Source organism: Salmo salar, chromosome 23 (assembly GCF_965601325.2).
Source record: "Salmo salar chromosome 23, fSalSal1, whole genome shotgun sequence".
In the NCBI taxonomy this organism is placed as follows: domain Eukaryota; kingdom Metazoa; phylum Chordata; class Actinopteri; order Salmoniformes; family Salmonidae; genus Salmo; species Salmo salar.
Window position 1 is genome coordinate 52,168,664 of NC_138313.1, and position 72,089 is coordinate 52,240,752.

General features: G+C 44.4%; 3 protein-coding genes across 4 annotated transcripts in view; 2 read left to right on the top strand and 1 right to left on the bottom strand.

Moving 5' to 3' along the window:
• The window catches only part of dennd4a (DENN/MADD domain containing 4A), a 136,115-nt gene extending 127,676 nt beyond the window's left edge, over positions 1 to 8,439 (top strand). The window contains exons 29-30 of the mRNA XM_082968222.1: positions 389 to 453; positions 4,954 to 8,439. Coding sequence (XP_082824348.1) covers positions 389 to 453; positions 4,954 to 5,090 — 202 coding nt within the window. The 3' untranslated portion in view covers positions 5,091 to 8,439. The remainder of the gene's footprint in view (positions 1 to 388; positions 454 to 4,953) is intronic.
• A 5,852-nt stretch (positions 8,440 to 14,291) lies between these two features.
• ints14 (integrator complex subunit 14) lies at positions 14,292 to 56,953 on the top strand. Of its 2 annotated transcripts, XM_045706272.2 has the most exons (12): positions 14,292 to 14,365; positions 17,250 to 17,580; positions 20,420 to 20,527; positions 21,281 to 21,436; positions 24,793 to 24,911; positions 45,763 to 45,905; positions 50,881 to 50,973; positions 51,322 to 51,466; positions 54,007 to 54,140; positions 54,217 to 54,335; positions 55,893 to 55,958; positions 56,621 to 56,952. In XM_045706272.2, the coding sequence occupies exons 2-12, from the start codon at positions 17,356 to 17,358 to the stop codon at positions 56,867 to 56,869; spliced, it is 1,557 nt and encodes a 518-aa protein (XP_045562228.1). In that variant the 5' UTR covers positions 14,292 to 14,365; positions 17,250 to 17,355; the 3' UTR covers positions 56,870 to 56,952. The 2 variants fall into 2 exon arrangements, with proteins under 2 accessions (XP_045562228.1, XP_045562229.1); XM_045706273.2 differs by lacking the exon at positions 14,292 to 14,365 and having other exon boundaries at positions 17,254 to 17,580; positions 56,621 to 56,953.
• A 1,995-nt stretch (positions 56,954 to 58,948) lies between these two features.
• Positions 58,949 to 72,089, bottom strand: part of hacd3 (3-hydroxyacyl-CoA dehydratase 3) — a 73,116-nt gene continuing 59,975 nt past the window's right edge. The window contains 3 exon segments of the mRNA NM_001146452.1: positions 58,949 to 59,340; positions 65,640 to 65,771; positions 69,368 to 69,474. Of these exon segments, the coding sequence (NP_001139924.1) occupies positions 59,264 to 59,340; positions 65,640 to 65,771; positions 69,368 to 69,474 (316 nt within the window). The 3' untranslated portion in view covers positions 58,949 to 59,263.

Here is a 72,089-nt window from a genome sequence, read left to right on the forward strand (position 1 = left end):
TCACCCACAGTTTCTATCACCCACAATTTCTATCACCCACCGTTTCTATCACCCATAGTTTCTATCACCCACAGTTTCTATCACCCACAGTTTCTATCACCCATTACCCATTCATCCATTGACGTAGTTCCTTCAATGAGGAGGAGAGCGACACATTATCGCCTGGGTACCGACGCCTTACGCCACATTTGTCTTGTCCCCTCAAGGCAGTACCAGCTTTCTCCTCGTGATTAAATTCAGACAACTGAGCAAGTGTCAAATACTAATGTTTAGGAACAGAGCAGGAAGGAGCGGGACATAGATTTACAAAATCTATCGTCAGTGGGCGGTGGCGATAATGGTGTTAGGAGTAGTAAATATATATACATGTTATCTCTCTATTCTACAGGAGTTTGTACAGAGATCTCCTCTTCCTGGCGTTAACCGCTCTGGGGAAGAGCAACATCAATACTGGTGAGTTCAAATCATATCTTTCCCCTCTCTGCTTTCTTTTGCCCCCCCCCCCCCCCCCCCTGAAGCTAGAGAAATACATTGAAAAATGTTTCACGTTTGTACCTTTATTTAACTAACGCAAGTCAGGAACAAATTCTTATTTTCAATGATGACCTAGGAACAGTGGGTTAATAACTGCCTTGTTCAGGGGGCAGAATAACAGATTTGTAACTTGTCAGCTCTGCTCAGCAGGGGGATTCAAACTTGCAACCTTCCGGTTACTAGTCCAAGGCTCTAACCACGACGCTACCTGCAGTAATCAATAACTGGATAAAAAAAAAACAAAAAAAAAAACACTATAGACTTATATTTATTGGTGTGAATGAGTGTAGCTACAGACTTTTGATTTTTGTACTGTTGTTTTTTTTTACCATATTAATCCACTTTATTAATTAGAATCCGCTGATATATTTAGGTGAAAAAGACATTTCAATTCCTCCCTGTTGTATTCTACCATCATGGTCGCTAAGTAACCCTGTTGTATTCTCCCATCATGGTCGCTAAGTAACCCTGTTGTATTCTCCCATCATGGTCGCTAAGTAACCCTGTTGTATTCTACCATCATGGTCGCTAAGTAACCCTGTTTTATTCTCCCATCATGGTCGCTAAGTAACCCTGTTGTATTCTCCCATCATGGTCGCTAAGTAACCCTGTTGTAGTCTCCCATCATGGTCGCTAAGTAACCCTGTTGTATTCTACCATCATGGTCGCTAAGTAACCCTGTTTTATTCTCCCATCATGGTCGCTAAGTAACCCTGTTGTATTCTCCCATCATGGTCGCTAAGTAACCCTGTTGTAGTCTCCCATCATGGTCGCTAAGTAACCCTGTTGTATTCTCCTATCATGGTCGCTAAGTAACCCCGTTGTATTCTACCATCATGGTCGCTAAGTAACCCTGTTGTATTCTCCCATCATGGTTGCTAAGTAACCCTGTTGTATTCTCCCATCATGGTCGCTAAGTAACCCTGTTGTATTCTCCCATCATGGTCGCTAAGTAACCCTGTTGTATTCTACCATCATGTTCGCTAAGTAACCCTGTTGTATTCTACCATCATGGTCGCTAAATAACCCTGTTGTATTCTACCATCATGTTCGCTAAGTAACCCTGTTGTATTCTCCCATCATGGTCGCTAAGTAACCCTGTTGTATTCTACCATCATGGTCGCTAAGTAACCCTGTTGTATTCTCCCATCATGGTCGCTAAGTAACCCTGTTGTATTCTCCCATCATGGTCGCTAAGTAACCCTGTTGTATTCTCCCATCATGGTCGCTAAGTAACCCTGTTGTATTCTCCCATCATGGTCGCTAAGTAACCCTGTTGTATTCTACCATCATGGTCGCTAAGTAACCCTGTTGTATTCTACCATCATGGTCGCTAAGTAACCCCGTTGTATTCTACCATCATGGTCGCTAAGTAACCCCGTTGTATTCTACCATCATGGTCGCTAAGTAACCCCGTTGTATTCTACCATCATGGTCGCTAAGTAACCCTGTTGTATTCTACCATCATGGTCGCTAAGTAACCCTGTTGTATTCTCCCATCATGGTCGCTAAGTAACCCCGTTGTATTCTACCATCATGGTCGCTAAGTAACCCTGTTGTAGTCTACCATCATGGTCGCTAAGTAACCCTGTTGTATTCTCCTATCATGGTCGCTAAGTAACCCTGTTGTATTCTCCCATCATGGTCGCTAAGTAACCCTGTTGTATTCTCCCATCATGGTTGCTAAGTAACCCTGTTGTATTCTCCCATCATGGTCGCTAAGTAACCCTGTTGTATTCTCCCATCATGGTCGCTAAGTAACCCTGTTGTATTCTACCATCATGTTCGCTAAGTAACCCTGTTGTATTCTACCATCATGGTCGCTAAATAACCCTGTTGTATTCTACCATCATGTTCGCTAAGTAACCCTGTTGTATTCTCCCATCATGGTCGCTAAGTAACCCTGTTGTATTCTACCATCATGGTCGCTAAGTAACCCTGTTGTATTCTCCCATCATGGTCGCTAAGTAACCCTGTTGTATTCTCCCATCATGGTCGCTAAGTAACCCTGTTGTATTCTCCCATCATGGTCGCTAAGTAACCCTGTTGTATTCTCCCATCATGGTCGCTAAGTAACCCTGTTGTATTCTACCATCATGGTCGCTAAGTAACCCTGTTGTATTCTACCATCATGGTCGCTAAGTAACCCCGTTGTATTCTACCATCATGGTCGCTAAGTAACCCCGTTGTATTCTACCATCATGGTCGCTAAGTAACCCCGTTGTATTCTACCATCATGGTCGCTAAGTAACCCTGTTGTATTCTACCATCATGGTTGCTAAGTAACCCTGTTGTATTCTCCCATCATGGTCGCTAAGTAACCCCGTTGTATTCTACCATCATGGTCGCTAAGTAACCCTGTTGTAGTCTACCATCATGGTCGCTAAGTAACCCTGTTGTATTCTACCATCATGGTCGCTAAGTAACCCTGTTGTATTCTCCCATCATGGTCGCTAAGTAACCCTGTTGTATTCTACCATCATGGTCGCTAAGTAACCCTGTTGTATTCTACCATCATGGTCGCTAAGTAACCCTGTTGTATTCTACCATCATGGTCGCTAAGTAACCCTGTTGTATTCTACCATCATGGTCGCTAAGTAACCCTGTTGTATTCTACCATCATGGTCGCTAAGTAACCCTGTTGTAGTCTCCCATCAAGGTCGCTAAGTAACCCCGTTGTATTCTACCATCATGGTTGCTAAGTAACCCTGTTGTATTCTACCATCATGGTCGCTAAGTAACCCTGTTGTAGTCTACCATCATGGTCGCTAAGTAACCCTGTTGTATTCTCCCATCATGGTCGCTAAGTAACCCTGTTGTATTCTCCCATCATGTTCGCTAAGTAACCCTGTTGTATTCTCCCATCATGGTCGCTAAGTAACCCTGTTGTATTCTCCCATCATGGTCGCTAAGTAACCCTGTTGTATTCTCCCATCATGGTCGCTAAGTAACCCTGTTGTATTCTACCATCATGGTCGCTAAGTAACCCTGTTGTATTCTCCCATCATGGTCGCTAAGTAACCCTGTTGTATTCTCCCATCATGGTCGCTAAGTAACCCTGTTGTATTCTACCATCATGGTCGCTAAGTAACCCTGTTGTATTCTCCCATCATGGTCGCTAAGTAACCCTGTTGTATTCTCCCATCATGGTCGCTAAGTAACCCTGTTGTATTCTCCCATCATGGTCGCTAAGTAACCCTGTTGTATTCTCCCATCATGGTCGCTAAGTAACCCTGTTGTATTCTACCATCATGGTCGCTAAGTAACCCTGTTGTATTCTACCATCATGGTCGCTAAGTAACCCCGTTGTATTCTACCATCATGGTCGCTAAGTAACCCCGTTGTATTCTACCATCATGGTCGCTAAGTAACCCCGTTGTATTCTACCATCATGGTCGCTAAGTAACCCTGTTGTATTCTACCATCATGGTCGCTAAGTAACCCTGTTGTATTCTCCCATCATGGTCGCTAAGTAACCCTGTTGTATCTACCATCATGGTCGCTAAGTAACCCTGTTGTAGTCTACCATCATGGTCGCTAAGTAACCCTGTTGTATTCTACCATCATGGTCGCTAAGTAACCCTGTTGTATTCTCCCATCATGGTCGCTAAGTAACCCTGTTGTATTCTCCCATCATGGTCGCTAAGTAACCCTGTTGTATTCTACCATCATGGTCGCTAAGTAACCCTGTTGTATTCTACCATCATGGTCGCTAAGTAACCCTGTTGTATTCTACCATCATGGTCGCTATGTAACCCTGTTGTATTCTACCATCATGGTCGCTAAGTAACCCTGTTGTAGTCTCCCATCAAGGTCGCTAAGTAACCCCGTTGTATTCTACCATCATGGTCGCTAAGTAACCCTGTTGTATTCTACCATCATGGTCGCTAAGTAACCCTGTTGTATTCTACCATCATGGTCGCTAAGTAACCCTGTTGTAGTCTACCATCATGGTCGCTAAGTAACCCTGTTGTATTCAACCATCATGGTCGCTAAGTAAGCCTGTTGTATTCTACCATCATGGTCGCTAAGTAACCCTGTTGTAGTCTCCCATCAAGGTCGCTAAGTAACCCCGTTGTAGTCTACCATCATGGTCGCTAAGTAACCCTGTTGTAGTCTACCATCATGGTCGCTAAGTAACCCTGTTGTATTCTCCCATCATGGTCGCTAAGTAACCCTGTTGTATTCTACCATCATGGTCGCTAAGTAACCCTGTTGTATTCTCCCATCATGGTCGCTAAGTAACCCTGTTGTATTCTACCATCATGGTCGCTAAGTAACCCTGTTGTATTCTCCCATCATGGTCGCTAAGTAACCCTGTTGTATTCTCCCATCATGGTCGCCTAGTAGGTTTAACGACCACATCATGATCAGTAATAGTGATTGTAAACTAACCCTTACCTTGCTTCTCTGTTCCAGATGTGTTTGATCGTGAGTACAAGGTCGCTTACGATCGCCTCAGCCCCAGCCAGGTGAAGATGACACACAACTGTGACCGGCCCCCAGGGGCAGGGGTCATGGAATGTAGGAGGATATTCGGGAAGCCCAGTCTGTGATCTCTCCACCTCACCTCCTCTGGAGGAACTTTAGGCAGTCCAGTCTCCCCACCTCCCCTTGGCTGCTATCCATCCATCCCATCCCATCCCTCCCAAAACATGACTGCTGCTCACTTACTACCAGCCCCTCTCTCTGGCCCCTCTCTCTCTCTGTGGCCCCTCTCTCTCTCTCTCTGGCCCCTCTCTCTCTCTCTGGCCCCTCTCTCTCTCTCTGGCCCCTCTCTCTCTCTCTCTCTGGCCCTCTCTCTCTCTCTGGCCCCTTTCTCTGTGGCCCCTCTCTCTGTGGCCCCTCTCTCTCTCTGGCCCCTCTCTCTCTCTCTCGAGCCCCTCTCTCTCTGGCCCCTCTCTCTCTCTGGCCCCTCTCTCTCTCGCCCCTCTCTCTCTGGCCCCTCTCTCTCTCTCTCTGGCCCCTCTCTCTCTCTCTGTGGCCCCTCTCTCTCTCTGTGACCCCTCTCTCTCTCTGTGGCCCCTCTCTCTCTCTGTGACCCCTCTCTCTCTCTCTGGCCCCTCTCTCTCTCTCTGGCCCCCCTCTCTCTCTCTGGCCCCTCTCTCTCTCTCTCTGGCCCCTCTCTGTTGGGGTGAACTCCTCAGGGCCAGCCCACCTGCCACCCCAGGCAAGGGAAGGAAAGTAATTGGGACCCAACATGTACTGACACTGAAGCGTAGTGTGGAACAAATACACAGAAAAGATCCTAGGAGCTTTCTAGAGACGATCCACACTGTTACAATAGGACATTTACACGTCCGTCATTTAGCAAGACACTCTTAGACACTTACAGGAGCAATTAGAGTTAAGTGCCTTGCTCAAGAGCACATTGTAAGATGTTTCACTTAGTCGGCTCCGGGATTCGAACCTGTGACCTTTTTTTTGGTTAATGGCCCAATGCTCTGGACCGCTAGGCTACCTGCCGCCCTCACATGGTATTCACATGGTATTCACATGGTATGACATGGTATTCACATGGTATGACATGGTATTCACATGGGACCACATAACTATGACATGGCATCACATGATATCACAATAGGACCTCATGGTATCACAATAGGACCTCATGGTATCACAGTAGGATCTCATGGTATCACAATAGGACCTCATGGTATCACAGTAGGATCTCATGGTATCACAGTAGGACCTCATGGTATCACAGTAGGATCTCATGGTATCACAGTAGGACCTCATGGTATCACAGTAGGACCTCATGGTATCACAGTAGGACCTCATGGTATCACAGTAGGACCTCATGGTATCACAATAGGACCTCATGGTATCACAGTAGGACCTCATGGTATCACAATAGGACCTCATGGTATCACAGTAGGACCTCATTGTATCACAATAGGACCTCATGGTATCACAGTAGGACCTCATGGTATCACAATAGGACCTCATGGTATCACAGTAGGACCTCATGGTATCACAATAGGACCTCATGGTATCACAGTAGGACCTCATGGTATCACAATAGGACCTCATGGTATCACAGTAGGACCTCATGGTATCACAATAGGACCTCATGGTATCACAGTAGGACCTCATGGTATCACAATAGGACCTCATGGTATCACAGTAGGACCTCATGGTATCACAATAGGACCTCATGGTATCACAGTAGGACCTCATGGTATCACAGTAGGACCTCATGGTATCACAGTAGGACCTCATGGTATCACAATAGGACCTCATGGTATGACATGTATTATTCCTCTGTATTTTCACTATTATTACATTACTCAAATGTTTATAATATACCATGTGATATATTCTATATATTTTAAGACAATCTGTATCTGATTAACTTGTCAGCGTGTATGTAAACGGTTTGTTTCTGTTTTGTTGTGTGAGCTTCAAACTTTGTGTGTTTTTTTTTCGGGTACCACAGTCGAGGCTGTTTTACCTGTTGTGATGGGAGGGTTGTTGGGTGTAATGGAAACATCTTTCACACGTGTGATTCTAAGCACTTTCCAAAGAGTAACTTACATTATCTGTGACAATTTATAATTTACAGTAATATTTTTGGACCTTTATTTTTTTTTTTGTCGTTCAGTTGAACTTTGATACATAGACAACTGCTCTATACTATGATCAGGTTTGGTGCCTGACTTCCTGCACTATACTATGATCAGGTTTGGTGCCTGACTTCCTGCACTATACTATGATCAGGTTTGGTGCCTGACTTCCTGCACTATACTATGATCAGGTATGCTGCCTGACTTCCTGCTCTATACTATGATCAGGTATGCTGCCTGACTTCCTGCTCTATACTATGATCAGGTATGGTGCCTGACTTCCTGCTCTATACTATGATCAGGTATGCTGCCTGACTTCCTGCACTATACTATGATCAGGTTTGGTGCCTGACTTCCTGCACTATACTATGATCAGGTATGCTGCCTGACTTCCTGCTCTATACTATGATCAGGTATGGTGCCTGACTTCCTGCTCTATACTATGATCAGGTATGCTGCCTGACTTCCTGCACTATACTATGATCAGGTATGGTGCCTGACTTCCTGTACCATACTATGATCAGGTATGCTGCCTGACTTCCTGCACTATACTATGATCAGGTATGGTGCCTGACTTCCTGTACCATACTATGATCAGGTATGGTGCCTGACTTCCTGCTCTATACTATGATCAGGTATGGTGCCTGACTTCCTGTACCATACTATGATCAGGTATGGTGCCTGACTTCCTGTACCATACTATGATCAGGTATGGTGCCTGACTTCCTGTACCATACTATGATCAGGTATGGTGCCTGACTTCCTGCACTTACTGAGGATGATGTCGTACTTTCACGTGAGGTATCATGGGTAAATTGTGACTGACTGATGTACAGATAATATTGAGTAGTTATTTATGTTGCAAGGTGGTTCGTAGATCAGCCAGTCTCGGCTCGACCTTTAAAGTCGGCGGCCATGTCTAACGGTCCCATTTTATTTTTTTTTTTTTTTGGAGTGGGAACACGCATAGACCATGTTATATACATGATATACACACATAGACCATGTATGATTTAATTGTATTACCATATTTACGAGACTTTTTCTCCTGTAACTTTCACAGGAGTGTTTTATTCATGAATCCTTTTTTTGTATCGTTGGAAATACATTGGATAAAAACCAAAACAGCTGAGACGACCCCCATAATATAAAAGGAATATTGTTAATATGATTTGTTGATATGTTTTAATTAATTTAACTAAGCAATACTTTTTTTTTTATATATATATATAAGGTAATTGTTATTATATTGACATCACAAATGCAGAATGTGGAGATTTAAGACGAGTTTTCTAATTGTTTTATCAACATACATACACATTACTTTCTGTAAATAAATCTATGAAGCTGTTCTGTTCCTCCGTAGCTGTATAGTCGTACAGAGTAAATGGTATATTCTGTTTCTCTGTATAGTCGTACAGAGTAAATGGTATATTCTGTTCCTCCGTAGCTGTATAGTCGTACAGAGTAAATGGTATATTCTGTTTCTCTGTATAGTCGTACAGAGTAAATGGTATATTCTGTTTCTCTGTATAGTCGTACAGAGTAAATGGTATGTTCTGTTTCTCTGTATAGTCGTACAGAGTAAATGGTATATTCTGTTTCTCTGTAGCTGTATAGTCGTACAGAGTAAATGGTATATTCTGTTCCTCTGTAGCTGTATAGTTGTACAGAGTAAATGGTATATTCTGTTTCTCTGTAGCTGTATAGTCGTACAGAGTAAATGGTATGTTCTGTTCCTCTGTAGCTGTATAGTCGTACAGAGTAAATGGTATGTTCTGTTTCTCTGTATAGTCGTACAGAGTAAATGGTATATTCTGTTCCTCCGTAGCTGTACAGTTGTACAGAGTAAATGGTATATTCTGTTTCTCTGTATAGTCGTACAGAGTAAATGGTATATTCTGTTTCTCTGCAGTTGTATAGTCGTACAGAGTAAATGGTATATTCTGTTTCTCTGTAGCTGTATAGTTGTACAGAGTAAATGGTATATTCTGTTTCTCTGTATAGTCGTACAGAGTAAATGGTATATTCTGTTTCTCTGTAGCTGTATAGTTGTACAGAGTAAATGGTATATTCTGTTCCTCTGTAGCTGTATAGTTGTACAGAGTAAATGGTATATTCTGTTTCTCTGTATAGTCGTACAGAGTAAATGGTATATTCTGTTTCTCCGTAGCTGTATAGTTGTACAGAGTAAATGGTATATTCTGTTTCTCTGTATAGTCGTACAGAGTAAATGGTATATTCTGTTTCTCTGTAGCTGTATAGTTGTACAGAGTAAATGGTATATTCTGTTCCTCTGTAGCTGTATAGTTGTACAGAGTAAATGGTATATTCTGTTTCTCCGTATAGTCGTACAGAGTAAATGGTATATTCTGTTTCTCCGTATAGTTGTACAGAGTAAATGTGATACAGCCTGGGATTGAACCCGGGTCTGTAGTGACGTCTCTAGCACTGAGATGCAGTACCTATAGAACGCTACACCACCCGAGAGGCTATAGTGGACTACTTTTGACTACTCCAGTGTTAGGTTAGGATAGAAGAGCTGTGTCACATGTCAAGATATCTGTATTCTTCTGATTGAGTTTCAAACTGTCACAATATCACCCCCAAAAAAAGGAACTTTTGTATATTGTGAATGAACTGATCAGAGAAGGGTTCTAACATCATTCCACAACAGAATGGTTCTAATCTAGAATGGTTCTAATCTAGAATGATTCTAATCTAGAATGGTTCTAATCTAGAATGATTCTGTGAATGAACTGATTAAAGAAGGGTTCTAACATCATTCCACAACAGAATGGTTCTAATCTAGAATGATTCTAATCTAGAATGATTCTGTGAATGAACTGATTAAAGAAGGGTTCTAACATCATTCCACAACAGAATGGTTCTAATCTAGAATGGTTCTAATCTAGAATGGTTCTAATCTAGAATGATTCTGTGGAATGAACTGATTAAAGAAGGGTTCTAACATCATTCCACAACAGAATGGTTCTAATCCAGAATGATTCTTTTACATTCCTTCCTAAAGAGCACGTAAAAACAAACAGCACTTGATGACAGTTTACAGCGTGACTAGCATTTTATGCTTTAGGTTGAGGATTATTCAACACATGTCTTGTTTGACCATGTCAGACTGTTAAAAGTAAGTAGAAATCCTCTGCCTGTTTACTGCCAAGGAAAAGTACTGTGATATTATATAATGAATGTCAATTTCGCTCATCATTACAACTAGACTTACAGCTCTATTCATCCTGGATCGCTGAAGCGTTACAGACTGTGCGGTAGAAATGTAAAAAGTCATTTCAGATGGAGACGACAGCGTTTACCGGTAACCGCGGGAACATTGCCTTTAAATTTAAATGGAGCTGTAACATCAGTACTTCAGCGATACGGATTGAATAGATCACTTTAATATGTTCAATAATTACTTTGTCTGATAAATATTTCAATACTAATACTAAAAGACCCACTGGTATATAAATGATACGACGGTGTTTCACAGCTTTACGGTTGGAATTAAAGTTGAGACCCAGCGGGCATAATTTGGCATGGGGGGGACGTCAGAAAAGGACATCAGTTTAAAATATTTTCTAGCAACCCTGTTCCTGGAGAGATACCCTCCTGTAGGTTTTAACTCCAACCCTGTTCCTGGAGAGATACCCCTCCTGTAGGTTTTAACTCCAACCCTGTCCCCTCCTGGAGAGATACCCCTCCTGTAGGTTTTAACTCCAACCCTGTTCCTGGAGAGATACCCTCCTGTAGGTTTACACTCCAACCCCAGTTGTAACTAACCTGGTTCAGCTCATCAACCAGCTAATTATTAGAATCAGGTGCGCTAGATTAGGGTTGGAGTAAAACTTACAGGAGAGTAGCTCTCCAGGAACAGGGTTAGAGTTAAAACCTACAGGAGGGGTATCTCTCCAGGAACAGAGTTGGAGTTAAAACCTACTGGAGGGGTATCTCTCCAGGAACAGAGTTGGAGTTAAAACCTACAGGAGAGTAGCTCTCCAGGAACAGAGTTAGAGTTAAAACCTCCAGGAGGGGTATCTCTCCAGGAACAGGGTTGGAGTTAAAACCTACAGGAGGGGTATCTCTCCAGGAACAGGGTTGGAGTTAAAACCTACAGGAGGGGTATCTCTCCAGGAACAGAGTTGGAGTTAAAACCTCCAGGAGGGGTATCTCTCCAGGAACAGGGTTGGAGTTAAAACCTACAGGAGGGGTATCTCTCCAGGAACAGGGTTGGAGTGTAAACCTACAGGAGGGGTATCTCTCCAGGAACAGGGTTGGAGTTAAAACCTACAGGAGGGTATCTCTCCAGGAACAGGGTTGGAGTGTAAACCTCCAGGAGGGGTATCTCTCCAGGAACAGGGTTGGAGTATAAACCTCCAGGAGGGGTATCTCTCCAGGAACAGGGTTGGAGGGCCACGTATGTAACTACTATACACATTGACCACGATATGACCATATCATCACTATAGGTATCAATATGTTGTTGTTTACACTGTTGAAGCACTGTTATGTCTTTGAATATATATATATATATATATATAATATGTATCATTTTTACCACAGTTTAATACTAATTTGTAAGATTTGTTTTCATGGAATCTGCCTGACTGGGTCTACAGATTGGTTTAAATTCTGAATAAAACCACCAGAGTGTTTTTGTGTGTTTGTCTGATTCTGTATCGGAGAAACATTCTGGTTCACAGATCCAGTTTTTTTTTTTTTATAAACATCATGTATTATATCACATTGTATATTCCCGTGTGGCTCAGTTGGTAGTACATGGTGTTTGCAACGCCAGGGTTGTGTGTTCGATTCCCATGGGGGGACCAGTACCGGTGGAAAAAAAAAAAAAGTATTAAATGTATTCACTACTGTAAGTCGCTCTGGATAAGAGCGTCTGCTAAAATGACTAAAATGTATTCCATTTAGGCTACACGGACAATTTCAAATAAATGTGATTCTACACTGAACAAAACATATGAACCCAACATGCAAATATTTCACTGAATTATAGTTCATTTAAGGAAATCAGTCAATTGATATAAATTCATTAGGTCCTAATCTATGTATTTTCACATGACTTGGAATACAGATATGCTTCTGTTGGTCACAAATACCTTTAACAACAACAAAAAAGGTAGGGTCGTGGATCAGGAAACCAGTCAGTAGCTGGTGTGACCACCATTTGCAACATAGTGTCGTGCATTATCATGCTGATACATGAGGTGGTGGCGGTGGATGAATGGCACGACAATGGGCCTCAGGATCTCGTCAGCGAGCACGCAAATGTTTTATTTTATTTATTTCACCTTTTATTTAACCAGGTAGGCTAGTTGAGAACAAGTCCTTTATTTAACCAGGTAGGCAAGTTGAGAACAAGTTCTCATTTACAATTGCGACCTGGCCAAGATAAAGCAACGCAGTTCGACACATACAACAACACAGAGTTACACATGGAGTAAAACAAACATACAGTCAATAATACAGTAGAAAAACAAGTCTATATACAATGTGAGCAAATGAGGTGAGATAAGGGAGGTAAAGGCAATAAATAGGCCATGGTGGCAAAGTAAATACAATATAGCAAGTAAAACACTGGAATGGTAGATTTGTAGTGGAAGAAAGTGCAAAGTAGAAATAGAAATAATGGGGTGCAAAGGAGCAAAATAAATAAATAAATAAATACAGTAGGGGAAGAGGTAGTTGTTTGGGCAAAATTATAGATGGGCTATGTACAGGTGCAGTGATCTGTGAGCTGCTCTGACAGCTGGTGCTTAAAGCTAGTGAGGGAGATAAGCGTTTCTAGTTTCCCTGAGACAGTTTCTGCAGAAATTCTTCGGTTGTGCAAACCCACAGTTACATCAGCTGTCTGGGTGGCTGGTCTGCATTTGAAGAAACCGGATGTGGAGGTCCTGGGTTGGCGTGGTTACACGTGGTTTTGTGGTTGTGAGGCCGGTTGGACATTGGTGGACATTCCTGCTGTCAGCATACCAATTGCACTGCATCCTCAAAATTTGAGACATCTGTGGCCATTGTGTTGTGTTGTGTTGTGACAAAAACTGCACATTTTCAAGTGGCCTTTTATTGTCCTCCAGAATAAGGTGCAGCTGTGTAATGATCATACTGTTTAGTCAGCTTCTTGAAACGTTTGAGTTGGATGGATTATCTTGGCACAGGAGAAATGCTCACCAACAGGGATGTAAACTAATTTGTGCACAAAATATGAGAGAAATAGGCTTTTTGTGTGTTTGGAACATTTCTGGGATATTTTGTTTCAGCTCATGAAACATGGGACCAACACTTTACATGATGTGTTTATATTTTTGTTAAGTATATATATATATATATAATATATATATATATATATATATATATATATATATATAAATGATTTTCGAAAATGATACCACATATACATATATATATACATACATATATACATACATATATACATACATACATACATACATACATACATACATACATACATACATACATACATACATATATATATATATATATATATAAATAATATTTCGAAAATGATTTTATATGGTATCATTTTCGAAAATCATTTTTGCTATCATGCATAATATGACAAATCTATCATCAACATGTTAACATAAAAATGTAAGAAATTTCGCACAACGGTAAAAAAAAAAAGTATCGCAAGATATCTATAAGTACAGCGCTGTACCTACCTGCCATGATGGTGTGTTTGGAGAAATTACACCCCTCATCTGGTACCACTCTTGGGATGTACCGGTACAGACGGTGGATGATGGAGAGGTTCGCCCAGCCTGCGCATCGCTCACGGCAGTGTCACCCCTAGGACGCATCGCGGGAAAGATCAGAATATACCTTATGTAATACCTGAGGACAGATAAGATGCATTTATAGCTTAATGGTTAGTTAATGTATACTTTTCTCAAGTAGGCCCCTATTAAAAATATATTTAATTTAGGCGATGATATGACAGAGCTATAAGAAATAGAAAAATTAAGATGTAACGGAATGGAAATTTGGTAATTCAAATAAGAATACATTTTGTTCTATAATTCATATTTAATTGAAATAATTTGATTTAATCTGTTCATTAATATAATGTTTGAATTTATTGTCTAGTCAGTTTTCTAATCTGGAAAGTCTCGATGTGCGTCTCGGAACTAGGAACTAATGAAGGAAAGGAATGCTTCCGCCCGGACATAATAGTGAGCAGTACAAATCCATCGAGAAGATTTCTACATTGATGGGTATGAATCTTTCTGTTTTTATCGTATTCATAATATAACTTTTTATAAAAAAAAAAAAATACTTGTTCAGGGATAATGCATCATTCTATCTATACTATTTATTTGCAAGTTAAACTCTGTCCTCCAAATAAAAGTGAATTTCAAAGCTAGCTATCACCCTGCTAAGATTCGTTAGCTAGCTAGCCGTATTGAAAGGATCGAAGGAGAATTAGTAATGTTGTTGTTGTTGTTTATGAGCATGGCCTTATTTCTATTACAGCATATTGGATGACTGTCATTTATATTGTCATTCACCCAGTTCAATGTAACTTCTATTCCAGCTCATTGTTAATTAACATCGATAGGTTTAGGATACTACATGATACTAGAATGTTCCCTTGTACCCATCATGAGGTTGTTACAACCTAGTAGGTGCACACAGGTCGAGAGGATTTTGAGTAATCAAGGTGACAGACAAGAGATACATTCAATACCTCCTTGTACCCTCTGATCTGCATCTAGCTGATCTAGGGTGTCATCATTAGACCCAACTGAGAGTTTTTCTATTGGATAAATTCAGGTGTGTTTTTATCCCCGTTTCGTTCTGTTCGCTTCCGTTTTTAAGAAATGTTTTTTTCAAACAGACTCGGCAGAATGAATACACCCCTCACTTTCATAGCAACCAGCATAAAAACAGCATGATCACTTTCCTTCTTGTGTATATATATATATAATTCCTTCTCGCTACTATCTACTCGCCTTTTCCCTTCGCTTGTGGACTTCAGTGCACAAACACATCAGCTGTCTGTGACCAGGGGAAAAGACCTTTCCAAGCCAAACCTTCATATCATAACCACTAACCCGCTACACACAACCTACATCATTGTCACGTCCTAGTCAACATAAGAGAACTAACGTGTTAGTAAACCTGCTACAATCATACAGTACAGTCAGAAAGCAGTTTAGCAGTTACACCGATGGACCCCATTTTATACACTGCAGTGCTAGCTAGCTGTAGCTTATGTTTTCAGTACTAGATTCATTCTCTAATCCTTTGATTGGGTGGACAACATGTCAATTCATGCTGCAAGAGCTCTGATAGTTTTGTTGTCATAATTACTGTGTAAGTCTATGGAAGGGTGTGAGAACCACGAGCCTCCTGGGTTTTGTATTGAAGTCAATGTACCCAGAGGAGGACGGAAGCTAGCTGTCCTCCGGCTACACCGTGGTGCTACCCCTACAGAGTGCTGTTGAGGCTACTGTTGACCTTCATTACAAAACAGAGTGTTTTAACCAATGATTTGGTGACAATAATATATTTAGTATAGTTTTATCTAAAAAGGATGCTTTTAAAAAAAAATGTTAAACTTTTTTATTTATTTATTTTTATTAAATTAAATTAATTGAGGAGGATGGTCCTCCTCTGAGGAGCCTCCACTTGATGAAAATGATTGATTGAAGGAATGAGATCCCAACCTTGTCAATAATTCTGAAAGTAACATTAAGATATTCTGTACAGTTCGTGGTAACAGTCCCATATGTTTCATTCTGTTCTCAATAGTGTCCGTGCTGCAACCCACAATTTATAGTATATTCCAGGGGTAGGCAACTAGTTAGATTCAGCTGCGGGTAGGAACATAATTATAATAAATTGTACACTGCAAATTAAACCACAACTAAGCCCCCAAAATGTATTTGAAAATAACAATAATTTCATACCTTCATTACATTGAGAGACGATCACATGTCTTTACTCACTGGTTGAATCAACATCGTTTCCACCTCATTTCAACGACATTACGTGGAACCAATGTGGAATAGACGTTAGAATTGATGTTTGTGCCCACCAGTAGCAGCAGTGTTGTAGTCCAGTCTGGTCTCAAGACCACATATTGAGTGTCTCGGATGTCGAATCCATTTTTTTTTATTCGGTCTTGACTCGCTCGTTCTCGGACAATGAGGACTCGTAAATTCTTCCCGAGACCAACGGAGTAAAACAGTTCTAATTATCAGCACTCATTCAGTCAGCGCATGAAACCTCTTGGGTAGGTCAAATATCCACACTCCTTTCATGATATGTGAATTATTGCCTATTGAAAACTTTCTATTTTACACGTTAACATTACTGTCCTTTTTACTTAAAAAAAAAATTATATCTTCAAACCTTGTCGCTCTCGTTGTTTCCGCTAGTAGGGAAGAGTGTGCGGGGGAAATAGTTTGAAAGTAGAGCGCTCACTGTTAGTAAAGGAGAGACCGACAAAGTTGGAAGACATTTTTGTATTTCTATCTATTTATTTAGAGAACCGTTTGAGGTAGTGATAATTTGCGGAGAGTCTCGTTAGAATACATTCTGAATGTTGTTCTGAAATATAAACGCAGAAATACTAGACATTTTTCAACTTTTATTATGGTGGCGATTTGACACAATTACAATCATGATCTTGAATTGGACTAGCATTGTTCTGATCTTGACTCGGACTTGTTTTGCTACGGTCTTGTTCTGGAATCGGTCTCGCTTGAGGTGGTCTCAAACCCAACACTGGGTTTTTATTTCATTTTTCAAAACATTTTTTTGTCCTTTTTATTTTTATTTTTTTAAATTCCTGGTAAATTTTACAGCCTCTTTTGACCGAAATACTAAAAATCCCCCAACGATCTCTCCGAGGGGTGGGTTTTAGCCCTTATTCTATTGTTTACCCTCAATATGTCTTTGTTTTTCCGTTGTCTTTTTCAGTTCTTTTCCTGGCATATATTATTATAATATATATTTATTTATTATTTATTATATCAGAAACCGGTTGGATAAACAAGACGGCCTCACGAACCTTTAATTCAAATGTGAACATGCGTTATTCTGACTAACGGATTCCATATATATATATATTTATTTTTTTTCTTCTTGCAGAGGCAGTGTTCTGGTTTCCATTGTAGACTGTGTTGTATTCACACATCGAGAGACTTGTTGGGAGGCTTCATTAAAGTCATTCTGCTTTAGTGGAAACCGCGTCACCATGCCGACGGTGGTCCTAATGGACGCGTCCCTGTCCATGACGCGGCCGGTCTCTCTGGATCAGTGCTCCGAGGAGTTACAGAGGAAGAATCTAGCCGTGGCCGGACTCACCATGCTGTTTGAACACATGGCTAACAACTACAGACTGGAATTCACCTCTCTAGTGGCCTTCTCTTCTCTGTGGGAGCTACTGGTGCCTTTCACCAGGGACTACAACACCTTACAGGTACACAGGGCTGGTTAACACCAGGGACTACAGGTACACAGGGCTGGCTAACACCAGGGACTACAGGTACACAGGGCTGGCTAACACAACACCTTACAGGTACACAGGGCTGGTTAACACCAGGGACTACAGGTACACAGGGCTGGCTAACACCAGGGACTACAGGTACACAGGGCTGGCTAACACCAGGGACTACAACACCTTACAGGTACACAGGGCTGGTTAACACCAGGGACTACAGGTACACAGGGCTGGCTAACACCAGGGACTACAGGTACACAGGGCTGGCTAACACCAGGGACTACAGGTACACAGGGCTGGCTAACACCAGGGACTACAGGTACACAGGGCTGGCTAACACCAGGGACTACAGGTACACAGGGCTGGTTAACACAACAACTTACAGGTACACAGGGCTGGTTAACACAACACCTTACAGGTACACAGGGCTGGTTAACACCATGGACTACAACACCCTACAGGTACACAGGGCTGGTTAACACCAGGGACTACAACACCTTACAGGTACACAGGGCTGGTTAACACCAGGGACTACAACACCCTACAGGTACACAGGGCTGGCTAACACAACACCCTACAGGTACACAGGGCTGGTTAACACCAGGGACTACAACACCCTACAGGTACACAGGGCTGGCTAACACAACACCCTACAGGTACACAGGGCTGGTTAACACCAGGGACTACAACACCCTACAGGTACACAGGGCTGGCTAACACAACACCCTACAGGTACACAGGGCTGGTTAACACCAGGGACTACAGGTACACAGGGCTGGTTAACACCAGGGACTACAGGTACACAGGGCTGGCTAACACAACACCCTACAGGTACACAGGGCTGGTTAACACAACACCTTACAGGTACACAGGGCTGGTTAACACCAGGGACTTGAAGGCAATATGTTAGTAGCTCTACTTGTTCTCTGATTGGCTAGATACATTTAAGACATTGGTTACACCTGTCCAATCTTTCAGATCTGATGAAGTGTGTAGCCAGGGTAATGTTCTGTGTAGCCATGGTAATGTTCTGTGTAGCCAGGGTAATGTTCTGTGTAGCCATGGTAATGTTCTGTGTAGCCAGGGTCATGTTCTGTGTAGCCAGGGTAATGTTCCGTGCAGACAGGGTAATGTTCTGTGTTCTGTGCAGCCAGGGTAATGTTCTGTGCAGCCAGGGTAATGTACTGTGCAGCCAGGGTAATGTTCTGTGTAGCCAGGGTAATGTTCTGTGCAGCCAGGGTAATGTTCTGTGCAGCCAGGGTAATGTACTGTGCAGACAGGGTAATGTTCTGTGTTCTGTGCAGCCAGGGTAATGTTCTGTGCAGCCAGGGTAATGTACTGTGCAGCCAGGGTAATGTTCTGTGTAGCCAGGGTAATGTTCTGTGCAGCCAGGGTAATGTTCTGTGCAGCCAGGGTAATGTACTGTGCAGCCAGGGTAATGTACTGTGCAGCCAGGGTAATGTACTGTGCAGCCAGGGTAATGTACTGTGCAGCCAGGGTAATGTTCTGTGCAGCCAGGGTAATGTTCTGTGCAGCCAGGGTAATGTTCTGTGCAGCCAGGGTAATGTTCTGTGTAGCCAGGGTAATGTTCTGTGTAGCCAGGGTAATGTTCTGTGTTCTGTGCAGCCAGGGTAATGTTCTGTGTTCTGTGCAGACAGGGTAATCTTCTGTGTAGCCAGGGTAATGTTCTGTGCAGCCAGGGTAATGTTCTGTGCAGCCAGGGTAATGTTCTGTGCAGCCAGGGTAATGTTCTGTGCAGCCAGGGTAATGTACCGTGCAGCCAGGGTAATGTTCCGTGCAGCCAGGGTAATGTACCGTGCAGCCAGGGTAATGTACCGTGCAGCCAGGGTAATGTTCTGTGTTCTGTGCAGCCAGGGTAATGTACCGTGCAGCCAGGGTAATGTACCGTGCAGCCAGGGTAATGTACCGTGCAGCCAGGGTAATGTACCGTGCAGCCAGGGTAATGTACCGTGCAGCCAGGGTAATGTTCCGTGCAGCCAGGGTAATGTACCGTGCAGCCAGGGTAATGTACCGTGCAGCCAGGGTAATGTTCTGTGTTCTGTGCAGACAGGGTAATCTTCTGTGTAGCCAGGGTAATGTTCTGTGCAGCCAGGGTAATGTTCTGTGCAGCCAGGGTAATGTTCTGTGCAGCCAGGGTAATGTTCTGTGCAGCCAGGGTAATGTACCGTGCAGCCAGGGTAATGTTCCGTGCAGCCAGGGTAATGTACCGTGCAGCCAGGGTAATGTACCGTGCAGCCAGGGTAATGTTCTGTGTTCGTGCAGCCAGGGTAATGTACCGTGCAGCCAGGGTAATGTACCGTGCAGCCAGGGTAATGTACCGTGCAGCCAGGGTAATGTACCGTGCAGCCAGGGTAATGTACCGTGCAGCCAGGGTAATGTTCCGTGCAGCCAGGGTAATGTACCGTGCAGCCAGGGTAATGTACCGTGCAGCCAGGGTAATGTTCTGTGTTCTGTGCAGCCAGGGTAATGTACCGTGCAGCCAGGGTAATGTACCGTGCAGCCAGGGTAATGTTCTGTGCAGCCAGGGTAATGTACCGTGCAGCCAGGGTAATGTTCCGTGCAGCCAGGGTAATGTTCCGTGCAGCCAGGGTAATGTACCGTGCAGCCAGGGTAATGTACCGTGCAGCCAGGGTAATGTACCGTGCAGCCAGGGTAATGTACCGTGCAGCCAGGGTAATGTACCGTGCAGCCAGGGTAATGTACCGTGCAGCCAGGGTAATGTACCGTGCGGCCAGGGTAATGTACCGTGCAGCCAGGGTAATGTACCGTTAATTGTGTCCTTCCCTGTGCTGTGCAGGAAGCCCTGAGTAACCTGGAGGACTATGACAAGACGTGTCTGGAATCGGCTTTACACGGAGTCAGCAACGTTGTGCAGCAGGAGTGGGGTCACGCCTGTCCCACACAGGTAGTACTCTTATATCAAACCAATTCATCCAATTCATTATCCAACACCTTTTTACTGAGGCTAAATTACATTTCTGAACTCATTATTCACCCCGTTGTTTACACGGAGGTGATCCCAGCTAATTTAAGATGAATGAACGGACTGTAAGTCGCTCTGGATAAGAGGTCTGATTTAAGTTTTACTAAAATGTTTAATGCAGGTGACTGTTGGTGAATATGGCTGCAGTTTTCCTCCTGGCCACCAGGCGGTGCTCTCTGAGAAACTCCCTACAGACTATTAGATTGATTATTGATTATTGATTTGGTGTTCTACAGTAAAGGATCACTGAGAAACTCCCTACAGACTATTAGATTGATTATTGATTATTGATTTGGTGTTCTACAGGTGGTTTTGGTAACAGACGGGTCACTGAGAAACTCCCTACAGACTATTAGATTGATTCACTGAGAAACTCCCTACAGACTATTAGATTGATTATTGATTATTGATTTGGTGTTCTACAGGTGGTTTTGGTAACAGACGGGTCACTGAGAAACTCCCTACAGACTATTAGATTGATTATTGATTATTGATTTGGTGTTCTACAGGTGGTGTTGGTAACAGACGGGTCACTGAGAAACTCCCTACAGACTATTAGATTGATTATTGATTATTGATTTGGTGTTCTACAGGTGGTTTTGGTAACAGACGGGTCACTGAGAAACTCCCTACAGACTATTAGATTGATTATTGATTATTGATTTGGTGTTACAGGTGGTGTTGGTAACAGACGGATCACTGGGGATCGGTAAAGGCTCACTGAGAAACTCCCTACAGACTCTGAAAGGACGCCCGGAAGATAAGAAGTTCCCCTTGCCCTTCCCTTTCCCAGCGAAGCTGTTCGTCATGTGCATCGCCAACGCGGAGGAGGTACTACAGCATTACTCTGAATAGCTACTGATCGTCCTCCTAGACCTGATCTCACAGCCCGCTCGTTTATTTGTGAAGTTAGTAGGGGGCAATAGGTAGATATAGGGGCTAGTGTTTCGCCAGGACATCTGAGACGACAAGCAGATGGCACTATTACACAGCTGTCTGCTACCGTGCAAGGTGACTGATAGGGCTGCACGGTTAATCAAATGTGTTTTATTAAATTTGAGGTCTTGATATGGGTAATATCCATATCGCTGTCTGTAACGATAGTTTAAAAACAACTCCCCAAAAAAACATTTAGGCTGATTGGTCAAGTTGAGGGGAGTTCTCTCTCTCTCTCATCTCTATCTCTTTTGGCCAATCCCAGTCCCACACACAGCAAGCCCCTGTCCCCCTGTCTCCCTGCCCCCTATCTCCCTGTCCCCCTGTCTCCCTGCCCCCTGTCTCCCTGTCCCCCCTGTCCCCTATCCCCCTGTCTCCCTGTCCCCCCTGCCTCCCTATCCCCCCCGTCCCCCTGTCCCCCTGCCTCCCTGTCCCCCCGTCCCCCTGCTCCCTCGCCCCCCTGTCCCCCCCGTCCCCCTGTCTCCCTAAACCCTGTCCCCCCTGTCCTCCCCTGTCCTCCCTGCCTCCCTCCCCCTGCCCCCCGCCCCTGTTCCCCTGTCCCCCCTGTCCCCCTGTCCCCCTGCCCCCCTGTCCCCCTGCCCCCCTGTCTCCCTATTCCCCTGTCCCCCTGTCTCCCTGTCCCCCTGTCCCCCTGTCTCCCTATCACCCTGTCCCCCTGTCCCCCTGTCTCCCTGTCTCCCTGTCTCCCTGTCCCCCTGTCTCCCTGTCTCCCTGTCCCCCTGTCTCCCTGTCCCCCTGCCCCCCTGTCTCCCTGTCCCCCTATCCCCCTGCCCCCCTGTCTCCCTGTCCCCCTGCCCCCCTGTCTCCCTGTCCCCCTGTCTCCCTGTCCCCCTGTCTCCCTATCCCCCTGTCTCCCTGTCTCCCTGTCCCCCTGCCCCCCTGTCTCCCTGTCCCCTGTCTCCCTGTCCCCCTGTCCCCCTGTCTCCCTATCCCCCTGTCTCCCTACCCCCCTGTCTCCCTATCCCCCTGTCCCCCTGTCTCCCTGCCCCCTATCCCCCTGCCCCCCTGTCTCCCTGCCCCCTATCCCCCTGCCCCCCTGTCTCCCTGTCCCCCTGTCTCCCTATCCCCCTGTCTCCCTGTCCCCCTGTCCCCCTGTCTCCCTATCCCCCTGTCTCCCTATCTCCCTGTCCCCCTATCCCCTGTCTCCCTATCCCCCTGTCTCCCTGTCCCCCTGTCCTCCCTGTCTCCCTATCCCCCTGTCTCCCTATCCCCCTGTCCCCCTATCCCCCTGTCTCCCTGCCCCCCTGTCCCCCTGTCTCCCTATCCCCCTGTCTCCCTGTCCCCCTGCCCCCCTGTCTCCCTATCCCCCTGTCTCCCTGTCTCCCTGTCCCCCTGTCCCCCTGTCTCCCTATCCCCCTGTCTCCCTATCCCCCTGTCTCCCTATCTCCCTGTCCCCCTATCCCCCTGTCTCCCTGCCCCCCTGTCCCCCTGTCTCCCTATCCCCCTATCCCCCTGCCCCCCTGTCTCCCTGTCCCCCTGTCCCCCTGTCTCCCTATCCCCCTGTCCCCCTGCCCCCCTGTCTCCCTCCCCCCCTGTCTCCCTGCCCCCCTGTCTCCCTGCCCCCCTGTCCCCCTATCCCCCTGCCCCCCTATCCCCCTGTCTCCCTGTCCCCCTATCCCCCTGTCCCCCTGTCTCCCTATCCCCCTGTCTCCCTGTCCCCCTATCCCCCTGTCCCCCTGTCTCCCTATCCCCCTGTCTCCCTGCCCCCCTGTCCCCCTATCCCCCTGTCTCCCTGTCCCCCTATCCCCCTGTCCCCCTATCCCCCTGTCCCCCTATCCCCCTATCCCCCTGTCCCCCTGTCTCCCTGCCCCCCTGTCTCCCTGTCTCCCTATCCCCCTGTCCCCCTGTCTCCCTGCCCCCCTGTCTCCCTGTCTCCCTATCCCCCTATCTCCCTGTCTCCCTGTCCCTCAACCAGGCAGTTCCTCTAGATTCACTCTGCACCTATTGACCAAACAGCAGTCAACAGATTGTTCCAAACAACAACGACTCAGATTAATATAAATCCATGTTTTCTATATTATTGGTGTAGTTAGTTAGTTGGTGTAGTTAGTTAGTTGGTGTAGTTAGCTGGTGTAGTTAGCTGGTGTAGTTAGCTGGTGTAGTTAGCGTGGTGTAGTTAGCTGGTGTAGTTAGTTGGTGTAGTTATTGGTGTAGTTAGTTGGTGTAGTTAGTTGGTTGGTGTAGTTAGTTGGTTGGTGTAGTTAGTTGGTGTAGTTATTGGTGTAGTTAGTTGGTTGGTGTAGTTAGTTGGTTGGTGTAGTTGGTTGGTGTAGTTAGTTGGTGTAGTTAGTTGGTGCAGTTAGTTGGTGCAGTTAGTTGGTGCAGTTAGTGGTGTAGTTAGTGGTGTAGTTAGTGGTGTAGTTAGTTAGTTGGTGTAGTTAGTTAGTTGGTGTAGTTAGTTGGTTGGTGTAGTTAGTTGGTGTAGTTAGTTGGTTGGTGTAGTTAGTTGGTTGGTGTAGTTAGTTGGTGTGGTTGTAGTGTAGTTGGTTGGTGTAGTTAGTTGGTGTAGTTAGTGGTGTAGTTAGTTAGCTGGTGTAGTTATTGGTGTAGTTCGTTGGTGTAGTTCGTTGGTGTAGTTAGTGTTGTAGTTAGTTAGTTGGTGTAGTTAGTTGGTTGGTGTAGTTAGTTGGTTGGTGTAGTTAGCTGGGTGTAGTTAGCTGGTGTAGCTAGCTGGTGTAGCTAGTGTGGTGTGGTGTAGTTAGTTGTGTAGTTGGCTGGTGTAGTTAGTTGGTTGGTGTAGTTAGCTGGTGTAGTTGGTGTAGTTAGTTAGTTGGTGTAGTTGGTGTAGTTAGTTGGTGTAGTTAGTTGGCTGGTGTAGTTGGTGTAGTTAGCGGGGGGGGGGTGGGTGTAGCGGTGTAGTTAGTTGGTGTAGTTGGTGTAGTTAGCTGGTGTAGTTAGTTGGCTGGTGTAGTTGGTGTAGTTACCTGGTGTAGTTAGTTAGTTGGTGTAGTTAGCTGGTGTAGTTAGTTAGTTGGTGTAGTTAGCTGGTGTAGTTAGTTGGCTGGTGTAGTTGGTGTAGTTAGTTGGCTGGTGTAGTTGGTGTAGTTAGCAAGCTGCAAATGTGTCTAAAACAAAATTGTGTTAGCCTCTAATGCTTATCGCTGGCTAGCTGGCTAGCTGGCTAGCTAAATCCACAGAGGTACGGCAAAATGTTCCCAGACTGGATATTCTACCTGATGTTCTGTTGGTTCCAGACCAACCAGTTCCCCTGTTCTTCGTTTCTTCTACAGTTACAGATGACGGACACTATGCATAACCTGGTTCAGCTGCTCCAGCTGAACGGAGGAGACGGACAGATCTTCACCATGGAAGGCCAGCTCTGTCTGAAAAGTGTCCAGTCTATGTTCGGGTGTGTATGTTAATCATAACCCAGAAACCTTCCGTCAAACTCTGCGTTTACTTCTCAGGGTGGAAGGTCTAAATCTGATCTAGTGGAAACAGCAGAAACAACTGGCCTTTCTCTGGGAACTAGTTAGGTCTAGGGTCGGCACAAATACCTGTGTAACCGACCGTTATAGATGAAGACCGTCGTGAAAATAAAATAACAGTCATATTTCAGTCATATTTCCCCTCCCCCCCAAAAAAAGGTTTTGTAGAACATACAGCCAACTGAAAGACAGGAAGGATTCGTTTGAGTCAGTTTCTGTGGTAACATGGATCCTTAACTAGAGTCGATCTCCGTGCCCTCGCGGAAATCAAATGAGCATAATAATAAAACATTATTATTTTTTTAAATCCCCCGTTTAAAAATGTGTCCGTTTTAAGCTAGAGAGAGAGAGAGAGAGCTGTCCACCATGTCGTACTTCCTCATCCGAGGTGAAAGGTGACAGGAGAGCTAGAGCGGCGTTCTGTCAGACCAGGAGACACTCTGAAAATCAATCTTCTCACAAAAATGGTCTGTACCGTCAAGGATTTGACCTACGAACTTTGGTCTACACACAAGAGTCACGGTGACTCGTCTGAAGTCGGTACAGACCGATCTGCCAACTTCTGTCTGTAGCGTCCGAAAAGTTTGGGGCGACACGCTAATATGACCCCCTCTGTGGAAAGGTGAGACTTGTCTGAAAGTCCACAGGTACCAGTTAAATACATCTAATGGAAATATATATAGAGAGATACTTTAGTGACAAAAGCAAGGGGTTAAATACAAGTCTTTCCTAGATCTGTTGTTCCATGTAGTGAATCTGTTATTCAATGTGTTTCTATGCGCTAAAATACTTTTTCATCAAATACTTTTTAAAAATATATATATAATTTTTTTTGATACTTCAAGGGGTTCTTAAAATTCCAAAACCAAATAGTTAAATGATTCTTGGTTTTGTCCTTTTAAAAATAATTCAATATAGCTCAGTAGACCCTTTCCCCCCTGGCTTAGACTGGGTTTAAACTGTTCATGGGTTAACAACACGATTTTACATTTTTTGCTTTGCTTCTTTGCTTAAACGAGCAAAAAAGGTGTTGTAGCAAACTATTCAATGCAGCAGCAACACACAGAAATAGAATGAATAGAACAGACTGGTAACCTCTGACCTTCGGGAGTTGTCATGGTTACGCTCGCAATGGCTGCCTGGTATTTAAAGTGACTAGTGATACCCTTTATTAAACCCATTTATTAAAGTGGCCTCCATGTTGGCCAGCAGCCTCTCTGTGCTAGTGATGGCTGTCTACCAGTCTGATGGCCTGGAGATAGAAGCTGTTTACCAGTCTGATGGTCTGGAGATAGAAGCTGTTTATCAGTCTGATGGTCTGGAGATAGAAGCTGTTTATCAGTCTGATGGTCTGGAGATAGAAGCTGTTTATCAGTCTGATGGCCTGGAGATAGAAGCTGTTTACCAGTCTGATGGCCTGGAGATAGAAGCTGTTTATCAGTCTGATGGCCTGGAGATAGAAGCTGTTTACCAGTCTGATGGTCTGGAGATAGAAGCTGTTTACCAGTCTGATGGTCTGGAGATAGAAGCTGTTTACCAGTCTGATGGTCTGGAGATAGAAGCTGTTTACCAGTCTGATGGTCTGGAGATAGAAGCTGTTTACCAGTCTGATGGCCTGGAGATAGAAGCTGTTTACCAGTCTGATGGCCTGGAGATAGAAGCTGTTTACCAGTCTGATGGCCTGGAGATAGAAGCTGTTTAACAGTCTGATGGCCTGGAGATAGAAGCTGTTTACCAGTCTGATGGCCTGGAGATAGAAGCTGTTTATCAGTCTGATGGTCTGGAGATAGAAGCTGTTTATCAGTCTGATGGTCTGGAGATAGAAGCTGTTTATCAGTCTGATGGCCTGGAGATAGAAGCTGTTTACCAGTCTGATGGTCTGGAGATAGAAGCTGTTTATCAGTCTGATGGCCTGGAGATAGAAGCTGTTTATCAGTCTGATGGCCTGGAGATAGAAGCTGTTTATCAGTATGATGGCCTGGAGATAGAAGCTGTTTAACAGTCTGATGGTCTGGAGATAGAAGCTGTTTATCAGTCTGATGGCATTGAGATAGAAGCTGTTTATCAGTCTGATGGCCTGGAGATAGAAGCTGTTTATCAGTCTGATGGCCTGGAGATAGAAGCTGTTTATCAGTCTGATGGCCTGGAGATAGAAGCTGTTTATCAGTCTGATGGCCTGGAGATAGAAGCTGTTTACCAGTCTGATGGCCTGGAGATAGAAGCTGTTTACCAGTCTGATGGTCTGGAGATAGAAGCTGTTTATCAGTCTGATGGCCTGGAGATAGAAGCTGTTTATCAGTCTGATGGCCTGGAGATAGAAGCTGTTTATCAGTCTGATGGCCTGGAGATAGAAGCTGTTTAACAGTCTGATGGCCTGGAGATAGAAGCTGTTTATCAGTCTGATGGCCTGGAGATAGAAGCTGTTTATCAGTCTGATGGTCTGGAGATAGAAGCTGTTTATCAGTCTGATGGCCTGGAGATAGAAGCTGTTTATCAGTCTGATGGTCTGGAGATAGAAGCTGTTTAACAGTCTGATGGCCTGGAGATAGAAGCTGTTTATCAGTCTGATGGTCTGGAGATAGAAGCTGTTTATCAGTCTGATGGCCTGGAGATAGAAGCTGTTTACCAGTCTGATGGCCTGGAGATAGAAGCTGTTTATCAGTCTGATGGTCTGGAGATAGAAGCTGTTTATCAGTCTGATGGTCTGGAGATAGAAGCTGTTTACCAGTCTGATGGCCTGGAGATAGAAGCTGTTTACCAGTCTGATGGCCTGGAGATAGAAGCTGTTTACCAGTCTGATGGCCTGGAGATAGAAGCTGTTTACCAGTCTGATGGCCTGGAGATAGAAGCTGTTTACCAGTCTGATGGTCTGGAGATAGAAGCTGTTTATCAGTCTGATGGCCTGGAGATAGAAGCTGTTTACCAGTCTGATGGTCTGGAGATAGAAGCTGTTTACCAGTCTGATGGCCTGGAGATAGAAGCTGTTTACCAGTCTGATGGTCTGGAGATAGAAGCTGTTTAACAGTCTGATGGCCTGGAGATAGAAGCTGTTTATCAGTCTGATGGTCTGGAGATAGAAGCTGTTTATCAGTCTGATGGTCTGGAGATAGAAGCTGTTTATCAGTCTGATGGCCTGGAGATAGAAGCTGTTTATCAGTCTGATGGCCTGGAGATAGAAGCTGTTTATCAGTCTGATGGTCTGGAGATAGAAGCTGTTTAACAGTCTGATGGCCTGGAGATAGAAGCTGTTTACCAGTCTGATGGTCTGGAGATAGAAGCTGTTTATCAGTCTGATGGTCTGGAGATAGAAGCTGTTTAACAGTCTGATGGCCTGGAGATAGAAGCTGTTTACCAGTCTGATGGCCTGGAGATAGAAGCTGTTTATCAGTCTGATGGTCTGGAGATAGAAGCTGTTTATCAGTCTGATGGCCTGGAGATAGAAGCTGTTTATCAGTCTGATGGCCTGGAGATAGAAGCTGTTTATCAGTCTGATGGCCTGGAGATAGAAGCTGTTTATCAGTCTGATGGCCTGGAGATAGAAGCTGTTTATCAGTCTGATGGCCTGGAGATAGAAGCTGTTTACCAGTCTGATGGCCTGGAGATAGAAGCTGTTTACCAGTCTGATGGCCTGGAGATAGAAGCTGTTTATCAGTCTGATGGCCTGGAGATAGAAGCTGTTTACCAGTCTGATGGCCTGGAGATAGAAGCTGTTTATCAGTCTGATGGCCTGGAGATAGAAGCTGTTTACCAGTCTGATGGCCTGGAGATAGAAGCTGTTTACCAGTCTGATGGCCTGGAGATAGAAGCTGTTTATCAGTCTGATGGTCTGGAGATAGAAGCTGTTTATCAGTCTGATGGCCTGGAGATAGAAGCTGTTTATCAGTCTGATGGTCTGGAGATAGAAGCTGTTTAACAGTCTGATGGTCTGGAGATAGAAGCTGTTTACCAGTCTGATGGCCTGGAGATAGAAGCTGTTTATCAGTCTGATGGTCTGGAGATAGAAGCTGTTTACCAGTCTGATGGCCTGGAGATAGAAGCTGTTTACCAGTCTGATGGCCTGGAGATAGAAGCTGTTTACCAGTCTGATGGCCTGGAGATAGAAGCTGTTTACCAGTCTGATGGCCTGGAGATAGAAGCTGTTTATCAGTCTGATGGCCTGGAGATAGAAGCTGTTTACCAGTCTGATGGCCTGGAGATAGAAGCTGTTTACCAGTCTGATGGCCTGGAGATAGAAGCTGTTTACCAGTCTGATGGTCTGGAGATAGAAGCTGTTTATCAGTCTGATGGCCTGGAGATAGAAGCTGTTTATCAGTCTGATGGCCTGGAGATAGAAGCTGTTTATCAGTCTGATGGCCTGGAGATAGAAGCTGTTTACCAGTCTGATGGCCTGGAGATAGAAGCTGTTTACCAGTCTGATGGTCTGGAGATAGAAGCTGTTTATCAGTCTGATGGCCTGGAGATAGAAGCTGTTTATCAGTCTGATGGCCTGGAGATAGAAGCTGTTTACCAGTCTGATGGCCTGGAGATAGAAGCTGTTTACCAGTCTGATGGTCTGGAGATAGAAGCTGTTTATCAGTCTGATGGTCTGGAGATAGAAGCTGTTTAACAGTCTGATGGCCTGGAGATAGAAGCTGTTTAACAGTCTGATGGCCTGGAGATAGAAGCTGTTTACCAGTCTGATGGTCTGGAGATAGAAGCTGTTTACCAGTCTGATGGTCTGGAGATAGAAGCTGTTTAACAGTCTGATGGCCTGGAGATAGAAGCTGTTTATCAGTCTGATGGTCTGGAGATAGAAGCTGTTTATCAGTCTGATGGTCTGGAGATAGAAGCTGTTTAACAGTCTGATGGTCTGGAGATAGAAGCTGTTTATCAGTCTGATGGCCTGGAGATAGAAGCTGTTTAACAGTCTGATGGCCTGGAGATAGAAGCTGTTTAACAGTCTGATGGTCTGGAGATAGAAGCTGTTTATCAGTCTGATGGCCTGGAGATAGAAGCTGTTTATCAGTCTGATGGCCTGGAGATAGAAGCTGTTTATCAGTCTGATGGCCTGGAGATAGAAGCTGTTTACCAGTCTGATGGCCTGGAGATAGAAGCTGTTTATCAGTCTGATGGCCTGGAGATAGAAGCTGTTTAACAGTCTGATGGCCTGGAGATAGAAGCTGTTTATCAGTCTGATGGCCTGGAGATAGAAGCTGTTTACAGTCTGATGGTCTGGAGATAGAAGCTGTTTATCAGTCTGATGGTCTGGAGATAGAAGCTGTTTACCAGTCTGATGGCCTGGAGATAGAAGCTGTTTAACAGTCTGATGGCCTGGAGATAGAAGCTGTTTAACAGTCTGATGGCCTGGAGATAGAAGCTGTTTACCAGTCTGATGGCCTGGAGATAGAAGCTGTTTATCAGTCTGATGGCCTGGAGATAGAAGCTGTTTACCAGTCTGATGGCCTGGAGATAGAAGCTGTTTACCAGTCTGATGGTCTGGAGATAGAAGCTGTTTAACAGTCTGATGGTCTGGAGATAGAAGCTGTTTATCAGTCTGATGGTCTGGAGATAGAAGCTGTTTACCAGTCTGATGGCCTGGAGATAGAAGCTGTTTAACAGTCTGATGGCCTGGAGATAGAAGCTGTTTATCAGTCTGATGGTCTGGAGATAGAAGCTGTTTATCAGTCTGATGGCCTGGAGATAGAAGCTGTTTACCAGTCTGATGGCCTGGAGATAGAAGCTGTTTACCAGTCTGATGGTCTGGAGATAGAAGCTGTTTACCAGTCTGATGGCCTGGAGATAGAAGCTGTTTAACAGTCTGATGGCCTGGAGATAGAAGCTGTTTATCAGTCTGATGGCCTGGAGATAGAAGCTGTTTATCAGTCTGATGGCCTGGAGATAGAAGCTGTTTACCAGTCTGATGGCCTGGAGATAGAAGCTGTTTACCAGTCTGATGGTCTGGAGATAGAAGCTGTTTACCAGTCTGATGGCCTGGAGATAGAAGCTGTTTATCAGTCTGATGGTCTGGAGATAGAAGCTGTTTACCAGTCTGATGGCCTGGAGATAGAAGCTGTTTACCAGTCTGATGGCCTGGAGATAGAAGCTGTTTACCAGTCTGATGGCCTGGAGATAGAAGCTGTTTACCAGTCTGATGGTCTGGAGATAGAAGCTGTTTATCAGTCTGATGGCCTGGAGATAGAAGCTGTTTACCAGTCTGATGGTCTGGAGATAGAAGCTGTTTACCAGTCTGATGGTCTGGAGATAGAAGCTGTTTACCAGTCTGATGGCCTGGAGATAGAAGCTGTTTACCAGTCTGATGGCCTGGAGATAGAAGCTGTTTACCAGTCTGATGGTCTGGAGATAGAAGCTGTTTACCAGTCTGATGGTCTGGAGATAGAAGCTGTTTATCAGTCTGATGGCCTGGAGATAGAAGCTGTTTATCAGTCTGATGGCCTGGAGATAGAAGCTGTTTAACAGTCTGATGGTCTGGAGATAGAAGCTGTTTAACAGTCTGATGGCCTGGAGATAGAAGCTGTTTATCAGTCTGATGGCCTGGAGATAGAAGCTGTTTATCAGTCTGATGGCCTGGAGATAGAAGCTGTTTACCAGTCTGATGGCCTGGAGATAGAAGCTGTTTACCAGTCTGATGGCCTGGAGATAGAAGCTGTTTACCAGTCTGATGGCCTGGAGATAGAAGCTGTTTAACAGTCTGATGGTCTGGAGATAGAAGCTGTTTATCAGTCTGATGGTCTGGAGATAGAAGCTGTTTATCAGTCTGATGGTCTGGAGATAGAAGCTGTTTATCAGTCTGATGGCCTGGAGATAGAAGCTGTTTACCAGTCTGATGGCCTGGAGATAGAAGCTGTTTACCAGTCTGATGGTCTGGAGATAGAAGCTGTTTATCAGTCTGATGGCCTGGAGATAGAAGCTGTTTATCAGTCTGATGGCCTGGAGATAGAAGCTGTTTACCAGTCTGATGGCCTGGAGATAGAAGCTGTTTACCAGTCTGATGGCCTGGAGATAGAAGCTGTTTATCAGTCTGATGGCCTGGAGATAGAAGCTGTTTATCAGTCTGATGGCCTGGAGATAGAAGCTGTTTATCAGTCTGATGGCCTGGAGATAGAAGCTGTTTACCAGTCTGATGGCCTGGAGATAGAAGCTGTTTATCAGTCTGATGGTCTGGAGATAGAAGCTGTTTACCAGTCTGATGGTCTGGAGATAGAAGCTGTTTATCAGTCTGATGGCCTGGAGATAGAAGCTGTTTACCAGTCTGATGGCCTGGAGATAGAAGCTGTTTAACAGTCTGATGGTCTGGAGATAGAAGCTGTTTACCAGTCTGATGGCCTGGAGATAGAAGCTGTTTACCAGTCTGATGGTCTGGAGATAGAAGCTGTTTACCAGTCTGATGGTCTGGAGATAGAAGCTGTTTACCAGTCTGATGGCCTGGAGATAGAAGCTGTTTACCAGTCTGATGGTCTGGAGATAGAAGCTGTTTACCAGTCTGATGGCCTGGAGATAGAAGCTGTTTATCAGTCTGATGGCCTGGAGATAGAAGCTGTTTATCAGTCTGATGGCCTGGAGATAGAAGCTGTTTACCAGTCTGATGGCCTGGAGATAGAAGCTGTTTACCAGTCTGATGGTCTGGAGATAGAAGCTGTTTACCAGTCTGATGGCCTGGAGATAGAAGCTGTTTACCAGTCTGATGGTCTGGAGATAGAAGCTGTTTACCAGTCTGATGGTCTGGAGATAGAAGCTGTTTACCAGTCTGATGGTCTGGAGATAGAAGCTGTTTATCAGTCTGATGGTCTGGAGATAGAAGCTGTTTATCAGTCTGATGGCCTGGAGATAGAAGCTGTTTACCAGTCTGATGGCCTGGAGATAGAAGCTGTTTAACAGTCTGATGGCCTGGAGATAGAAGCTGTTTATCAGTCTGATGGTCTGGAGATAGAAGCTGTTTATCAGTCTGATGGTCTGGAGATAGAAGCTGTTTATCAGTCTGATGGTCTGGAGATAGAAGCTGTTTATCAGTCTGATGGCCTGGAGATAGAAGCTGTTTACCAGTCTGATGGCCTGGAGATAGAAGCTGTTTACCAGTCTGATGGCCTGGAGATAGAAGCTGTTTACCAGTCTGATGGTCTGGAGATAGAAGCTGTTTAACAGTCTGATGGCCTGGAGATAGAAGCTGTTTACCAGTCTGATGGCCTGGAGATAGAAGCTGTTTATCAGTCTGATGGCCTGGAGATAGAAGCTGTTTAACAGTCTGATGGCCTGGAGATAGAAGCTGTTTAACAGTCTGATGGCCTGGAGATAGAAGCTGTTTACCAGTCTGATGGCCTGGAGATAGAAGCTGTTTATCAGTCTGATGGCCTGGAGATAGAAGCTGTTTACCAGTCTGATGGCCTGGAGATAGAAGCTGTTTACCAGTCTGATGGTCTGGAGATAGAAGCTGTTTACCAGTCTGATGGCCTGGAGATAGAAGCTGTTTAACAGTCTGATGGCCTGGAGATAGAAGCTGTTTAACAGTCTGATGGTCTGGAGATAGAAGCTGTTTATCAGTCTGATGGTCTGGAGATAGAAGCTGTTTACCAGTCTGATGGCCTGGAGATAGAAGCTGTTTACCAGTCTGATGGCCTGGAGATAGAAGCTGTTTAACAGTCTGATGGTCTGGAGATAGAAGCTGTTTATCAGTCTGATGGTCTGGAGATAGAAGCTGTTTATCAGTCTGATGGCCTGGAGATAGAAGCTGTTTAACAGTCTGATGGCCTGGAGATAGAAGCTGTTTAACAGTCTGATGGTCTGGAGATAGAAGCTGTTTATCAGTCTGATGGCCTGGAGATAGAAGCTGTTTATCAGTCTGATGGTCTGGAGATAGAAGCTGTTTACCAGTCTGATGGTCTGGAGATAGAAGCTGTTTACCAGTCTGATGGCCTGGAGATAGAAGCTGTTTATCAGTCTGATGGTCTGGAGATAGAAGCTGTTTATCAGTCTGATGGCCTGGAGATAGAAGCTGTTTATCAGTCTGATGGCCTGGAGATAGAAGCTGTTTACCAGTCTGATGGCCTGGAGATAGAAGCTGTTTAACAGTCTGATGGTCTGGAGATAGAAGCTGTTTATCAGTCTGATGGCCTGGAGATAGAAGCTGTTTAACAGTCTGATGGCCTGGAGATAGAAGCTGTTTAACAGTCTGATGGTCTGGAGATAGAAGCTGTTTATCAGTCTGATGGCCTGGAGATAGAAGCTGTTTATCAGTCTGATGGTCTGGAGATAGAAGCTGTTTACCAGTCTGATGGTCTGGAGATAGAAGCTGTTTACCAGTCTGATGGCCTGGAGATAGAAGCTGTTTACCAGTCTGATGGTCTGGAGATAGAAGCTGTTTATCAGTCTGATGGTCTGGAGATAGAAGCTGTTTATCAGTCTGATGGTCTGGAGATAGAAGCTGTTTATCAGTCTGATGGCCTGGAGATAGAAGCTGTTTACCAGTCTGATGGCCTGGAGATAGAAGCTGTTTACCAGTCTGATGGCCTGGAGATAGAAGCTGTTTACCAGTCTGATGGTCTGGAGATAGAAGCTGTTTACCAGTCTGATGGCCTGGAGATAGAAGCTGTTTACCAGTCTGATGGTCTGGAGATAGAAGCTGTTTATCAGTCTGATGGTCTGGAGATAGAAGCTGTTTATCAGTCTGATGGTCTGGAGATAGAAGCTGTTTATCAGTCTGATGGCCTGGAGATAGAAGCTGTTTACCAGTCTGATGGCCTGGAGATAGAAGCTGTTTACCAGTCTGATGGCCTGGAGATAGAAGCTGTTTACCAGTCTGATGGTCTGGAGATAGAAGCTGTTTATCAGTCTGATGGCCTGGAGATAGAAGCTGTTTATCAGTCTGATGGCCTGGAGATAGAAGCTGTTTATCAGTCTGATGGCCTGGAGATAGAAGCTGTTTACCAGTCTGATGGCCTGGAGATAGAAGCTGTTTACCAGTCTGATGGTCTGGAGATAGAAGCTGTTTATCAGTCTGATGGCCTGGAGATAGAAGCTGTTTATCAGTCTGATGGCCTGGAGATAGAAGCTGTTTAACAGTCTGATGGCCTGGAGATAGAAGCTGTTTATCAGTCTGATGGCCTGGAGATAGAAGCTGTTTACCAGTCTGATGGCCTGGAGATAGAAGCTGTTTATCAGTCTGATGGCCTGGAGATAGAAGCTGTTTACCAGTCTGATGGCCTGGAGATAGAAGCTGTTTACCAGTCTGATGGTCTGGAGATAGAAGCTGTTTACCAGTCTGATGGCCTGGAGATAGAAGCTGTTTAACAGTCTGATGGCCTGGAGATAGAAGCTGTTTAACAGTCTGATGGTCTGGAGATAGAAGCTGTTTACCAGTCTGATGGTCTGGAGATAGAAGCTGTTTACCAGTCTGATGGTCTGGAGATAGAAGCTGTTTATCAGTCTGATGGCCTGGAGATAGAAGCTGTTTAACAGTCTGATGGCCTGGAGATAGAAGCTGTTTATCAGTCTGATGGTCTGGAGATAGAAGCTGTTTATCAGTCTGATGGCCTGGAGATAGAAGCTGTTTATCAGTCTGATGGTCTGGAGATAGAAGCTGTTTATCAGTCTGATGGCCTGGAGATAGAAGCTGTTTATCAGTCTGATGGTCTGGAGATAGAAGCTGTTTATCAGTCTGATGGCCTGGAGATAGAAGCTGTTTACCAGTCTGATGGTCTGGAGATAGAAGCTGTTTACCAGTCTGATGGTCTGGAGATAGAAGCTGTTTACCAGTCTGATGGTCTGGAGATAGAAGCTGTTTAACAGTCTGATGGCCTGGAGATAGAAGCTGTTTAACAGTCTGATGGCCTGGAGATAGAAGCTGTTTACCAGTCTGATGGCCTGGAGATAGAAGCTGTTTAACAGTCTGATGGCCTGGAGATAGAAGCTGTTTACCAGTCTGATGGCCTGGAGATAGAAGCTGTTTACCAGTCTGATGGCCTGGAGATAGAAGCTGTTTAACAGTCTGATGGTCTGGAGATAGAAGCTGTTTAACAGTCTGATGGCCTGGAGATAGAAGCTGTTTAACAGTCTGATGGCCTGGAGATAGAAGCTGTTTAACAGTCTGATGGCCTGGAGATAGAAGCTGTTTATCAGTCTGATGGCCTGGAGATAGAAGCTGTTTATCAGTCTGATGGCCTGGAGATAGAAGCTGTTTATCAGTCTGATGGCCTGGAGATAGAAGCTGTTTACCAGTCTGATGGTCTGGAGATAGAAGCTGTTTACCAGTCTGATGGTCTGGAGATAGAAGCTGTTTAACAGTCTGATGGTCTGGAGATAGAAGCTGTTTATCAGTCTGATGGTCTGGAGATAGAAGCTGTTTATCAGTCTGATGGCCTGGAGATAGAAGCTGTTTACCAGTCTGATGGCCTGGAGATAGAAGCTGTTTACCAGTCTGATGGTCTGGAGATAGAAGCTGTTTATCAGTCTGATGGTCTGGAGATAGAAGCTGTTTATCAGTCTGATGGTCTGGAGATAGAAGCTGTTTATCAGTCTGATGGCCTGGAGATAGAAGCTGTTTACCAGTCTGATGGCCTGGAGATAGAAGCTGTTTACCAGTCTGATGGCCTGGAGATAGAAGCTGTTTACCAGTCTGATGGTCTGGAGATAGAAGCTGTTTATCAGTCTGATGGTCTGGAGATAGAAGCTGTTTATCAGTCTGATGGTCTGGAGATAGAAGCTGTTTATCAGTCTGATGGCCTGGAGATAGAAGCTGTTTACCAGTCTGATGGCCTGGAGATAGAAGCTGTTTACCAGTCTGATGGCCTGGAGATAGAAGCTGTTTACCAGTCTGATGGTCTGGAGATAGAAGCTGTTTATCAGTCTGATGGCCTGGAGATAGAAGCTGTTTATCAGTCTGATGGCCTGGAGATAGAAGCTGTTTATCAGTCTGATGGCCTGGAGATAGAAGCTGTTTAACAGTCTGATGGCCTGGAGATAGAAGCTGTTTATCAGTCTGATGGCCTGGAGATAGAAGCTGTTTACCAGTCTGATGGCCTGGAGATAGAAGCTGTTTATCAGTCTGATGGCCTGGAGATAGAAGCTGTTTACCAGTCTGATGGCCTGGAGATAGAAGCTGTTTACCAGTCTGATGGTCTGGAGATAGAAGCTGTTTACCAGTCTGATGGCCTGGAGATAGAAGCTGTTTAACAGTCTGATGGTCTGGAGATAGAAGCTGTTTAACAGTCTGATGGTCTGGAGATAGAAGCTGTTTATCAGTCTGATGGTCTGGAGATAGAAGCTGTTTACCAGTCTGATGGCCTGGAGATAGAAGCTGTTTACCAGTCTGATGGCCTGGAGATAGAAGCTGTTTAACAGTCTGATGGTCTGGAGATAGAAGCTGTTTATCAGTCTGATGGTCTGGAGATAGAAGCTGTTTATCAGTCTGATGGCCTGGAGATAGAAGCTGTTTAACAGTCTGATGGCCTGGAGATAGAAGCTGTTTAGCAGTCTGATGGTCTGGAGATAGAAGCTGTTTATCAGTCTGATGGCCTGGAGATAGAAGCTGTTTATCAGTCTGATGGTCTGGAGATAGAAGCTGTTTACCAGTCTGATGGTCTGGAGATAGAAGCTGTTTACCAGTCTGATGGCCTGGAGATAGAAGCTGTTTATCAGTCTGATGGTCTGGAGATAGAAGCTGTTTATCAGTCTGATGGCATGGAGATAGAAGCTGTTTATCAGTCTGATGGCCTGGAGATAGAAGCTGTTTACCAGTCTGATGGCCTGGAGATAGAAGCTGTTTAACAGTCTGATGGTCTGGAGATAGAAGCTGTTTATCAGTCTGATGGTCTGGAGATAGAAGCTGTTTATCAGTCTGATGGCCTGGAGATAGAAGCTGTTTAACAGTCTGATGGCCTGGAGATAGAAGCTGTTTAACAGTCTGATGGTCTGGAGATAGAAGCTGTTTATCAGTCTGATGGCCTGGAGATAGAAGCTGTTTATCAGTCTGATGGTCTGGAGATAGAAGCTGTTTACCAGTCTGATGGTCTGGAGATAGAAGCTGTTTACCAGTCTGATGGCCTGGAGATAGAAGCTGTTTACCAGTCTGATGGTCTGGAGATAGAAGCTGTTTATCAGTCTGATGGTCTGGAGATAGAAGCTGTTTATCAGTCTGATGGTCTGGAGATAGAAGCTGTTTATCAGTCTGATGGCCTGGAGATAGAAGCTGTTTACCAGTCTGATGGCCTGGAGATAGAAGCTGTTTACCAGTCTGATGGCCTGGAGATAGAAGCTGTTTACCAGTCTGATGGTCTGGAGATAGAAGCTGTTTACCAGTCTGATGGCCTGGAGATAGAAGCTGTTTACCAGTCTGATGGTCTGGAGATAGAAGCTGTTTATCAGTCTGATGGTCTGGAGATAGAAGCTGTTTATCAGTCTGATGGTCTGGAGATAGAAGCTGTTTATCAGTCTGATGGCCTGGAGATAGAAGCTGTTTACCAGTCTGATGGCCTGGAGATAGAAGCTGTTTACCAGTCTGATGGCCTGGAGATAGAAGCTGTTTACCAGTCTGATGGTCTGGAGATAGAAGCTGTTTATCAGTCTGATGGCCTGGAGATAGAAGCTGTTTATCAGTCTGATGGCCTGGAGATAGAAGCTGTTTATCAGTCTGATGGCCTGGAGATAGAAGCTGTTTACCAGTCTGATGGCCTGGAGATAGAAGCTGTTTACCAGTCTGATGGTCTGGAGATAGAAGCTGTTTATCAGTCTGATGGCCTGGAGATAGAAGCTGTTTATCAGTCTGATGGCCTGGAGATAGAAGCTGTTTATCAGTCTGATGGCCTGGAGATAGAAGCTGTTTATCAGTCTGATGGCCTGGAGATAGAAGCTGTTTACCAGTCTGATGGTCTGGAGATAGAAGCTGTTTATCAGTCTGATGGTCTGGAGATAGAAGCTGTTTATCAGTCTGATGGCCTGGAGATAGAAGCTGTTTAACAGTCTGATGGTCTGGAGATAGAAGCTGTTTAACAGTCTGATGGTCTGGAGATAGAAGCTGTTTATCAGTCTGATGGCCTGGAGATAGAAGCTGTTTACCAGTCTGATGGTCTGGAGATAGAAGCTGTTTATCAGTCTGATGGCCTGGAGATAGAAGCTGTTTATCAGTCTGATGGCCTGGAGATAGAAGCTGTTTATCAGTCTGATGGCCTGGAGATAGAAGCTGTTTATCAGTCTGATGGCCTGGAGATAGAAGCTGTTTATCAGTCTGATGGCCTGGAGATAGAAGCTGTTTATCAGTCTGATGGCCTGGAGATAGAAGCTGTTTATCAGTCTGATGGCCTGGAGATAGAAGCTGTTTACCAGTCTGATGGCCTGGAGATAGAAGCTGTTTACCAGTCTGATGGTCTGGAGATAGAAGCTGTTTATCAGTCTGATGGCCTGGAGATAGAAGCTGTTTATCAGTCTGATGGCCTGGAGATAGAAGCTGTTTATCAGTCTGATGGCCTGGAGATAGAAGCTGTTTATCAGTCTGATGGCCTGGAGATAGAAGCTGTTTATCAGTCTGATGGCCTGGAGATAGAAGCTGTTTATCAGTCTGATGGCCTGGAGATAGAAGCTGTTTACCAGTCTGATGGCCTGGAGATAGAAGCTGTTTACCAGTCTGATGGTCTGGAGATAGAAGCTGTTTACCAGTCTGATGGCCTGGAGATAGAAGCTGTTTAACAGTCTGATGGTCTGGAGATAGAAGCTGTTTAACAGTCTGATGGTCTGGAGATAGAAGCTGTTTACCAGTCTGATGGTCTGGAGATAGAAGCTGTTTACCAGTCTGATGGTCTGGAGATAGAAGCTGTTTACCAGTCTGATGGCCTGGAGATAGAAGCTGTTTACCAGTCTGATGGCCTGGAGATAGAAGCTGTTTACCAGTCTGATGGCCTGGAGATAGAAGCTGTTTAACAGTCTGATGGTCTGGAGATAGAAGCTGTTTATCAGTCTGATGGTCTGGAGATAGAAGCTGTTTATCAGTCTGATGGCCTGGAGATAGAAGCTGTTTAACAGTCTGATGGTCTGGAGATAGAAGCTGTTTAACAGTCTGATGGTCTGGAGATAGAAGCTGTTTATCAGTCTGATGGTCTGGAGATAGAAGCTGTTTATCAGTCTGATGGCCTGGAGATAGAAGCTGTTTACCAGTCTGATGGCCTGGAGATAGAAGCTGTTTACCAGTCTGATGGCCTGGAGATAGAAGCTGTTTACCAGTCTGATGGTCTGGAGATAGAAGCTGTTTATCAGTCTGATGGTCTGGAGATAGAAGCTGTTTATCAGTCTGATGGTCTGGAGATAGAAGCTGTTTATCAGTCTGATGGCCTGGAGATAGAAGCTGTTTACCAGTCTGATGGCCTGGAGATAGAAGCTGTTTACCAGTCTGATGGCCTGGAGATAGAAGCTGTTTACCAGTCTGATGGCCTGGAGATAGAAGCTGTTTACCAGTCTGATGGTCTGGAGATAGAAGCTGTTTATCAGTCTGATGGTCTGGAGATAGAAGCTGTTTATCAGTCTGATGGCCTGGAGATAGAAGCTGTTTACCAGTCTGATGGCCTGGAGATAGAAGCTGTTTACCAGTCTGATGGTCTGGAGATAGAAGCTGTTTACCAGTCTGATGGCCTGGAGATAGAAGCTGTTTATCAGTCTGATGGCCTGGAGATAGAAGCTGTTTATCAGTCTGATGGCCTGGAGATAGAAGCTGTTTAACAGTCTGATGGCCTGGAGATAGAAGCTGTTTATCAGTCTGATGGCCTGGAGATAGAAGCTGTTTACCAGTCTGATGGCCTGGAGATAGAAGCTGTTTATCAGTCTGATGGCCTGGAGATAGAAGCTGTTTACCAGTCTGATGGCCTGGAGATAGAAGCTGTTTACCAGTCTGATGGTCTGGAGATAGAAGCTGTTTACCAGTCTGATGGCCTGGAGATAGAAGCTGTTTAACAGTCTGATGGTCTGGAGATAGAAGCTGTTTACCAGTCTGATGGTCTGGAGATAGAAGCTGTTTACCAGTCTGATGGTCTGGAGATAGAAGCTGTTTACCAGTCTGATGGCCTGGAGATAGAAGCTGTTTACCAGTCTGATGGCCTGGAGATAGAAGCTGTTTACCAGTCTGATGGTCTGGAGATAGAAGCTGTTTAACAGTCTGATGGTCTGGAGATAGAAGCTGTTTATCAGTCTGATGGTCTGGAGATAGAAGCTGTTTATCAGTCTGATGGCCTGGAGATAGAAGCTGTTTAACAGTCTGATGGCCTGGAGATAGAAGCTGTTTAACAGTCTGATGGTCTGGAGATAGAAGCTGTTTATCAGTCTGATGGCCTGGAGATAGAAGCTGTTTATCAGTCTGATGGTCTGGAGATAGAAGCTGTTTACCAGTCTGATGGTCTGGAGATAGAAGCTGTTTACCAGTCTGATGGCCTGGAGATAGAAGCTGTTTATCAGTCTGATGGTCTGGAGATAGAAGCTGTTTATCAGTCTGATGGCATTGAGATAGAAGCTGTTTATCAGTCTGATGGCCTGGAGATAGAAGCTGTTTAACAGTCTGATGGCCTGGAGATAGAAGCTGTTTACCAGTCTGATGGCCTGGAGATAGAAGCTGTTTACCAGTCTGATGGCCTGGAGATAGAAGCTGTTTAACAGTCTGATGGTCTGGAGATAGAAGCTGTTTAACAGTCTGATGGCCTGGAGATAGAAGCTGTTTAACAGTCTGATGGCCTGGAGATAGAAGCTGTTTAACAGTCTGATGGCATTGAGATAGAAGCTGTTTATCAGTCTGATGGCCTGGAGATAGAAGCTGTTTATCAGTCTGATGGCCTGGAGATAGAAGCTGTTTACCAGTCTGATGGCCTGGAGATAGAAGCTGTTTACCAGTCTGATGGCCTGGAGATAGAAGCTGTTTACCAGTCTGATGGTCTGGAGATAGAAGCTGTTTATCAGTCTGATGGTCTGGAGATAGAAGCTGTTTATCAGTCTGATGGTCTGGAGATAGAAGCTCTTTATCAGTCTGATGGCCTGGAGATAGAAGCTGTTTACCAGTCTGATGGCCTGGAGATAGAAGCTGTTTACCAGTCTGATGGCCTGGAGATAGAAGCTGTTTACCAGTCTGATGGTCTGGAGATAGAAGCTGTTTATCAGTCTGATGGCCTGGAGATAGAAGCTGTTTATCAGTCTGATGGCCTGGAGATAGAAGCTGTTTATCAGTCTGATGGCCTGGAGATAGAAGCTGTTTAACAGTCTGATGGCCTGGAGATAGAAGCTGTTTATCAGTCTGATGGCCTGGAGATAGAAGCTGTTTACCAGTCTGATGGCCTGGAGATAGAAGCTGTTTATCAGTCTGATGGCCTGGAGATAGAAGCTGTTTACCAGTCTGATGGCCTGGAGATAGAAGCTGTTTACCAGTCTGATGGCCTGGAGATAGAAGCTGTTTACCAGTCTGATGGCCTGGAGATAGAAGCTGTTTAACAGTCTGATGGTCTGGAGATAGAAGCTGTTTAACAGTCTGATGGTCTGGAGATAGAAGCTGTTTACCAGTCTGATGGTCTGGAGATAGAAGCTGTTTACCAGTCTGATGGTCTGGAGATAGAAGCTAATTACCAGTCTGATGGTCTGGAGATAGAAGCTGTTTATCAGTCTGATGGCCTGGAGATAGAAGCTGTTTAACAGTCTGATGGCCTGGAGATAGAAGCTGTTTAACAGTCTGATGGTCTGGAGATAGAAGCTGTTTATCAGTCTGATGGCCTGGAGATAGAAGCTGTTTATCAGTCTGATGGTCTGGAGATAGAAGCTGTTTATCAGTCTGATGGCCTGGAGATAGAAGCTGTTTATCAGTCTGATGGCCTGGAGATAGAAGCTGTTTATCAGTCTGATGGTCTGGAGATAGAAGCTGTTTATCAGTCTGATGGCCTGGAGATAGAAGCTGTTTAACAGTCTGATGGCCTGGAGATAGAAGCTGTTTAACAGTCTGATGGTCTGGAGATAGAAGCTGTTTAACAGTCTGATGGTCTGGAGATAGAAGCTGTTTACCAGTCTGATGGTCTGGAGATAGAAGCTGTTTACCAGTCTGATGGTCTGGAGATAGAAGCTGTTTAACAGTCTGATGGCCTGGAGATAGAAGCTGTTTAACAGTCTGATGGCCTGGAGATAGAAGCTGTTTAACAGTCTGATGGCCTGGAGATAGAAGCTGTTTAACAGTCTGATGGCCTGGAGATAGAAGCTGTTTAACAGTCTGATGGCCTGGAGATAGAAGCTGTTTACCAGTCTGATGGCCTGGAGATAGAAGCTGTTTAACAGTCTGATGGTCTGGAGATAGAAGCTGTTTAACAGTCTGATGGCCTGGAGATAGAAGCTGTTTAACAGTCTGATGGCCTGGAGATAGAAGCTGTTTAACAGTCTGATGGCCTGGAGATAGAAGCTGTTTATCAGTCTGATGGCCTGGAGATAGAAGCTGTTTATCAGTCTGATGGCCTGGAGATAGAAGCTGTTTATCAGTCTGATGGTCTGGAGATAGAAGCTGTTTATCAGTCTGATGGCTTGGAGATAGAAGCTGTTTACCAGTCTGATGGCCTGGAGATAGAAGCTGTTTACCAGTCTGATGGCCTGGAGATAGAAGCTGTTTACCAGTCTGATGGTCTGGAGATAGAAGCTGTTTATCAGTCTGATGGTCTGGAGATAGAAGCTGTTTATCAGTCTGATGGTCTGGAGATAGAAGCTGTTTATCAGTCTGATGGCCTGGAGATAGAAGCTGTTTACCAGTCTGATGGCCTGGAGATAGAAGCTGTTTACCAGTCTGATGGCCTGGAGATAGAAGCTGTTTACCAGTCTGATGGCCTGGAGATAGAAGCTGTTTATCAGTCTGATGGCCTGGAGATAGAAGCTGTTTATCAGTCTGATGGCCTGGAGATAGAAGCTGTTTATCAGTCTGATGGCCTGGAGATAGAAGCTGTTTAACAGTCTGATGGCCTGGAGATAGAAGCTGTTTATCAGTCTGATGGCCTGGAGATAGAAGCTGTTTACCAGTCTGATGGCCTGGAGATAGAAGCTGTTTATCAGTCTGATGGTCTGGAGATAGAAGCTGTTTACCAGTCTGATGGCCTGGAGATAGAAGCTGTTTACCAGTCTGATGGCCTGGAGATAGAAGCTGTTTAACAGTCTGATGGTCTGGAGATAGAAGCTGTTTATCAGTCTGATGGCCTGGAGATAGAAGCTGTTTATCAGTCTGATGGTCTGGAGATAGAAGCTGTTTACCAGTCTGATGGTCTGGAGATAGAAGCTGTTTACCAGTCTGATGGCCTGGAGATAGAAGCTGTTTACCAGTCTGATGGTCTGGAGATAGAAGCTGTTTATCAGTCTGATGGTCTGGAGATAGAAGCTGTTTATCAGTCTGATGGTCTGGAGATAGAAGCTGTTTATCAGTCTGATGGCTTGGAGATAGAAGCTGTTTACCAGTCTGATGGCCTGGAGATAGAAGCTGTTTACCAGTCTGATGGCCTGGAGATAGAAGCTGTTTACCAGTCTGATGGTCTGGAGATAGAAGCTGTTTACCAGTCTGATGGCCTGGAGATAGAAGCTGTTTACCAGTCTGATGGTCTGGAGATAGAAGCTGTTTACCAGTCTGATGGTCTGGAGATAGAAGCTGTTTATCAGTCTGATGGTCTGGAGATAGAAGCTGTTTATCAGTCTGATGGCCTGGAGATAGAAGCTGTTTACCAGTCTGATGGCCTGGAGATAGAAGCTGTTTACCAGTCTGATGGCCTGGAGATAGAAGCTGTTTACCAGTCTGATGGTCTGGAGATAGAAGCTGTTTATCAGTCTGATGGCCTGGAGATAGAAGCTGTTTATCAGTCTGATGGCCTGGAGATAGAAGCTGTTTATCAGTCTGATGGCCTGGAGATAGAAGCTGTTTAACAGTCTGATGGCCTGGAGATAGAAGCTGTTTATCAGTCTGATGGCCTGGAGATAGAAGCTGTTTACCAGTCTGATGGCCTGGAGATAGAAGCTGTTTATCAGTCTGATGGCCTGGAGATAGAAGCTGTTTACCAGTCTGATGGCCTGGAGATAGAAGCTGTTTACCAGTCTGATGGTCTGGAGATAGAAGCTGTTTACCAGTCTGATGGCCTGGAGATAGAAGCTGTTTAACAGTCTGATGGTCTGGAGATAGAAGCTGTTTAACAGTCTGATGGTCTGGAGATAGAAGCTGTTTATCAGTCTCTCGGTCCCCAGCTTTGATGCACCTGTACTGACCTCTCCTTCTGGATGTGATGCGATCATTTCCAATGGTAATGATGTTCACTGATTTGGCTGATTTTTTTTATATATATTTTATATTGTCAGTTGAGTTGAATCAACAAATCACAGCACATTTTCATGGGTACACTTCCTGCTTTTAACTTCCTGCTTTTAACTTCCTGCTTTTGCTTCTATGGGTACTTCTATAGGCGAAGAGAAAATGTTTTTTAAAATAAAAGTTACACAAGTATTGCATTTTCTTGCTATTCGAACGGTTTATTACCGTTTGGCTGGCCAATAACTGTCATCCGAAATTCCATTAACGTCACATCCCAAGCTCGTTCTTTCTCTCGGCTTGTGTTTCCCCATAATGGTCAAACTGATCTGTCTGTCCAGGAGTCTGACAGATGAGGCCTACTCTCCGTTCCCTGCCGCGCTGCGTGTTGTTGTTTTACACACGGTGTGTGTGTGTGTGTGTGTGTGTGTGTGTGTGTGTGTGTGTGTGTGTGTGTGTGTGTGTGTGTGTGTGTGTGTGTGTGTGTGTGTGTGTGTGTGTGTGTGTTCCAGGCGTCTGATAGATGCCGCCTACTCTCCGTTCCCTGCTGTACTGCGTTGTGGGAACCTGGCTTCTGATGTCCAGGTGTTTCCCAGACCTGAGCCCGTCTTCCTGGATGAAGAAATCGACCCAATGCCACGACACATCCTCACAGGTACCTAACAGGCTCTAAATGATATCCCATCATGCAGTACCACCTAACAGACTCTCTAAATGATATCCCATCATGCAGTACCACCTAACAGACTCTCTAAATGATATCCCATCATGCAGTACCACCTAACAGACTCTCTAAATGATATCCCATCATGCAGTACCACCTAACAGACTCTCTAAATGATATCCCATCATGCAGTACCACCTAACAGACTCTCTAAATGATATCCCATCATGCAGTACCACCTAACAGACTCTCTAAATGATATCCCATCATGCAGTACCACCTAACAGACTCTCTAAATGATATCCCATCATGCAGTACCACCTAACAGGCTCTAAATGATATCCCATCATGCAGTACCACCTAACAGACTCTCTAAATGATATCCCATCATGCAGTACCACCTAACAGACTCTCTAAATGATATCCCATCATGCAGTACCACCTAACAGACTCTCTAAATGATATCCCATCATGCAGTACCACCTAACAGACTCTCTAAATGATATCCCATCATGCAGTACCACCTAACAGACTCTCTAAATGATATCCCATCATGCAGTACCACCTAACAGACTCTCTAAATGATATCCCATCATGCAGTACCACCTAACGGACTCTCTAAATGATATCCCATCATGCAGTACCACCTAACGGACTCTCTAAATGATATCCCATCATGCAGTACCACCTAACAGACTCTCTAAATGATATCCCATCATGCAGTACCACCTAACGGACTCTCTAAATGATATCCCATCATGCAGTACCACCTAACGGACTCTCTAAATGATATCCCATCATGCAGTACCACCTAACGGACTCTCTAAATGATATCCCATCATGCAGTACCACCTAACAGACTCTCTAAATGATATCCCATCATGCAGTACCACCTAACAGACTCTCTAAATGATATCCCATCATGCAGTACCACCTAACAGACTCTCTAAATGATATCCCATCATGCAGTACCACCTAACGGACTCTCTAAATGATATCCCATCATGCAGTACCACCTAACGGACTCTCTAAATGATATCCCATCATGCAGTACCACCTAACGGACTCTCTAAATGATATCCCATCATGCAGTACCACCTAACGGACTCTCTAAATGATATCCCATCATGCAGTACCACCTAACGGACTCTCTAAATGATATCCCATCATGCAGTACCACCTAACGGACTCTCTAAATGATATCCCATCATGCAGTACCACCTAACGGACTCTCTAAATGATATCCCATCATGCTGTACCACCTAACGGACTCTCTAAATGATATCCCATCATGCAGTACCACCTAACGGACTCTCTAAATGATATCCCATCATGCAGTACCACCTAACGGACTCTCTAAATGATATCCCATCATGCAGTACCACCTAACGGACTCTCTAAATGATATCCCATCATGCAGTACCACCTAACGGACTCTCTAAATGATATCCCATCATGCAGTACCACCTAACGGACTCTCTAAATGATATCCCATCATGCAGTACCACCTAACGGACTCTCTAAATGATATCCCATCATGCAGTACCACCTAACGGACTCTCTAAATGATATCCCATCATGCAGTACCACCTAACAGACTCTCTAAATGATATCCCATCATGCAGTACCACCTAACAGACTCTCTAAATGATATCCCATCATGCAGTACCACCTAACAGACTCTCTAAATGATATCCCATCATGCAGTACCACCTAACGGACTCTCTAAATGATATCCCATCATGCAGTACCACCTAACGGACTCTCTAAATGATATCCCATCATGCAGTACCACCTAACGGACTCTCTAAATGATATCCCATCATGCAGTACCACCTAACGGACTCTCTAAATGATATCCCATCATGCAGTACCACCTAACGGACTCTCTAAATGATATCCCATCATGCAGTACCACCTAACGGACTCTCTAAATGATATCCCATCATGCAGTACCACCTAACGGACTCTCTAAATGATATCCCATCATGCTGTACCACCTAACGGACTCTCTAAATGATATCCCATCATGCAGTACCACCTAACGGACTCTCTAAATGATATCCCATCATGCAGTACCACCTAACGGACTCTCTAAATGATATCCCATCATGCAGTACCACCTAACGGACTCTCTAAATGATATCCCATCATGCAGTACCACCTAACGGACTCTCTAAATGATATCCCATCATGCAGTACCACCTAACGGACTCTCTAAATGATATCCCATCATGCAGTACCACCTAACGGACTCTCTAAATGATATCCCATCATGCAGTACCACCTAACGGACTCTCTAAATGATATCCCATCATGCAGTACCACCTAACGGACTCTCTAAATGATATCCCATCATGCAGTACCACCTAACGGACTCTCTAAATGATATCCCATCATGCAGTACCACCTAACGGACTCTCTAAATGATATCCCATCATGCAGTACCACCTAACAGACTCTCTAAATGATATCCCATCATGCAGTACCACCTAACAGACTCTCTAAATGATATCCCATCATGCAGTACCACCTAACGGACTCTCTAAATGATATCCCATCATGCAGTACCACCTAACGGACTCTCTAAATGATATCCCATCATGCAGTACCACCTAACGGACTCTCTAAATGATATCCCATCATGCAGTACCACCTAACAGACTCTCTAAATGATATCCCATCATGCAGTACCACCTAACAGACTCTCTAAATGATATCCCATCATGCAGTACCACCTAACAGACTCTCTAAATGATATCCCATCATGCAGTACCACCTAACAGACTCTCTAAATGATATCCCATCATGCAGTACCACCTAACAGACTCTCTAAATGATATCCCAAGCACTCCACAAATAAGTCATGTATGGTGGCCAGAAGGAAGCCATTACTCAAGAAAGTGAACCTTGAATCCCTTTTTGAAGTATGCAAAAAAAACTCAGGAGATTCTGTAGCAGCCATGTTACAAAACGTTTTGTGGTCTGACAAAACAAAAATGTTACTTTTTGACCTAAATGCAAAGCGTTACTTTTGGCGCAAACCCAACAAGGCTCATCAACCAAAGAACGCCGTCCTTACTGTGAAGCGTGGTGGTGGCAGCATGGTATGAAGCATGGTGGTGGCAGCATCATGTTATACGTGGCACATCACTTCTACTGTGAAGCATGGTGGTGGCAGCATCATGTTATACGTGGCACATCACCACTACTGTGAAGCATGGTGGTGGCAGCATCATGTTATACATGGCACATCACCACTACTGTGAAGCATGGTGGTGGCAGCATCATGTTATACATGGCACATCACCACTACTGTGAAGCATGGTGGTGGCAGCATCATGTTATACGTGGCACATCACCACTACTGTGAAGCATGGTGGTGGCAGCATCATGTTATACATGGCACATCACCACTACTGTGAAGCATGGTGGTGGCGGCATCGTGTTAAACATGTTACCAGGATAGAAGGGAAAATGAATGGTGCAACATACAGAAAAGTCCTTGAAAAAAAAAGCGAACACTTCCAGCATGCCGATGAGCCGAAGTCAGTGGAGAGAGGCCCAGTCAGAGCTCTGACCTCCACCCAGTCAGTGGAGAGAGGCCCAGTCAGAGCTCTGACCTCCACCCGGTCGGTGGAGAGGGGCCCAGTCAGAGCTCTGACCTCCACCCAGTCAGTGGAGAGGCCCAGTCAGAGCTCTGACCTCCACCCGGTCGGTGGAGAGGGGCCCAGTCAGAGCTCTGACCTCCACTCGGTCGGTGGAGAGGGGCCCAGCCAGAGCTCTGACCTCCACCCAGTCAGTGGAGAGGCCCAGTCAGAGCTCTGACCTCCACCCGGTCGGTGGAGAGGGGCCCAGTCAGAGCTCTGACCTCCACTCGGTCGGTGGAGAGGGGCCCAGCCAGAGCTCTGACCTCCACCCAGTCGGTGGAGAGAGTCCCAGTCAGTGGAGAGGCCCAGTCAGAGCTCTGACCTCAATCCAATCAAACATTTTTTTTGCCATGACTTAACGTTTGCTGTCCGTCAACGCTTCCCAAGAAACTTGAGAGTTTGAACAGTTTTTTGTAAAAAATAATTACCAAATCTAGGTGTGCAAAGTTGGTAACGACCTATCCCAGCAACTGTAATGGCTGACCAAAGATGCTTCCACCAAGTCTTATCTAAGGCGAGGTTAAGAATGATTCAATTGTGTTTTTGGTGTGTAGATTAGTGGCAAAGTTCTTATTTAAATGCATGAAACTCTTGAGTCACTGTCACAACAAAATGTGAACAGAAGTTCAAAGGTTTATAGACTTTCTATAGACGCTGTATGTTCTTTACCAGCCCAGTCACCTGACTTAGTCTCCTTCACTACCGGCCCAGTCACCTGACTTAGTCTCCTTCACTACCGGCCCAGTCACCTGACTTAGTCTCCTTCACTACCGGCCCAGTCACCTGACTTAGTCTCCTTCACTACCGGCCCAGTCACCTGACTTAGTCTCCTTCACTACCGGCCCAGTCACCTGACTTAGTCTCCTTCACTACCGGCCCAGTCACCTGACTTAGTCTCCTTCACTAACGGCCCAGTCACCTGACTTAGTCTCCTTCACTACCGGCCCAGTCACCTGACTTAGTCTCCTTCACTACCGGCCCAGTCACCTGACTTAGTCTCCTTCACTACCGGCCCAGTCACCTGACTTAGTCTCCTTCACTACCGGCCCAGTCACCTGACTTAGTCTCCTTCACTACCGGCCCAGTCACCTGACTTAGTCTCCTTCACTACCGGCCCAGTCACCTGACTTAGTCTCCTTCACTACCGGCCCAGTCACCTGACTTAGTCTCCTTCACATTTTCTTCGATGACTTGATGAACTATCCCAGTTAATTGATTTTAGATGTGTTTTATTGTATGTTGTGTATACTGACATTCCACTTGAAGCTGTCCATTTGTATACATCAAGTAAAAGTAAGTGCCAAACTGTATTCCAGATCTGGAGATAGTTGGTTTTATAGAGATAGGAGACATCTCCAGTCCTCCTGTCATGTCCAGACACCTGGTCCTGCCTATCGCTGTCAATAAAGGTTAGTTACCGCTTCTAATCTGTGCCTTTTAACTAATACCAAACGTAGTGTTCTAGTCTTCTAGAATATCCTTCTAAATTACTGTTGTCATGTTCTAAAATAGTTTTTATATATTCTAAAAGACTGTTCTAATGTTCTAAATGAGTGTTCTAAAAGACTGTTCTAATGTTCTAAATGAGTGTTCTAAAAGACTGTTCTAATGTTCTAAATGAGTGTTCTAAAAGACTGTTCTAATGTTCTAAATGAGTGTTCTAATGTTCTAAATGAGTGTTCTAATGTTCTAAATGAGTGTTCTAATGTTCTAAAACGAGTGTTCTAATGAGTTTATTGTTGTGTTCTTGGTTCCAGAGGTGGATGATGTGGGTCCAGGAACCACAGAGGAGCCAGAGGAGGAGACATCAGCCAACCAGCAGGCAGGGAAGGTCCCCAACTTCTGTGTCCTACTCCATGGCAGTCTGAAGGTAGAGGGCATGGTGGCGCTGGTGCAGCTGGGGTAAGATAGTACTACGTTCTGTTATAACATGTTATAAAGGTTCATAACATGTTTATAACATGTTATAAAGGTAGAGGGCATGGTGTCTGGTACAGCTGGGGAAAGATAGTACTACATTCTAACACATTATAAAGGTTCATAACATGCTTATAGCATGTCTGGTACAGCTGGAGTAAGATAGTACTACGTTCTGTTATAACATGTTATAAAGGTTCATAACATGTTTATAGCATGTTATAAGGGTAGAGGGCATTGTGTCTGGTACAGCTGGGGTAAGATAGTACTACGTTCTGTTATAACATGTTATAAAGGTTCATAACATGTTTATAACATGTTATAAAGGTAGAGGGCATGGTGCCTGGTACAGCTGGGGTAAGATAGTACTACGTTCTGTTATAACATGTTATAAAGGTAGAGGGCATTGTGTCTCTGGTACAGCTGGGGTAAGATAGCACTACGTTCTGTTATAGCATGTTATAAAGGTAGGGGGCATGGTGTCTGGTACAGCTGGGGTAAGATAGTACTACGTTCTGTTATAACATGTTATAAAGGTAGAGGGCATTGTGTCTCTGGTACAGCTGGGGTAAGATAGTACTACGTTCTGTTATAACATGTTATAAAGGTTCATAACATGTTTATAGTATGTTATAAAGGTAGAGGGCATGGTGTCTCTGGTACAGCTGGGGTAAGATAGTACTATGTTCTGTTATAACATGTTATAAAGGTTCATAACATGCTTATAGCATGTTATAAAGGTAGAGGGCATAGTGTCTCTGGTACAGCTGGGGTAAGATAGTACTACGTTCTGTTATAACATGTTATAAAGGTAGAGGGCTTGGTGTCTCTGGTACAGCTGGGGTAAGATAGTACTACGTTCTGTTATAACATGTTATAAAGGTAGAGGGCATTGTGTCTCTGGTACAGCTGGGGTAAGATAGCACTACGTTCTGTTATAACATGTTATAAAGGTAGAGGGCATGGTGTCTCTGGTACAGCTGGGGTAAGATAGTACTACGTTCTGTTATAACACGTTATAAAGGTTCATAACATGTTTATAGCATGTTATAAAGGTAGGGGGCATGGTGTCTCTGGTACAGCTGGGGTAAGATAGTACTACGTTCTAACACATTATAAAGGTTCATAACATGCTTATAGCATGTCTGGTACAGCTGGGGTAAGATGGTACTACGTTCTAACACATTATAAAGGTTCATAACATGCTTATAGCATGTCTGGTACAGCTGGGGTAAGATAGTACTACGTTCTAACACATTATAAAGGTTCATAACATGCTTATAGCATGTTATAAAGGTAGAGGGCATGGTGTCTGGTACAGCTGGGGTAAGATAGTACTACGTTCTGTTATAACATGTTATAAAGGTAGAGGGCATGGTGTCTGGTACAGCTGGGGTAAGATAGCACTACGTTCTGTTATAACATGTTATAAAGGTAGGGGGCATGGTGTCTGGTACAGCTGGGGTAAGATAGCACTACGTTCTGTTATAACATGTTATAAAGGTAGAGGGCATGGTGTCTGGTACAGCTGGGGTAAGATAGCACTACGTTCTGTTATAACATGTTATAAAGGTAGAGGGCATGGTGTCTCTGGTACAGCTGGGGTAAGATGGTACTATGTTCTGTTATAACATGTTATAAAGGTAGAGGGCATAGTGTCTCTGGTACAGCTGGGGTAAGATAGCACTACGTTCTGTTATAACATGTTATAAAGGTAGAGGGCATGGTGTCTGGTACAGCTGGGGTAAGATAGCACTACGTTCTGTTATAACATGTTATAAAGGTAGAGGGCATGGTGTCTGGTACAGCTGGGGTAAGATAGCACTACGTTCTGTTATAACATGTTATAAAGGTAGAGGGCATGGTGTCTCTGGTACAGCTGGGGTAAGATGGTACTATGTTCTGTTATAACATGTTATAAAGGTTCATAACATGTTTATAGCATGTTATAAAGGTAGAGGGCATGGTGTCTCTGGTACAGCTGGGGTAAGAGTACTACGTTCTGTTATAACATGTTATACAGGTTCATAACATGCTTATAACATGTTATAAAGGTTCATAACATGCTTATAGCATGCTATAAAGGTAGAGGGCATGGTGGCGCTGGGTAAGATAATGTGTTATTCTATTCTCTCTCAATTCAATTTGCTTTATTGGAGATTTACAATATTAACATAATTAGAATGATAATAATCAAAATTGTCAAGGGGACAATAGTAACAACAATAACCAAGGGTCAAAATAACCAACACATTGAACAATAACAATAATCATACAGTAGAGGACATGTGCAGGTTTATTGGTCTGTCAGACACTGTCCCTCATCTTATGGCAGGCAGCAATGTAGTGCGCTGCCAACCCACAGCTCTCTGCGTCCTCCCCCAACAGGACGGGTAGCCTATCCTCATCAGAGAGGTCTTTGAAACCTTGAATAAGGGTTTCAAATTTTGGGGAAACGACACTCTGTTAATTGTTTACACATTTTTTTTTTTTTACATTTTCTCTCTCTCTCTCTCTCTCTCTAGCCCAGAGTGGTATGGTATGCTGTACTCCCAGGCAGACAGCAAGAAGAAATCTAATCTCATGATGTCTCTGTTTGAGCCTGGACCTGAGCCTTTACCCTGGCTGGGCAAGGTGTCGCAGCTTGGGCCTATATCAGGTAGCTTTATCAAACGATTCATTAGAGTTCTACCACCTGACAACGGTAGCTTGTTACCGTACCTCCTCTCTTTCAGATGCAGCTGAGAACCCGTACGGTGAGGATGACAGTAAGAGTCCTTTCCCTCTGCAGCCTAAGGTCAAACGCAGCTACGCTCAGAACGTCACTGTCTGGATCAAAGCTAGCGGACTGCAGGTACAGATAACGGGCTGCAGAAATAGAAGCTAGCGGACTGCGGGTACAGATAACGGGCTGTAGAAATAGAAGCTAGCGGACTGCGGGTACAGATAACGGGTTGTAGAAATAGAAGCTAGCGGACTGCGGGTACAGATAACGGGTTGTAGAAATAGAAGCTAGCGGACTGCGGGTACAGATAACGGGTTGTAGAAATAGAAGCTAGCGGACTGCGGGTACAGATAACGGGTTGTAGAAATAGAAGCTAGCGGACTGCGGGTACAGATAACGGGCTGTAGAAATAGAAGCTAGCGGACTGCGGGTACAGATAACGGGCTGTAGAAATAGAAGCTAGCGGACTGCGGGTACAGATAACGGGCTGCAGAAATAGAAGCTAGCGGACTGCGGGTACAGATAACGGGCTGCAGAAATAGAAGCTAGCGGACTGCGGGTACAGATAACGGGCTGTAGAAATAGAAGCTAGCGGACTGCGGGTACAGATAACGGGCTGCAGAAATAGAAGCTAGCGGACTGCGGGTACAGATAACGGGCTGTAGAAATAGAAGCTAGCGGACTGCGGGTACAGATAACGGGCTGTAGAAATAGAAGCTAGCGGACTGCAGGTACAGCTAACGGGCTGTAGAAATAGAAGCTAGCGGACTGCGGGTACAGATAACGGGTTTAGAAATAGAAGCTAGCGGACTGCGGGTACAGATAACGGGTTGTAGAAATAGAAGCTAGCGGACTGCGGGTACAGATAACGGGTTGTAGAAATAGAAGCTAGCGGACTGCGGGTACAGATAACGGGCTGTAGAAATAGAAGCTAGCGGACTGCGGGTACAGATAACGGGCTGCAGAAATAGAAGCTAGCGGACTGCGGGTACAGATAACGGGCTGCAGAAATAGAAGCTAGCGGACTGCGGGTACAGATAACGGGCTGCAGAAATAGAAGCTAGCGGACTGCGGGTACAGATAACGGGTTGTAGAAATAGAAGCTAGCGGACTGCGGGTACAGATAACGGGTTGTAGAAATAGAAGCTAGCGGACTGCGGGTACAGATAACGGGCTGTAGAAATAGAAGCTAGCGGACTGCGGGTACAGATAACGGGCTGCAGAAATAGAAGCTAGCGGACTGCGGGTACAGATAACGGGCTGCAGAAATAGAAGCTAGCGGACTGCGGGTACAGATAACGGGCTGTAGAAATAGAAGCTAGCGGACTGCGGGTACAGATAACGGGCTGCAGAAATAGAAGCTAGCGGACTGCGGGTACAAATAACGGGCTGTAGAAATAGAAGCTAGCGGACTGCGGGTACAGATAACGGGCTGTAGAAATAGAAGCTAGCGGACTGCGGGTACAGATAACGGGCTGCAGAAATAGAAGCTAGCGGACTGCGGCGTACAGATAACGGGCTGTCAGAAATAGAAGCTAGCGGACTGCGGGTACAGATAACGGCCTCCTGATAGCCGAGTGGTATTTATGAAAGACCGTGATTGGAGATGTGTTAAGGCCTCACTGTAAAGGACTATGTTGATTGGTTGAGAGGTGTTTGACTTCCTGTGTGTCAACCAATCAACAGACTGATGTGCAGAAGATCCTGAGGAACGCCCGGAAACTGCCAGAGAAGACCCAGACCTTCTACAAGGTAGTCACTGTCTGAGACACATACAAACAAACACACAAGGTAATATTCACCAGAGAGAAAGTTCTGGGATGGATAGTTAAGTTTTCCTGATTAAACCTGGGTCATGTTCAGTCGGCATAAAATGGTCGCAAACATGGAGGTAGAATCGTTTCATTTTCCGTTGCAAAACATTTTACAACGTTTTGATGTTGTGCGCTAATGAACACAATCCTGGTTCTGACCGCCGGCCCGCCGTCTCGTTCATTTGGTATAGAAAATTCTCGTGACACCTTGAAATACATCCACAGGTACATCTCCAATTGACTCAAATGTTGTCAATTAGCCTATCAGATGCTTCTAAAGCCATGACATCATTTTCTGGAATTTTCCAAGCTGTTTAAAGGCACAGTCAACTTAGTGTGTGTAAACTTCTGACCCACTGGAATTGTGATACAGTGAAATAATCTGTCTGTAAAGAAATGTTGGAAAAATTACTTGTGTCATGCACAAAGTAGATGTCCTAACCGACTTGCCAAAACTATAGTTTGTTAACAAGAAATTTGCGGAGTGGTTGAAAAACGAGTTTTAATGACTCCAACCTAAATGTATCTAAACTTCCGACTTCAACTGTACTTGGTGAATAAAAGTGTATTTATTTAGTTGTGTGTCTGTCTCCTCACCAGGAGCTGAACCGTCTACGAAAAGCAGCGCTGGCCTTTGGTTTCTGGGAGCTGCTGAAGGGAGTTGCAGAGCTCTTAGAGAGGGAGTGTACTCTGCTGCCAGACACAGCCCACCCTGACGCTGCCTTCCAGCTATCACACGCTGCCAAGCAGCTGAAACTAGCCTCCACAGGAGACTCCCAGTACGCTGCCTTCGATCAGAACATCAACCCCATGCACACCGACTTCTCTGGGGGAGGAGCTGGTATGTAGAGGAAGGAGAGAGAGGAAGGAGAGAGAGGAAGGAGAGAGAGGAAGGAGAGAGAGGAAGGAGGGAGAGGAGGAGAGAGAGAGGAAGGAGAGAGAGGAAGGGAGAGAGGAAGGAGAGAGAGGAAGGAGAGAGAGGAAGGAGAGAGAGGAGGAGGAGGGAGGAGAGAGAGGAAGAAGGGAGAGAGAAGAAGGAAGGAGAGAGAGGAAGGAGGGAGAGAGAGAGAGAGAGGAAGGAGGGAGAGAGAGAGAGAGAGGAAGGAGGGAGAGAGAGAGGAAGGAGGGAGAGAGAGAGGAAGGAGGGAGAGAGAGGAAGGAGGGAGAGAGAGAGAGGAAGGAGGGAGAGAGAGGAAGGAGAGAGAGTGAGAGAGGAAGGAGAGAGAGATAGGGAGGAAGGAGAGAGATAGGGAGGAAGGAGAGAGAGAGAGGGAGGAAGGAGAGAGATAGGGAGGAAGGAAGGAGAGAGAGATAGGGAGGAGAGGGGAGAGAGAGGGAGGAAGGAGAGAGAGAGAGGGAGGAAGGAGAGAGAGAGAGAGGGAGGAAGGAGAGAGAGGAAGGAGAGAGAGGAAGGAGAGAGAGAGGAAGGAGAGAGAGGAAGGAGAGAGAGGAAGGAGGGAGAGAGAGAGGAAGAAGGGAGAGAGAAGAAGGAAGGAGAGAGAGGAAGGAGGGAGAGAGAGAGAGAGAGGAAGGAGGGAGAGAGAGAGAGGAAGGAGGGAGAGAGAGAGAGGAAGGAGGGAGAGAGAGGAAGGAGAGAGAGTGAGAGAGGAAGGAGAGAGAGATAGGGAGGAAGGAGAGAGATAGGGAGGAAGGAGAGAGAGAGAGGGAGGAAGGAGAGAGATAGGGAGGAAGGAGAGAGAGATAGGGAGGAAGGGGAGAGAGAGAGAGAGGGAGAGAGAGAGAGGGAGGAAGGAGAGGGAGGAAGGAGAGAGAGAGAGAGGGAGGAAGGAGAGAGAGGAGAGAGGGAGGAAGGAGAGAGAGAGAGAGAGGGAGGAAGGAGAGAGAGAGAGGGAGGAAGGAGAGAGAGGGAGGAAGGAGAGAGAGGGAGGAAGGAGAGAGAGAGAGGGGGAGGAAGGAGAGAGAGAGAGAGGGAGGAAGGAGAGAGAGAGAGGGGGAGGAAGGAGAGAGAGAGAGAGAGGAGAGAGAGCTTCTGAAATGGCACCCTATTCCCTGCCCTCGTATCTGGACTTCAGAGATGTTGACTGATTTCAAACTGCCATTACAGCTTTGTAAGTGTTGTCAAAATATGTTTAGTTGCTCAGTGAAACTCCATATTTGGTGAGTAACTATTTTAATTTACTCCCGTTTTACAGCCGGTATGTAATTCCAGAAAATATCTAAATAAAAATGTACAAGCAACCGGGGGGGAAAAAAACCCTCTTTGGCATCTCGTTCACTCACGTCCAAGTCAGAAGTCTACAACAGCTGGAGCTGCCAAAGAGGCCCCCCGTTTGCTTGTACATTTATATTTAGACCTGATTTTGAAATAATAAAAAACGACATACCGTAGTTCAAACTTCATATTTGTTGAGTAACGACTGTTTATTTGGACGTAATGCTTGCAGAGATGTCTAATAATGACAGTTTGAATCTGAGTTTCCTGGGTTGTTAGAGAGGAGAATCGTCAGGATCAATATCACTAAAGTCCTGATACTGGGGGACATATTCCCTATATATCCCTATAGGACCCTGGTCTAAAGTAGTGCACTATATAGGGAATAGGGTGCCATAGGGCCCTGGTCTAAAGTAGTGTACTATATAGGGTGCCATAGGGCTCTGGTCTAAAGTAGTGTACTATATATAGGGAATAGGGTGCCATAGGGCCCTGGTCTAAAGTAGTGCACTATATAGGGAATAGGGTGCTGTTTCAGACTATAAGAATGAAGCTCTCTGGTTCACCAACTGTTAACTCAATGCTTAAGGCCTATGGCTTCACATGTGTTTTTGACCTGTTTTGTACATATCGTTTTTATAACTTTTTCCTAAATGAATAAATGGAAAAAAAAGGGTTTCTTTTTTTCCTCCCTCCTAATCGCCGTGTCAACGATGAGTATTTTTTTTAAAATTAATTTTACACAATTTACCCAGGAAGTGAAACTGTTCATTTTTATTCAGTATATTAATTGACATGACAAAAAAAAAAACATCTTTATGTGACTTTTCCTGAGGAAGTTTGTTAGCAGGATGACTTTCAGAAACACCCGGAAGATATCATACTGTTATTATCAACTACAAACTGAAAATACAAGACGAGGGTTGCAAAACTTCCAAGGTTTTTTTCCTAACTGGGACTTCTGGAAATGTTGAGAAAGTTACTGGAATATTTAGTCACCCTAGATGAGATGATGGGAACAGACAGGAGGTGTATTTTGAGAAAAGATGTTGGAAGATCAAAAAATGACGTCAGTTAGATTTCCTCTTCCTGGTCCGGAACTTCTTCCTCCTCTGCTTGTACAGGTGGCGGAAATTGATGAGAAGCCCTGCAACACAACACACAATATTGTTAGGTCACAAGTTAATAAACACTTTAAATATGAGGCGTCCATCTTTATATATATGAGGCGTCCATCTTTATATATATGAGGCGTCCATCTTTATATATATGAGGGGTCCATCTTTATATATATGAGGCGTCCATCTTTATATATATGAGGCGTCCATCTTTATATATATGAGGCGTCCATCTTTATATATATATATGAGGCGTCCATCTTTATATATATATATGAGGCGTCCATCTTTATATATATGAGGCGTCCATCTTTATATATATGAGGCGTCCATCTATATATATATATAATATATATATATATATATATATACGAGGCGTCCATCTTTATATATATGAGGCGTCCATCTTTATATATATGAGGCGTCCATCTTTATATATATGAGGCGTCCATCTTTATATATATATATATGAGGCGTCCATCTTTATATATATGAGGCGTCCATCTTTATATATATATGAGGCGTCCATCTTTATATATATATGAGGCGTCCATCTTTATATATATGAGGCGTCCATCTTTATATATATATATATATATATATATGAGGCGTCCATCTTTATATATATGAGGCGTCCATCTTTATATATATGAGGCGTCCATCTTTATATATATGAGGCGTCCATCTTTATATATATATGAGGCGTCCATCTTTATATATATTTACATTTATATGAGGCGTCCATCTTTATATATATGAGGCGTCCATCTTTATATATATGAGGCGTCCATCTTTATATATATGAGGCGTCCATCTTTATATATATGAGGGTCCATCTTTATATATATGAGGCGTCCATCTTTATATATATGAGGCGTCCATCTTTATATATATGAGGCGTCCATCTTTATATATATGAGGCGTCCATCTTTATATATATGAGGCGTCCATCTTTATATATATATATATATGAGGGGTCCATCTTTATATATATGAGGCGTCCATCTTTATATATATGAGGCGTCCAGCTTTATATATATGAGGCGTCCATCTTTATATATATATATGAGGCGTCCATCTTTATATATATGAGGCGTCCATCTTTATATATATGAGGCGTCCATCTTTATATATATGAGGCGTCCATCTTTATATATATGAGGCGTCCATCTTTATATATATATATGAGGCGTCCATCTTTATATATATGAGGCGTCCATCTTTATATATATATGAGGCGTCCATCTTTATATATATATATGAGGCGTCCATCTTTATATATATGAGGCGTCCATCTTTATATATATGAGGCGTCCATCTTTATATATATATATGAGGCGTCCATCTTTATATATATGAGGCGTCCATCTTTATATATATATGAGGCGTCCATCTTTATATATATATGAGGCGTCCATCTTTATATATATGAGGCGTCCATCTTTATATATATGAGGGGTCCATCTTTATATATATGAGGCGTCCATCTTTATATATATGAGGCGTCCATCTTTATATATATGAGGCGTCCATCTTTATATATATGAGGCGTCCATCTTTATATATATGAGGCGTCCATCTTTATATATATATGAGGCGTCCATTTTTATATATATTTACATTTATATGAGGGGTCCATCTTTATATATATGAGGCGTCCATCTTTATATATATGAGGCGTCCATCTTTATATATATGGCGTCCATCTTTATATATATGAGGGGTCCATCTTTATATATATGAGGCGTCCATCTTTATATATATGAGGCGTCCATCTTTATATATATGAGGCGTCCATCTTTATATATATGAGGCGTCCATCTTTATATATATATATATATGAGGGGTCCATCTTTATATATATGAGGCGTCCATCTTTATATATATGAGGCGTCCAGCTTTATATATATGAGGCGTCCATCTTTATATATATATATGAGGCGTCCATCTTTATATATATATATGAGGCGTCCATCTTTATATATATGAGGGGTCCATCTTTATATATATGAGGGGTTCATCTTTATATATATGAGGGGTCCATCTTTATATATATGAGGGGTCCATCTTTATATATATATGAGGCGTCCATCTTTATATATATGAGGCGTCCATCTTTATATATATATATGAGGGGTCCATCTTTATATATATGAGGCGTCCATCTTTATATATATGAGGGGTCCATCTTTATATATATGAGGCGTCCATCTTTATATATATGAGGCGTCCATCTTTATATATATGAGGCGTCCATCTTTATATATATGAGGCGTCCATCTTTATATATATATATATGAGGCGTCCATCTTTATATATATGAGGGGTCCATCTTTATATATATGAGGGGTCCATCTTTATATATATGAGGCGTCCATCTTTATATATATGAGGCGTCCATCTTTATATATATATATATGAGGCGTCCATCTTTATATATATGAGGGGTCCATCTTTATATATATGAGGGGTCCATCTTTATATATATGAGGCGTCCATCTTTATATATATGAGGGGTCCATCTTTATATATATGAGGCGTCCATCTTTATATATATGAGGGGTCCATCTTTATATATATGAGGCGTCCATCTTTATATATATATATGAGGGGTCCATCTTTATATATATGAGGCGTCCATCTTTATATATATGAGGCGTCCATCTTTATATATATGAGGCGTCCATCTTTATATATATGAGGCGTCCATCTTTATATATATGAGGCGTCCATCTTTATATATATATATGAGGGGTCCATCTTTATATATATGAGGCGTCCATCTTTATATATATGAGGCGTCCATCTTTATATATATATATATGAGGCGTCCATCTTTATATATATGAGGCGTCCATCTTTATATATATATATGAGGCGTCCATCTTTATATATATATATATATGAGGCGTCCATCTTTATATATATGAGGCGTCCATCTTTATATATATATGAGGCGTCCATCTTTATATGAGGCGTCCATCTTTTATATATATATATGAGGCGTCCATCTTTATATATATGAGGCGTCCATCTTTATATATATGAGGCGTCCATCTTTATATATATGAGGGGTCCATCTTTATATATATGAGGCATCCATCTTTATATATATATGAGGCGTCCATCTTTATATATATGAGGGGCCCATCTTTATATATATATATATATGAGGGGTCCATCTTTATATATATGAGGCGTCCATCTTTATATATGTGGCGTCCATCTTTATATATATGAGGGGTCCATCTTTATATATATGAGGCGTCCATCTTTATATATATGAGGCGTCCATCTTTATATATATGAGGCGTCCATCTTTATATATATGAGGCGTCCATCTTTATATATATATGAGGCGTCCATCTTTATATATATATATATGAGGGGTCCATCTTTATATATATGAGGCGTCCATCTTTATATATATATGAGGCGTCCATCTTTATATATATGAGGCGTCCATCTTTATATATATATGAGGGGTCCATCTTTATATATATGAGGCGTCCATCTTTATATATATATATGAGGCGTCCATCTTTATATATATATGAGGCGTCCATCTTTATATATATGAGGCGTCCATCTTTATATATATGAGGCGTCCATCTTTATATATATGAGGCGTCCATCTTTATATATATGAGGCGTCCATCTTTATATATATATGAGGCGTCCATCTTTATATATATGAGGCGTCCATCTTTATATATATGAGGCGTCCATCTTTATATATATGAGGCGTCCATCTTTATATATATGAGGCGTCCATCTTTATATATATATATATATGAGGGGTCCATCTTTATATATATGAGGCGTCCATCTTTATATATATGAGGGGTCCATCTTTATATATATGAGGCGTCCATCTTTATATATATGAGGCGTCCATCTTTATATATATATATGAGGCGTCCATCTTTATATATATATATGAGGCGTCCATCTTTATATATATGAGGGGTCCATCTTTATATATATGAGGGGTTCATCTTTATATATATGAGGCGTCCATCTTTATATATATATATATATATATGAGGGGTCCATCTTTATATATATATGAGGCGTCCATCTTTATATATATGAGGGGTCCATCTTTATATATATATATATATGAGGGGTCCATCTTTATATATATGGGGCGTCCATCTTTATATATATGAGGGGTCCATCTTTATATATATGAGGCGTCCATCTTTATATATATGAGGCGTCCATCTTTATATATATGAGGCGTCCATCTTTATATATATGAGGCGTCCATCTTTATATATATGAGGCGTCCATCTTTATATATATATATATGAGGCGTCCATCTTTATATATATGAGGGGTCCATCTTTATATATATGAGGGGTCCATCTTTATATATATGAGGCGTCCATCTTTATATATATGAGGCGTCCATCTTTATATATATATATATGAGGCGTCCATCTTTATATATATGAGGGGTCCATCTTTATATATATGAGGGGTCCATCTTTATATATATGAGGTGTCCATCTTTATATATATGAGGGGTCCATCTTTATATATATGAGGCGTCCATCTTTATATATATGAGGCGTCCATCTTTATATATATGAGGCGTCCATCTTTATATATATATATGAGGGGTCCATCTTTATATATATGAGGCGTCCATCTTTATATATATATATGAGGCGTCCATCTTTATATATATGAGGCGTCCATCTTTATATATATGAGGCGTCCATCTTTATATATATGAGGCGTCCATCTTTATATATATATATATGAGGGGTCCATCTTTATATATATGAGGCGTCCATCTTTATATATATGAGGCGTCCATCTTTATATATATGAGGCGTCCATCTTTATATATATATGAGGCGTCCATCTTTATATATATATATATGAGGCGTCCATCTTTATATATATGAGGCGTCCATCTTTATATATATGAGGCGTCCATCTTTATATATATGAGGGGTCCATCTTTATATATATGAGGCATCCATCTTTATATATATATGAGGCGTCCATCTTTATATATATGAGGGGTCCATCTTTATATATATGAGGCGTCCATCTTTATATATATGAGGCGTCCATCTTTATATATATGAGGCGTCCATCTTTATATATGTGGCGTCCATCTTTATATATATGAGGCGTCCATCTTTATATATATATGAGGCGTCCATCTTTATATATATGAGGGGTCCATCTTTATATATATATATGAGGCGTCCATCTTTATATATATGAGGCGTCCATCTTTATATATATATGAGGCGTCCATCTTTATATATATATGAGGCGTCCATCTTTATATATATGAGGCGTCCATCTTTATATATATGAGGGGTCCATCTTTATATATATGAGGGGTCCATCTTTTTATATATGAGGCGTCCATCTTTATATATATGAGGGGTCCATCTTTATATATATATGAGGCGTCCATCTTTATATATATATGAGGCGTCCATCTTTATATATATGAGGCGTCCATCTTTATATATATGAGGCGTCCATCTTTATATATGAGGCGTCCATCTTTATATATATGAGGCGTCCATCTTTATATATATGAGGCGTCCATCTTTATATATATGAGGCGTCCATCTTTATATATATGAGGCGTCCATCTTTATATATATGAGGGGTCCATCTTTATATATATGAGGCGTCCATCTTTATATATATGAGGCGTCCATCTTTATATATATATGAGGCGTCCATCTTTATATATATGAGGCGTCCATCTTTATATATATGACCTCATAAAGATGGACGCCTCATAGGCCACACCCTCATATATAAAGATGGACGCCTCATAGGCCACACCCTCAAAAAGATGGACGCCTCATAGGCCACACCCTCATATATAAAGATGGACGCCTCATAGGCCACACCCTCATATTTAAAGATGGACGCCTCATAGGCCACACCCTCATATATAAAGATGGACGCCTCATAGGCCACACCCTCATATTTAAAGATGGACGCCTCATAGGCCACACCCTCATATATAAAGATGGACTCCTCATAGGCCACACCCTCATATTTAAAGATGGACACCTCATAGGCCACACCCTCATATTTAAAGATGGACACCTCATAGGCCACACCCTCATATTTAAAGATGGACGCCTCATAGGCCACACCCTCATATTTAAAGATGGACGCCTCATAGGCCACACCCTCATATTTAAAGATGGACGCCTCAATGTTGTCACAAATAATAATTACCCCATAACTGTAAAGGTGGACCGTAGAAGAGAAATATGTAGATTTGTTCCAAAACATTAGGATCCATTTTTCATGACTATAATTGCCAACTCACCGATGACCATGAGAGGGAGATAGAGATAGAGGACACAGGAGAAGCTGACAGAGGAGCCCAGGGCTTCAGGTAGAGGAATACTGAACAGTCTGCTCTGGTCAAACACCGAGATGGACTGGACCACTGCAACCGCTGGAGAGGTAGAGGGGGGGAGAGAGAGAGAACTGGTGAGTAAATGGACTGGACCACTGGAGAGGTAGAGGGGGAGAGAGAGACAGAACTGGTGAGTAAATGGACTGGACCACTGCAACCGCTGGAGAGGTAGAGGGGGGGAGAGAGAGAGAACTGGTGAGTAAATGGACTGGACCACTGGAGAGGTAGAGGGGGAGAGAGAGACAGAACTGGTGAGTAAATGGACTGGACCACTGGAGAGGTAGAGGGGGAGAGAGAGAACTGGTGAGTAAATGGACTGGACCACTGGAGAGGTAGATGGGGGGAGAGAGAGAACTGGTGAGTAAATGGACTGGACCACTGGAGAGGTAGAGGGGGGGGAGAGAGAGAACTGGTGAGTAAATGGACTGGACCACTGGAGAAGTAGAGGGGGGGGAGAGAGAGAGAACTGGTGAGTAAATGGACTGGACCACTGGAGAGGTAGAGGGGGGGAGAGAGACAGAACTGGTGAGTAAATGGACTGGACCACTGGAGAGGTAGAGGGGGGGAGAGAGACAGAACTGGTGAGTAAATGGACTGGACCACTGGAGAGGTAGATGGGGGGAGAGAGAGAGAACTGGTGAGTAAATGGACTGGACCACTGGAGAGGTAGATGGGGGGAGAGAGACAGAACTGGTGAGTAAATGGACTGGACCACTGGAGAGGTAGAGGGGGAGAGAGAGAACTGGTGAGTAAATGGACTGGACCACTGGAGAGGTAGAGGGGGGGGGAGAGGGAGAACTGGTGAGTAAATGGACTGGACCACTGGAGAGGTAGATGGGGGGAGAGAGAGAGAACTGGTGAGTAAATGGACTGGACCACTGGAGAGGTAGAGGGGGGGGAGAGAGAGAACTGGTGAGTAAATGGACTGGACCACTGGAGAAGTAGAGGGGGGGGAGAGAGAGAGAACTGGTGAGTAAATGGACTGGACCACTGGAGAGGTAGAGGGGGGGAGAGAGAGAGAACTGGTGAGTAAATGGACTGGACCACTGGAGAGGTAGGGGGGGGGGAGAGAGAACTGGTGAGTAAATGGACTGGACCACTGGAGAGGTAGAGGGGGGGAGAGAGAGAGAGAACTGGTGAGTAAATGGACTGGACCACTGGAGAGGTAGATGGGGGGGAGAGAGAGAACTGGTGAGTAAATGGACTGGACCACTGGAGAGGTAGAGGGGGGGAGAGAGAGAGAACTGGTGAGTAAATGGACTGGACCACTGGAGAGGTAGAGGGGGGGAGAGAGAGAGAACTGGTGAGTAAATGGACTGGACCACTGGAGAGGTAGGGGGGGGGGAGAGAGAACTGGTGAGTAAATGGACTGGACCACTGGAGAGGTAGAGGGGGGGAGAGAGAGAGAGAACTGGTGAGTAAATGGACTGGACCACTGGAGAGGTAGATGGGGGGGAGAGAGAGAACTGGTGAGTAAATGGACTGGACCACTGGAGAGGTAGAGGGGGGGAGAGAGAGAGAACTGGTGAGTAAATGGACTGGACCACTGGAGAGGTAGAGGGGGGGAGAGAGAACTGGTGAGTAAATGGACTGGACCACTGGAGAGGTAGATGGGGGGGAGAGAGAGAACTGGTGAGTAAATGGACTGGACCACTGGAGAGGTAGAGGGGGGGAGAGAGAGAGAACTGGTGAGTAAATGGACTGGACCACTGGAGAGGTAGAGGGGGGAGAGAGAGAACTGGTGAGTAAATGGACTGGACCACTGGAGAGGTAGAGGGGGGGGAGAGAGAACTGGTGAGTAAATGGACTGGACCACTGGAGAGGTAGAGGGGGGAGAGAGAGAGAGAACTGGTGAGTAAATGGACTGGACCACTGGAGAGGTAGAGGGGGGGAGAGAGAACTGGTGAGTAAATGGACTGGACCACTGGAGAGGTAGATGGGGGGAGAGAGAACTGGTGAGTAAAGTGTTACCCAGGTATTCTGTCCATTCTTCAGGCTTCCCACTTCCCATCAGCCTCTCCTCTTAGTAATACTACATACACCTGTAAACTAACTCACCTTCAGCCAGCAGCCCCAGAGGGTACAGGACTATCCAGACGGTGTCCCTGTCTATCCCGACGGTGTGTCCCTGTCTATCCCGACGGTGTGTCCCTGTCTATCCCGACGGTGTGTCCCTGTCTATCCCGACAGTGTGTCCCTGTCTATCCAGACGGTGTGTCCCTGTCTATCCAGACGGTGTCTCCCTGTCTATCCCGACGGTGTGTCCCTGTCTATCCAGACGGTGTCTCCCTGTCTATCCCGACGGTGTGTCCCTGTCTATCCCGACGGTGTGTCCCTGTCTATCCCGACGGTGTGTCCCTGTCTATCCCGACGGTGTCTCCCTGTCTATCCCGACGGTGTGTCCCTGTCTATCCAGACGGTGTCTCCCTGTCTATCCCGACGGTGTCTCCCTGTCTATCCCGACGGTGTGTCCCTGTCTATCCAGACGGTGTCTCCCTGTCTATCCCGATGGTGTCTCCCTGTCTATCCAGACGGTGTCCCCCTGTCTATCCAGACGGTGTGTCCCTGTCTATCCCGACGGTGTCTCCCTGTCTATCCCGACGGTGTCCCTGTCTATCCCGACGGTGTCTCCCTGTCTATCCCGACGGTGTGTCCCTGTCTATCCAGACGGTGTGTCCCTGTCTATCCAGACGGTGTCTCCCTGTCTATCCAGACGGTGTCTCCCTGTCTATCCAGACGGTGTCTCCCTGTCTATCCCGACGGTGTCTCTCTGTCTATCCCGACGGTGTCTCCCTGTCTATCCAGACGGTGTCTCCCTGTCTATCCCGACGGTGTCTCCCTGTCTATCCAGACGGTGTCTCCCTGTCTATCCCGACGGTGTCTCCCTGTCTATCCAGACGGTGTCTCCCTGTCTATCCCGATGGTGTCTCCCTGTCTATCCAGACGGTGTCCCTGTCTATCCAGACGGTGTGTCCCTGTCTATCCCGACGGTGTCTCCCTGTCTATCCCGACGGTGTCTCCCTGTCTATCCAGACGGTGTCTCCCTGTCTATCCCGACGGTGTCTCCCTGTCTATCCCGACGGTGTCTCCCTGTCTATCCAGACGGTGTCTCCCTGTCTATCCCGACGGTGTCTCCCTGTCTATCCAGACGGTGTCTCCCTGTCTATCCAGACGGTGTCCCCCTGTCTATCCAGACGGTGTGTCCCTGTCTATCCCGACGGTGTGTCCCTGTCTATCCAGACGGTGTGTCCCTGTCTATCCCGACGGTGTGTCCCTGTCTATCCCGACGGTGTGTCCCTGTCTATCCCGACGGTGTCTCCCTGTCTATCCAGACGGTGTGTCCCTGTCTATCCCGACGGTGTCTCCCTGTCTATCCCGACGGTGTCTCCCTGTCTATCCAGACGGTGTCTCCCTGTCTATCCCGACGGTGTCTCCCTGTCTATCCCGACGGTGTCTCCCTGTCTATCCAGACGGTGTCTCCCTGTCTATCCCGACGGTGTCTCCCTGTCTATCCCGACGGTGTCTCCCTGTCTATCCAGACGGTGTCTCCCTGTCTATCCCGACGGTGTCTCCCTGTCTATCCCGACGGTGTCTCCCTGTCTATCCCGACGGTGTGTCCCTGTAAACTAACTCACCTTCAGCCAGCACCCCCAGAGGGTACAGGGGTATCCAGATGGTATACCTCAGCCAGGTGATTGTCTTCCACTCTGTGTCGATACAACCCAGCATGTAGAATGGATACCTGGGGTGGGGAGGAAATAAAATAAAATGGAAATAAAATGGCATCCATGAGCGACGCGCATATAGATGTATGTCAGTGTTGTGGTATAAAAGAGGCTGACGTCTACAGAGGAAACGGGACAGATAACGCTATCTTACAGCAGGAAGCTTCTTGATGATCGGCCATTTTGCTTCCACATCCATACAACACACACATACACAGACAGCATGAACGACCCCTTTATGTACAGTAGGCTTATAATACCACCTAAACATCTCTATACCCACCTAAACATCTCTACTATACCCACCTAAACATCTCTACTATACCCACCTAAACATCTCTACTATACCCACCTAAACATCTCTATACCCACCTAAACATCTCTACTATACCCACCTAAACATCTCTACTATACCCACCTAAACATCTCTATACCCACCTAAACATCTCTATACCCACCTAAACATCTCTATACCCACCTAAACATCTCTATACCCACCTAAACATCTCTACTATACCCACCTAAACATCTCTACTATACCCACCTAAACATCTCTACTATACCCACCTAAACATCTCTATACCACCTAAACATCTCTATACCACCTGAACATCTCTATACCCACCTAAACATCTCTATACCCACCTAAACATCTCTATACCCACCTAAACATCTCTATACCCACCTAAACATCTCTACTATACCCACCTAAACATCTCTATACCCACCTAAACATCTCTATACCCACCTAAACATCTCTATACCCACCTAAACATCTCTATATACCCACCTAAACATCTCTACTATACCCACCTAAACATCTCTATACCCACCTAAACATCTCTATACCACCTAAACATCTCTATACCCACCTAAACATCTCTATACCCACCTAAACATCTCTATACCCACCTAAACATCTCTACTATACCCACCTAAACATCTCTACTATACCCACCTAAACATCTCTATACCCACCTAAACATCTCTACTATACCCACCTAAACATCTCTATACCCACCTAAACATCTCTACTATACCCACCTAAACACCTCTATACCCACCTAAACATCTCTACTATACCCACCTAAACATCTCTATACCCACCTAAACATCTCTACTATACCCACCTAAACATCTCTATACCCACCTAAACATCTCTATACCCACCTAAACATCTCTACTATACCCACCTAAACATCTCTATACCACCTAAACATCTCTACTATACCCACCTAAACATCTCTACTATACCCACCTAAACACTCTCTATACCCACCTAAACATCTCTATACCACCTAAACATCTCTATACCCACCTAAACATCTCTACTATACCCACCTAAACATCTCTACTATACCCACCTAAACATCTCTATACCACCTAAACATCTCTACTATACCCACCTAAACATCTCTATACCCACCTAAACATCTCTACTATACCCACCTAAACATCTCTACTATACCCACCTAAACATCTCTATACCCACCTAAACATCTCTATACCCACCTAAACATCTCTACTATACCCACCTAAACATCTCTACTATACCCACCTAAAGATCTCTATACCCACCTAAACATCTCTATACCCACCTAAACATCTCTATACCCACCTAAATATCTCTACTATACCCACCTAAACATCTCTATACCCACCTAAACATCTCTATACCCACCTAAACATCTCTATACCCACCTAAACATCTCTACTATACCCACCTAAACATCTCTATACCCACCTAAACATCTCTATACCACCTAAACATCTCTATACCCACCTAAACATCTCTACTATACCCACCTAAACATCTCTACTATACCCACCTAAACATCTCTATACCCACCTAAACATCTCTATACCCACCTAAACATCTCTACTATACCCACCTAAACATCTCTACTATACCCACCTAAACATCTCTATACCCACCTAAACACCTCTATACCCACCTAAACATCTCTACTATACCCACCTAAACATCTCTATACCCACCTAAACACCTCTATACCCACCTAAACATCTCTACTATACCCACCTAAACATCTCTACTATACCCACCTAAACATCTCTATACCCACCTAAACATCTCTACTATACCCACCTAAACATCTCTACTATACCCACCTAAACATCTCTATACCACCTAAACATCTCTATACCCACCTAAACATCTCTATACCACCTAAACATCTCTACTATACCCACCTAAACATCTCTATACCCACCTAAACATCCTCTATACCCACCTAAACATCTCTACTATACCCACCTAAACATCTCTATACCCACCTAAACATCTCTATACCCACCTAAACATCTCTATACCCACCTAAACATCTCTACTATACCCACCTAAACATCTCTATACCCACCTAAACATCTCTATACCCACCTAAACATCTCTACTATACCCACCTAAACATCTCTACTCCCACCTCACCCCACCTAAACATCTCTACTATACCCACCTAAACACTCTCTATACCCACCTAAACACTCTCCCCTCACCTATACCCACCTAAACATCTCTATACCCACCTAAACATCTCTACTATACCCACCTAAACACTCTCTATACCCACCTAAACACCTCTATACCCACCTAAACATCTCTACTATACCCACC

Bases quoted from the DNA above. Each gene is read 5' to 3' on its own strand.
- ints14 (XM_045706272.2), top strand. From the start codon at position 17,356: ATGCCGACGGTGGTCCTAATGGACGCGTCCCTGTCCATGACGCGGCCG. The intron at 20,528-21,280 runs GTAGTACTCTTA...TTGGTGTTACAG, and splicing joins GTCACGCCTGTCCCACACAG to GTGGTGTTGGTAACAGACGG. The intron at 24,912-45,762 runs GTGTGTATGTTA...TGTGTGTTCCAG, and splicing joins AGTGTCCAGTCTATGTTCGG to GCGTCTGATAGATGCCGCCT.